This window comes from Macrotis lagotis, chromosome 1 (genome assembly GCF_037893015.1).
Source record: "Macrotis lagotis isolate mMagLag1 chromosome 1, bilby.v1.9.chrom.fasta, whole genome shotgun sequence".
Taxonomy (NCBI): domain Eukaryota; kingdom Metazoa; phylum Chordata; class Mammalia; order Peramelemorphia; family Peramelidae; genus Macrotis; species Macrotis lagotis.
Window position 1 is genome coordinate 305,200,149 of NC_133658.1, and position 72,089 is coordinate 305,272,237.

Genomic DNA, 72,089 nt, shown 5'->3' on the forward strand with positions numbered 1-72,089 from the left:
TAAATTTTGAGATTGAATATTTACGTAGGAAATAGGTTACTTTGAAAATTTGACATACAGCTGAGTAGATATCACAACTGAGTCAATTATCTAGATTATTCTGATATGCACATTTTATTTAGTAAGAAAATTCAAGTTCTGGAATGATGGCATATCTGAGCTGGAGGACAGTTTAGGAATCTAGTCCAAGTCCCACATTTTGTATTAGTGAGAAATGAGGCCTAGAGAGGTGAAGGAATTCTCCCAAGGTCACTCGGTAAAATGTGTGGCACTTTGGAGATTAGATCCAGGGTTTTTAGTTCTTTGCAGCAATTTCTATACATTAAAGTACACTACTGAAATAGAGACAAAAACTCTGAATGAATCATCATCATCATCATCATCATCAAAAAATTTATTTATTTGACATATTCCAATAAGAAATATAGATTTGAAGGAGGGATATTAACAAAAATATAATGGCCTCTTTTGTTTGTGGGAGAAGGGAAGAGAATAAGCATCTGTGAAGCACCTATGTTGTGCCAGACTATTTTACAACTATCATCCCACTTGATTTAATAACACTTTAATCCTAAGTGCTATTAATTGTCCCCATTTCACTTTTAAGAAAATTAAGGTCAACAGAAGTTAAATAACTTATGTAAGGTCACTTAACTGGCATGTGTCTGAGACCAGAGTTGAATTCAGGTGTTCCTTATCACTAAGTATTTCTCATGAGTGGAATATGTGCTTCTTGAGGGCTGGGACTGTGTTTCATATTTTCATAGAAGATTTCTAGCAATCAGCAAAGTATAGGTCTTGAAAGTAGCTAAAATGAAAAGCAATAGAAGATGTTTTGGAGCTTTTATATTCAAATCTCAGTGTCCATTGATTTGGGGACTCTTAGGATGAATAAAAGTTGCTAATTCTTTTCCAGATGGATTTTACCTGACCTAATGTTTCAAATAATAACAATAGCTATATTGCTTTAATATTTGTGAAGCACTTTTACATCTACTTGATGTAAAAACCTATCAACAACCTTGGGAGAAGGTAGGTGCTATTATTATCCTCATTTCTGAAGCAATTAGAAATTAGGTGACTAATCTAGAGTCACAGAGCTATTAAGTGTATGAGATTGAATTTGAATTCAGGTCTTCTGGACTCCAGGTTCAGAACCTCTGTCAACTTTAGTACCTAGCTACCTCTAAAGATGCGTTTTCTTTCTTTTATTTTTGACATATATCTTAATTGGCTGTGGACTGAGTTCATCATTTTATGTGCATATTCTATGAGTATTTATGTCTCTGCAATTTTACATTACTATAATTTTAGGCACTGTTTAGAGAGGATCAATGATAACTCAGAACATCTACCTTCTTAGACTGCTAATGTAATCAGTGTCCAAGTCTTGAAATTGTGGTTGACATATAAGCACTTAAGTAGTTTGAGGTTTAAGGGAAGGGGGAGAGAGAGAGAGAGAGAGAGAGAGAGAGAGAGAGAGAGAGAGAGAGAGAGAGAGAGAGAGAGAGAGAGACAGGGAGCGAGGAAGGAGGGAGAGGATTATATGACAATGTTAACTGATATAATCTCCATTAATCACAGAAATTTTTATTCTTGGTAGTTGTGTGATGTCCAATCTGATATGTCATTAGTGATATTTCTACAAGCATTTTTTAAAAAATGAATAGTCATTTGGTACTGATAAGAGCAGCAGTGAATAAAACACAATCAGAGATTCAAAATAATATGACCTCTAAAGTAAAATTTTGTAGAAAATTTTCAATCTAAAAATAACTCTTAAAACACAATGGTATTTACCCTTGACTGTGGGAGTAGAGGTGTTGCATGATAAATGTGTCCCTGAAAAGATGACAATACTAATTGCTGACATATTTATAACTCCTTATAGTTTTTGAAATGCTATATTATCTCATTTAAACTAAATATTAACTCTGTGAAGTAAATATTCTCTGCTCCTTTTTACAGATGAAGAAACTAAGGTTCAGTGACTGAGACAGGATAAGAACTTGGGTCTTCCTGACTAAGGGCTCAACACTTCAATTCCTGTGATTATCTCCATTTATCATGTTGAGTCATCATATTGAAAGAGTTTCTTGAAAAATGTTTGTATTTGGTAAGATTTTCTAAATTTAACTGAAATTTTCAAATTAAACAAACAGCAAATCCTTTTCTTGAAGACAATTATGTCCTATGGCTCTGTCCTTGGAATTAACCTGGGCATTATCTGGGACCCGGCCTCTATTGATGTCTCAGTTACCAATTGGTCATGAATTGGTCAAACTGCATTCCCTTTTTGAACGGCCTCTTTTTTGTCCTTTTTTTCTAATTGTAAGTTCCTTGAAAGCAAGAGCTGTCTTGTTTGCTTTTGTTTAAATTCCAAAGTGACTAGTACCTAGAAAGTCCTAACATTTAAGAAAGGGGTGGCTAGGTGGCACAGAGGATAGAGCACCGGCCCTGGAGTCAGGAGTACCTGAGTTCAAATCCGGCCTCAGACTTAATAATTACCTAGTTGTGTGACCTTGGGAAAGCCATTTAACCCCACTGCCTTGCAAAAAAAAAAAAAAAGAGAAGTATGGTAATTGACACAAGAATGTTTTAATATTTTTTATAATTTTACCTTAATTTCTTCTATCTATGTGAATGTGTTTCAAATGCAAATAGTTGCAAGCATGTATTATAACTTTACTTTGAAATAAAAAAAATTCTTCCCACCATTTTGATTCTGTGCCAATACACTGCTTTAATTGATATAGCATGGTCCTTTGACCAACCTTTCTAGTGCCTCTCTAAGCTCTATCTTTTCCTGTTTTCCTTCTCTTTCTCCCTACCTAAAATCTATCTACCTTTTATTTATCTATCATCTATCTATCCATTTATAAGCTATCATCCATCTATCCCATTTATTTTTGAAAAAGCAATTTGGGAATGAAAAACTGATATACTTCTCTGAATAACATCTCAATGTGCTGCAATTGTTAATACAATTATAGTTGGTGCATTGAACAGAATAAGTTTGAAATAAATAGCTTCTATGAAGAAATTACCAAGATTTTCAATATCAACTTGTTTCTATTTCACAGTGTGTAGATAATAGGAAGGCAGACACGCTTAAAGGTCATTGCGTATGCTGTAGTTATATGTCTTACAATGCCTGACTGATGTTTTTAAAAGAGTAGCTGAATACTTATAACTTCTAGGATGGATCTCCTCTCTGATGCTGACAAACACACATCTATCTAGATAATGGAACTGATTCTTTTTTTTATATGTGTTTGTTCACATAAATACAACACACAGTGCATTCAGCTGTGACTCATGAATAAATCTTGAAGATGCATGAGAATACACAGCATTTAAATTTGATTTTCAACTGAAGAGGTGTGTGTGTGTGTGTGTGTGTGTGTGTGAGAGAGAGAGAGAGAGAGAGAGAGAGAGAGAGAGAGAGAGAGAGAGAGGAGAGAGCCTGAACTGAATTGTTTTATTTTATTCCATGGAGAAGAATGTCATTTGACTGAATTCTTTTGGTGTGACTGGGAAAGCAAAGTAGCCTTATGGTACAGGATTGTCATGTCTTAGATATAACCCTTGTCTTCTGAAGTCAAAGAGCATTTTGATGTTTAGTTCAGACCTCCACTTTTCCATGTCCTTTACCATCTCCTGTACCCTAGTTTATGGTGTCTAGCCATGAGAGTGATCCATCCATTAATTTTAAAAGTATAAATTGAGTGTACATGGGTAGTTCTACACTATTTGAGGTGCTATGGAGAATACAAGGGAATTATCAGATTTTTTCCTGTGCTACAGGAGCTTTTGCTCTACATGAGAGATAGTACTTACAATTATATATATATATATATATATACACATGTATGTATGTATGTATGTATATGTATATATGTAACACTGGAAAGGACATAATCAGGTCCTGAGCACTATTTGAGAGATTATACTTATTACTGGACTACAAAAAAAGGGAGAATCCTTTTCTAGAACTCTCTCTCTCTCTCTCTCTCTCTCTCTCTCTCTCTAAATGAGGTGAGAGACTACACTTTGTTCGGTCCTGATCAGACCATTTCTGCAGTAGATTGGGGCACTACATTTTAAAAGGACTATTGATATGTCTCAGTGTGACAAGAGAAGGATCACTTGAATGGTGAGATGATTAAATGATATGTCACTTGAAGGAATTTGGGATCTTTATCTCAAAAAACAGAAGACTTGGACATGAAGTTTTCTGATAACTACAGGATTATAATTTTTTTCTTCTTTCTTTCTTTCTTTTAGGTTTTTGCAAGGCAATAGGATTAAGTGGCTTGTCCAAGGCCACACAGCTAGGTAATTATTAAGTGTCTTAGGCTGGATTTGACCTTAGGTCCTCCTGACTCCAGGGCTGGTGCTCTATCTACTGCGCCACCTAGCTGTCCCCTTAGTTTCAATCAGTATAAAAAAAAGATAACTAGGGCTTACTAGAAGATAAATTTTGGATGAAACTAAAAAATAAAAAGAAAAGCTATAAATTATCATAAACTATGCCAAAATGCAATGGGTTACTTTGGGAGGTAAGTATATAAAGACTATTTTTCTAACATGCAGATATATACACTCAATATGAGTATATATGTGTCTGTATATATGTATCTGCATTTATGTGTGCATGTATATGAGTATATATATATACACATGTATGTGTATATATATATATATATATATATATACATATATATCTTAAAAGTTTGCATTTATGGGGAAGCTAGGTGGCATAGTGGATAAAGCACTGGCCTTGGAGTCAGGAGTATCTGGGTTCAAATCTGGTCTCAGACATTTAATTACCTAGCTTTGTGGCCTTGGGCAAGCCACTTAACCCCATTTTCCTTGCAAAAAAAAACAAAAAAAAGTTTGCATTTACAATACTATCATAGACCACATTTTGTAAAGGAAGAAGCTAAGTGCCAAGTGTCAAGGTCTCACACCTTTCATTTGCTTTGTAGTATTGAAGTGGAATGGTGAGATGTACATCTCAGTCTTCAATGTTTTCACATAGGGAGTGGAGACCATTTGGTGAAAAGGTTGGATCAGGATTACCTGCTCAAGTACAGTTTCATTCATTCATTCATTCATTCATTCATTCATTCATTCACCAAATCTGTCTTTTATTAAGTGCCTATTTGTGCATGCTCTGGAGGCAGAGGTATGTAGAGTTGCTCCAAGTCTGTTTGCCCTTTTGCAAAAATGAGAATATGGGCCAGGAAGAAGTATGCTGTTATTAGCATAAGATATCAGTGGTCCCTTAGTTTAGCTTTTGAGTTTGCTCAAATTCATTTGCATTGTATCTAAATAATTTTAGATGATTAAGGAAAATCACCATTCCTCAGACCCAGACAGACTTTTGTGATTGGATAGAAAGCAATGTGAGATTATTTGAGGAGCACACAGGTAAAGAATTTGGAAATAATGAGAATTAAAGAAGACTCTAGCCTCAATGTAGATAGAAGTTTGGCCTAGAGATACTGATTCTACTAGAAGGACAAAGTTAGTTCAAGATGCATTAAATGCAGGGGTATGCTAGAAAATGTTTAACAGCAGACTCTGGGTAGGTGTGGTAATTTTCTCAATTTTAAGTTCAGTTTGCTTTATTCACATTTTCTCCATCATTTTATTAAGCCCAGATAATCAGTAAAGCAATGTAAACTTTACCAATTTCAGAAGTGTGAGTTTTCACTCAGAAAAACTAACAATTGGCCTTCAGCAGTGGGTTCAAGTCAGCTCTAGGACGCTTTTGACTAAATGCCTGTAGAGAATAATTAGCGACAAGTTCTGCATTTTAAGAGTCTGACCTAAAGAGAGAATGACTGAAGACTGACTGCTCCAACTCTCTGGAGAGAAAGCAGGTAAGATTTTCTTTCTCAGATTGGTGTCTTCTAGCTTAAAGGTCCTGCCTCTTTAAAAGAGCTAAAGTCAATACCTAAGCTCTAGGAACTAGGCTAAAATACAGAGAGTAGAGTCTATACTTCTTTTGGGGAAAGAGGTAACATTTCAACTGAGGAATTCAATGGAAGCTTAAGAGAAGGAGCTGGGAATGCCAGAGAAGTGGTACTTAATAACAAACTAGAAAGAGACCCAACTTAACATATTGAGGGCTAGGGTACTAGTAGACCTGGGACAGCTTGGGTTAATCAACCCCCACCCTCCCTTCCTCAATACATACTCTCCCCCCTCCAAATCCATCATCCAGGGATGTTGTGAACCAAGATGCTGTAACAGTGGTCATCCTGGGCAGTTTGCGTTAAATTTGTCTCCAGATGGATTAACCTGTCATGGAACTGTGGGCCCTTAAGAGAGATCTAGGGCATGAGCAGGGTGTTTCTTTTCCCCTCACCTCTTGCACCCCTTCCCCAGGTTTTTGGGCAACTTTTACCTACTTGCAGGCTATTTTTTATCTGAGGGTCATCAAGAATGTTTTCAGTAGTTATTATTTCTCTGAACCCCGAGGCTCTTAGTGGAAGAAAACTTTCTTAGGCCCCAGGCCAGCTAGTTGCCCAGTGGGAAGCAGCATGCTGTTATTAGCATAAGATATCAGGGGTCTTATAGCATCGAAGCTGGATGTTATTATTCCAGGGGCGGGCCCCAGTCACCTATATCTGTCCCCTCTTATATGTGTTATCTGGCCATGTGTGTTAAGTGCATTGTATATCAGTTCTAAATTTATCTAATTTTCCTAATATTGTGTGTATTTGTAGTAAAAGATACTTCAGATTTATGTGGGGAGGTTCTATTGCTATTTTACTTGCAATGCTTTTTTTCATTCAGTACTCTTGCTTTGGATGAATGATGTCTTCTCATAGAAGGAAACATTGATATGAAACATTGTAGTAAGATCTTATTTTCAGTGGTTATGGATATATACATCTTTTTTAAATCTGGGATAGTTTTTCCTAGAGGTTCCACATACAAGAAAAGGATAAAGATCTTACATTCTTCTAGGAAGATTTAACTTGTATACCAGAAAGTACAATGCTAGATAGCAAAGAGTAAGGCCAAGTTGGAGATCTAGACTTGATTTTGGTACATGTGAGGAGCAGGGACATGCAATGAGGGGAGACAGAGGGGGAGAGATGTGCATCACCTCTGATTATGAAAGGGTTGAAAGCATAAAAATTTGCTTGAGTTTAGTGTATGTGCCAGCTGTATGCACCAACTGTATGCACTAAACCCTTCTCAATCAGAGGTGAGGCTCAACTGCACCTCCTCTGCCTCCCCCTCACTCTAGTTCCTAGAGAAGAGGGAGAAATCAATCAAGGCCCCATGGAAAAGGTGACATGCTGACGTCGATTTTGGAGGAAGACCCAGCTTATGTGAATATACATTGAAGTATACAAAGCGTAGGACAAGATAAGAAGAGCTAATGGTGTACTTTGGTTGAAATATAATATGCATGAAAAACAGTAATTAAATGACTTCTGAAGGTATCTGTTTTCCTCCTATGTAACAAAATGACTGGCATGGCCCTGCTCTGAAGTAATCTATTAGAAACATTGGTTCTGTTCCAAATCTGAATATTTCAGAACTTAACGAAGCAGTTGAATAATGCAACAGCTAGTCTCTACAAAGTTTCCCTCAATAAACTTTATATCAAACCTACCAACTCACCCCTATTCTCTAGCCAACTTCAAAAGAAGAAAATTATAGAAATCCCATGTTTGATCATTTCTCAAATCTAATAATAATGATAGCAATAGTAATACCTAATACTTATAATGCTTTAAAGTTTGCAAAGCACTTTGAATATATTACTTCTTTAAATCCTCCCAATAACCATGTAAAGTAGGTGCTCTCATTCTCTTCATGTTAGTGTTGGAAATGGAAACTTAGGTTATTGGGCTTGCCCAGGGTTACATAAACTAGTAAGTATATGAGGCAACCTTTGATTACAAGTCCAGTTTTATTGTCTATGTCCTTCTAAAATATACCCAAAAATGATATATCCATCATACTGGATCTTTTAATATCTTGTGCCTACTAAGTGTTGCTTTTACTTCATGCTTAGCCCACCTCCTTTCCAACTATGGTACTGATGAATGCAAGTTCTCTTGTGCAACTTGTTATGAGTCATATACCTACCCACAGTCCCATTCAACAAACATTTAAATGCCTAGTAATATTAAGGCATTCTGCTAGACTTCCCATTGTGACTTTTATTACGTGCAATTTAAATAGATCTTTTTTACTTGCAAGTTTTCACCATCACCCAGTTGTTGGAACTGAAAAGATGATCCTTGGTAGAGTTAGCGACTTGCAATCCTCAATATCTCTATATAATTTTTCAAGTGTTTTCTAATCTAAAATCATCTTCTTTGATTCTGGCCCCAGCTGGTTCTTTGTCTTTAGTGCCTATACAAGAATGTTAAGTTCTATAAGCTTAGATCCTGAATTAGTCTTTTGTGACCAGATTCCCTTGCATATAGCAGGCACCTATGTTCAATTGATTAATAGATTATCCCATTGCACATTATCTGGGCAATAAGCATTCTCTATCTACTTCTAGTTTCAATATGGGTTAATAAATCTCTTTAGACCTTATAGTAGGGTTTGGTGTGGCTTTCAGAATTTCTTCTAACAGAGGGAGTATCTTTAAATCCTTAAAAGAATACAGATTTAGTACTGGAACAGATTTTAGAAATAATCTAATTTAATCCTTTCATTTACAGATGAGGAAATAGACCTTGCCGTTATTTTCCTAAGGTCAAACAGCTAATAAGAACCAGAGATTTGAATTCAGTTTTCTGATTCAAGATCCAGGTTTCTTCCTCTGTGCCACAGAGAATTAATCATCTGTTTGAATGTCACACAGGGATATAGTCCCTAGAACCTGAGAATTCTTGGTTTCTTGCAAGATTCAGCTTAGGCATTGCCTTTTCTATGGAGCTCTTCCTCCTCATCCTACAGTATCTAGTGCTTTTCTAAATTTCTCCCCTTAGAGAAGGAGGCTGTGTAGGTGCTTTTAAAGAAGCACCAAAAATATGTGCTAGGTAATTAATAATGTAATTAATAATATAAATAAGCAAAGATTGGATATATGTGAAGCTACAGATGGCATGATGGCAGGTTTTTTTTACTAACTCTGTAGTGGGGAATATTGATTTTGGGCCATTTATCCCTTGAAAATGATTAATTCTATTCCAGTAACTTGAGTAAATGACTTTTCTCTAAAACCATCTTACCTCTTGGTAGCTGCTAATATTTTTTTCTAAATCATTGCAAGCAATGTTAGTATTGGATTATTAAATATCATGAGAGAGCCATCAAAGGGTTCTGCCTGAATATAATGCATATGAATTACAATAGTTTACCTCTAAACAGGCTATTAATATAGTCAGATAGGGCTTAAAAGTCTTTTTCTGTACCTCTATAGCATTCAGGCAGTAAAGATTAAAAACTAATTATACACACGTTGTCAGTACTAATATTTGTACTTAATTTGATTTACAGTACACTAAATAATAAACCTAGTTGGAATTATAGCAAGTTGTCTGAATAGCCATTAATGTGTTCCTTTTATATTGCCTTATTCAGTTTTAGAAGTAAATTAAATGAGTTTTAATGTTTTTTAAGGCAGATGAAAGGCATGTAAAACCTAGATAAAACCCAGTGAATTTGATTATTTAGTCAAAAATATAGATTGCTTTTACAGCATTGAGTCTATTGTGATTCTGTATATTTGAAGAGATGAAAAGAATTCTGACTGCAATTAATTACTCTGAATTGAAATCATCAATTAGGAGTAGCCAGTCCTTCAAAGGAGAGAATTATGATGTTAGACCAGGTTGCCTGAAGTATATATTGGGTGATATTACTCATGTTAAGAAAAAACATGCAAAAGACTGACATAATTTGAGTAGAACAGGTGATAAACTACAGGGTATGTTTTGAAAAGTTGAAAGTTTCCTTTTTTTTTCCATTTATTCAATTTCTTTGTGACAAGGATTCTTTAACAATATATATTTTTAATTTACTAAAATAAAAATAAAATTACCTAAGCTAAAATTAGCTAAAATTATTTACATTCACATGTATAAAAGAAAATACAATTTGGACCAATATTTAATGAGATAGAACACCTAAAACTTCAATTGTTTTTCATTAATTTGCTATAATCTGACTCAACTGCTTATTTTCTGAGATTTTAAGTACTGAAAGTAGCTTATTATATTAATGTTTATGGCCCTAATATTTGCCCTCCATTTTCAAAGAAGGCCATGCCATCAGGGAGGTGATGCCATGACAAGCAGGTAAATTGGATTTGAGTGAGGGGAAAGCTGTGCTAAGTCACCAGCCTCACTGTCTCCTCAAGTCATTTTCAGATATGAATCAGGATGATTGGAGATAGTTCTGAATTCAAGGCAATTAGATTTAAGTGACTTGCCCAAGACCACACAGCTAAACAGTATAAAGTATATGAGGCTGGATTTGAATTCTGGTCCTCCTGACTCCCAGGCCACTGCTCTATCCACTATGCCACGTAGCTGCCCTTTTCTAAGGTCCTCTAATGTAATGGTTACCTTTAAATTGTTTAAACTCTTCAGGGACTTAGAAACCTATTGCTTTAACTAAAAGTTGTTAAGCAATTTGTAAATATTCTCAGGGTGTTTCTTCCTCTCTCTCCCAACCCCGCCCTCCCACCACCACCACAATCCCTCCAACCCAGTGATTCAGTGCTCTGGTGCTTTTTTCACTATGTAAATATTTCTAGGCCTGATAACAGTGTGAAGGAGTTTCTCAAAATAGGGGAGTATAGGGTGTGCTGCAATAGGGGGGATTCTATGCATAGGAAATTGTCAAAAAAAAAGCACAACAACAGAATCATAAAATCTCAGAGGTATTCCTGTTTAAATATCAGAACAAGAATCCCCTCTGTACTATATCTGACAAGCTTGTCATTCAGTCATTGCTTAAAGACTTCTAAATGTTGGGAAAACCACTAACTCTTGAGGCAGCCCATTCCACTTTTTGCTTAACTGTTAGAAATATTTTCCTTAAATTAAGGTGAAATTTATCTCTCTAATTTCTATTCATTGTGCTCATTTAAGCCGAGTTGAACACATATAAGCATAGGGCTTTCCTGCCTCTTCTCACTTAATGCAAGAACAAAAGACTCAGACTCCTTAATTAAATCAAAATTATAAACAAGGTAAGAACAAGTCCTTAATCTGGGAGGAGTAAAGTGCTTTAATCATGAGATGAAATATCTTGATTGGCAAAACCTGAGTTAGATGGGTTACTACTCCCTAAGAAGTCCTAATTTAAGGAATTAGAGATGCCATAAAACAATTAGGATGGAAGAAGCCAGAAGACATAGCAACTGTCTAAAGAGAAAGTTAAAGGTGGAGACTGCTGGCTCCCCTATTACATAAAGAATCCTTGAGGGAAGTTAAGAAAAATAATTTTGATTGGAGCCAGCTGAGAGTTACATGGAACAGAACAGAGTATAATTATTGGAAGCTGATTGGAAAAGTAAAATTTTCTTCCTGTGTAAAGAACTAGTTGGACTTATCTCCTTTAGGTCGACCTGTAGTTTGTCAGGGGAACCTAAAGGGCTAGCTTGTGTAGCCTTTTACTGACCTCTATGACTTGAATGGGAGAAATTCTGACTTAGTATCTTATCTGAGCTGTGCTGATTGGAGATTGCTTTGCAGAGAGCTGATTTGAGAAAATAGAATTATCTGTTCTTTTAGGAAATAGTTGGGGCAAGACTGCAATGTTCTATCCATATCTGCAACATGAGAGAGGTAACCCAGTCTCCCGTGGTTTGTCTTGCTCTTTCCTGATTGCTATGTTTTGACAGAGAACAGACCTTATTAACTTGTCAGTTTTTTGACTTAAAGGAACTAATCTTCAATGTGAGTGAAATGTTATGGTTTTACTAAATGGGTTTAAAAAATGTTTCAGTAGACCAAAAGTAGCAGAGAAGGTGTTTCATCCAGCAAGAGAGTAGAGAAACTCAGAAGAGGGAGAAATGATAAATAGTACAGTGTTCCCAAAAAACCCCAGTGACATCCAAAACTATGATCCAGAATTTAAAGTCACTGCTGCTAAATGGGTTTCTTACTCTTGTGCTTTACTGCAAAACATTTGTAAACGTGCCTATATTCACCCCTCCATTTCTTATCCATGGATGTCTGAGAGATTGACCCAGTATTTTGTCTAGAATGTTATATGTATCATTCCTAATTTTGTATATTGTATAAATAGCATCATTGTTTTTTCATTTAGTGAATGGTTTGCTTTTAAAAGTAATGGATTCCTCAATGACTTATTTGCATAAATGGAAAGCATTCCAATAGGGGATCAGAAAGTATTCTGGCAAGTTTGAGAATATTAACCCTTCCCATATACCAAAGTTTTTATTAGAATCCTAAGAAAATTAAGTTTGAGTAGGAATTTTTTTTGAAGAGAAATTATCCTGTAGAAATTGAATGTAGGTGTGATGAATAAAATAGTCTCATCCTGGAAAAAGACACTGAAGACTCTGAAACTTGTGCCACATTTAGAATACATACATACATACATACATGTGTATATAGGTCAACCCTCAATAATAAAAGTAAAAAAAGAATGAAATAAATGGTAACATATAATTATAACGAACATTCCCAGAAAAATAAGGAAATGCATATATATATACACACACACACACACACACACACACACACACACACATTTTTTTCAGTTTCATTAAAGTTTAAAAATGTTTTAGACTAACTGATTTCTTTTGCTTTTATATCAGTCATTTATGGACACTATTCTTCCTCAACTCTAATGCCCTTCGCTTTTAATGAAGAAAAAATAGTTGCAAAAAAAAATCGATGGTGAACACCTGGCAGCATTTGTAATCTTCTATACCCATAGTTCCTTCCCATTACATTGAAAGGGTAATGCATTTCCTTATCATTGTTCTGGACTGTTTGTTCATTATAATTGCATAATGTTACCATTTATTTCATTCTTTTTCACTTTTATATTTGAGGGTTGATAAATTATACAGAGTTGTGCAACTAGTTAAATCAATAGCAGCAGGTGATATGTTTTATTGATGCAATATTTTACAGAGTCAGAGAAAGATAACCTATAACCAAAATCTTGAATACAGCATTTCTTCCCATTGAATCACTTTGGTTCAGTTTCATGGGGACTTTACAATAAAATAAAAAATCTAATTAGTCTGGGCAACTCAAGATGACTCAGTCTTCATCTGCTCCATGATATCTTTCTTGATTTACCCTCTTCATCAAATATTCTGGGTTCATAGCAAATATGTTTTATATATGCTTATATATAGATGTAAGCTTCCCATATAGAATACATAGTCCTTGAAGGTAAGAATTAATTCATTTTTACTTTTGGATTTCTGGCTGAGTGCCAAGTATAAAGTGATCATTTAAATGCTTAATGAATGAAATTTTATTATATGATGCTGAATTACTCAGCTTTGTTGCCTACATTACCCCATCTCTACTACTGACTGACTCAATCATCATGCTTTTTGGATTGCTATGAAGACCCAGTCAGTAAAACAGGAAATTTAACATTTTGATTAGTTTAAAGTCAATTTAGGTATTCTAATTCCCTGGAAAATGATAAAGTGGAAGTTTTTCTTTCCATTTGCTTGATTGTATCAGCCAAAGGTCTCTGGTTTCTGGAGAGAGGTTAGCATGTATCATGAAAATAACAGACCTTTTAAGTATGAGGTACAATCCTCTTGAAGTTCTCATAAATGATGATAAGGATTTTAGAATGCAACCCAAGTCTAGAAACTTTTTCAAATCTCCATTGAGGTCATTCTCACAGTCCTTTATAATTACCAAGCTTTTAATAAATATAGAACTGAATTGAATATTGTCCATTTTCCTTTTTTCTGTATGAAAAAACATAGTCTATGTGCCAGATTTATAAGTATAGTGTTTAATCACGGGCAATTTAAAGTTACTGCTGCCAAATGGGTTCCTTATTCTTGTGCTTTGCTGTAAAGAATTGAGCTATGGGACCTTTAAAAAATCCAATCTGACTTTTGTTTTAGAGAGTGGAAGTTCCTTGTCTAAGGTTCTGTAGTTTGTGACAGAATGGGATTGGTAAATTTCCTCCTAGTCTAGGGTTCTTTCTGCTAAAATGTGTTGCTTTGATTTGCATTTGGGATTGCATTATCATTTTTTTCTCCCCTTCAGAATTGTTGCTTCTTAAGAGTGGTTTATTTTGATTGATAAATGAATCCACAGTAATTTGTTTAATGACTTAATGTCATATCTTTTCCATGAGCTGATTATACTTCATATTGGTATTGAATTTACAATACTGAATACAGAATTTACAATGTTGTGTATATAGAATCTATATATTTAATATGTATAATATTCACTAATTTGTTATGTACAAATTAACACTATAAAATAATATAAACATATAATACTTTTAAGATTTATAAAGAGATATAATGCATAGAGCTGCATAATACATATGTATACATATATGTATGTGTACATACACATATGCATATACATATTCTTCAAAACAATACTATGAGGAAAGTATTATCTGTATTTTATAATTAAGCACACTGAAATTTAGAGTGTAAATAATTTGCTCAAAGTCACAAAGCTAATGGGTGTCTTAGCTAGGATTCAAATTGATTCTAATTTCTTTGTAGGTCCTTTCCTCCATTTTCTCTTCTCCCCTCCTTCCCCTATCCTATCTTGGTATTTAAGTAATTTCCTCAAGTCATCAAACATTGTGATAACTCTTTAATCAGCTAGTGAACAAATGATGTAACTGTTACAGTGCTTACTCTGTGAGACAATGAGCTTGTTGCTAGGGATACAAAATCAAAGGATAAAACAATCCTTATCTTCAAGGAATTCATATTTCATAGGGGAGCTAATAAACAAGCATATGTGACCAGTGCAAAGAAACAGAAATGAAATAGTATATGTAAGGAACTGTCTCATTAGGGTATAGGAAATGTTAAATTTTAAATTAAATGATTATATGATAAGGTTGGAAAGGTCAATTGGAGTGAGATTGTGAAGGACATTTTTTTGTCAGATTTTGCAAGGCAAATGGTGTTAAGTGGCTTGCCCAAGGCCACATAGCTAGGTAATTATTAAGTGTCTGAGGTCATATTTGAACTCAAGTACTCCTGACTCCAGGGCCCATGCTCTATACACTGTGTCACCTAGCCTTCCCCTGCTCATGATTTCTTAAAGAACAATAGTATTCCATAACATTTATATACCATACTTTGTCCAGTCATTACCCAATTAATGGGCATTATAAAGAGTATTTCACAAAATTTTACAAATATGTCTGTTAACCTTAGTTTACAATGTTATTCTTGTTTCTTATCCCTTTTTTTGCTTTGTCTGAGATAAAAATTGCTACCCTTGCTTTTTTTAACTTAAATTTAAATATAATATATTCTGATTCAACCTTTTATCTTTATCCCATATGTGTGTCTCTCTGCTTAAATGTTTCATGAAAAAACATATTATAGAATTTTAGTTCTTAATCCATTCCATTTTCCACTTCTGTATTATGGCAGAGTTCATTCCATTTACATTCACATTAAGGTGATCAATTCTGTATTTTCCTCCATGTTATCTTTCTCTTCTTTGTACTTTCTCTTTTGCCCTTATCCCTCCTTACCAATGTTTTGCTTCTTACTCTTGTGTCTCTCATTCTGACTTCCCTTCACCTAACTCTCTTCCCTTTTCTTTCCCCTTTTACTTTACTTTTTTTTTTACTTTTACTTTCACCTACCTTTAAATCAACTTCAATTTACCAATTTTTCTTTCTTTTCCCTTCCCTCCTATTTCCCTTTTGAGTAGTATAAATTTCTAGACCCATTTAGGAATGTGTTATCCCCTCTTTGAGCCACATCTGTTGAGAATAAAATTTACTTAGTGCTTCTTGCACTCTGCTATAATTATTAGTCTTTTGTGCCTCATCATGTGGTGTTATTTATTTTTAATGACTTTTTCACCCATAGTAATCTTTTTCCATGTCTTAAGTGTTTTAGACCTGTCTTGTACCCACACCTCTCAAAGTATACTCCTTTTATCTGTCCTGATAGACTTACAATTCTCAAGGTTTGAAATATGATTTCATTGTCATAATCACTTCAAACCAGCACACTCTGTCCAACTATCCTCCCCTCAGTTGTCCCATTAGAAATACAATTCTCTTCTAGTACTTCTGCCTTCTTATCCCAGTATAATCCTTTTTCATTTCCTACATCTTAATTGTTTTATAGCTGGCTTTCTATCAGAGTATATTCCTTTCAGCTGTCTTAATAAAAGTATAATTACCAAGAGACAAAAATGTCCTTACATCATAATCAATTTAATTTCACAACCTCTTGTCAAGAATAATCCCTCCAACTGTCCCAATATAAATGCAGCCCTCAAGAAATAAGTTTGGTCACATCACAATCATTTTATACCCATTTCCCCTTTTCAAATACTTTCCCTTCCACTGACCCAATCAGAATACAATAATCAAGAGCTAAAAGTTTCATCACATCACAGTCAGTATATACCCATATTGTAAATATGCTAGATATGCTCCTTTAAACTGTCCTAAGAGAAAATAGTTCTCAAGAGTTGCAATTATTGTCTTCCAGTGCAGGAATATAGACAGTTTAGTTTTTATTAACTAACATACTCCATCCCCTTGCTTTTTACTCATCACTTAAGGCTTCTATAAGAAGAGCAAATTTTCTGTTCAATTCTGCTCTTTTTATCAGCTTAAGTGTGAAAGTCCTCTATTTCATTGAAAACCCATCTTTTCCTCTGAAAGAATATGTTACACTTTGCAAAGTTATTGAATCTTGGCTGTATTCCAAGTTCCTTTGCCTCCTGAAATATCAAAAACTAGGTCTTCTGATCCATTAATGTTGAAGTTGATAAGTATTGAGTAATCTGAGTACTCTTAACTGTGCCCCCCCATACTTAATTACTTCTTAGCAGCCTATGTAGTATTGTTTCCTTGAGCTGAGAATTTTGAAATTTGACTATACTTGGATTTTTATCTTGGGATCTTTCTTTGGGGGTGACTGATGGATTCTTTCAAAGACTATTTTGTTGTTGTCATTCTATATTATTGGTAATTGTTCATGATAATTTCTTTCTTGATATTATCCAGATGCTATTTTCTGCTGGTGGCTTTCAAGCAGACCATTAATTTCTAAATAATCTTGGACTTCTGGGGCAGAGCCAAGACGGGGGAAACTAACATGCTCCCAGAGCTTTTCCCTACCAAAGATAAATGAAGCCTCTACTCTGATATTCAAATTACAGATACCACCAAGAAAAAGAGAAGATTCAAAGAAATTTTCAACTGTAAATCCCATGGAGTATCATCAGTGAAGATCTGCCTCTTTGGGGGAAAAGGGGAAGTAAAGTCCAGGAGGTAGGAGAGTGGGAGGGCCAGCAGGACACTTTTAGCCACAGTGAAATCCAGGTCCTGACAGCTTAACAACAGTAGAAGTTCCAGCAGCTAGAAAGGAAGCCAGCAGGGAAGATACTGGCCACAAAAAAGTCTGAACTCTGAGAACACCTGGGTAAAAGACGGGATTGGATCGGGAACAAAACACTGTTAAGTCAGAACCTGGGCATAAAGGAGGGGGGAAAACCTGTCAAAGGCAAGGCCTCTACTGCATAGGCAACATCTTGGCCAATGAAAAGCAAAGGATAAGACCCTAAGACTAGCAAAAAAAAAAAAAAAAGCCTGGATCTATACTCCATACACCCCAGGAGCAGAACTAAAACAGTAAAGAGGAACAAAAAAGCTACAAGAGTGCTCACTATAGAAAACTACAAAGATAAGAGCAATGCCATGTCTGAAGAAGAAAGCAGTGAAAAATAACTCACAGGAGAAGTATCAAAATAGTCTATAAAGTGGACTCAAATACAAAAGCTCATTGAAGAGATTAAAAAAGAATTTGAAAACCAAAGAAGAGAAGAGGAAGAAAAATGGAACAAAGAAATGAAAGTAATGTAGGAAAATTATGAATAATTGACCAAAGAAATGAACTCCTTTAAAAGTAAAAATAACCAACTGGAAAAGGAAACACAGAAGCTAATTGAAAATAATAAAACCCTAAAAATTAGAATAGAACAAATAGAAACCAATGAATCTATAAGACTACAAGATTCCATCACACAAAATAAAAAGGCTGTTTAGAATTGAACAAATAGAAACCAATGAATCTACAAGACTACAAGATTCCATCACACAAAATAAAAAGGCTGAAAAAATTAAAGAAAATGTAAAATACCTTTTAGGGAAAAAGGAATGGCCTGGAAAATAGATCCAGGAGAGATAATCTGTTGCTTATCAAGCAATCAAGTGAATCATTGGACTACTAGAAAACTACTAGAAAACCTAGATCAAGAAAAGAACCTGGAAAACATCATGCAGGAAATTATAATGGAAGTCTATCCAAATCTACTAGAACAAGATAACAATATAGCCATTGAAAGAATCCACAGAACCTTTCCAGAAAGAGACCCTAGGATAAAAATTACAAAGGATGTAGTAGCCAAATTCCAGAACTCTCAAATAAAGGAGAGAATTTTGTAAGCAGCAAAAAGAAAACAATTCAAATATAAAGGAAACAGAATTAGACTCACACAGGACCTATCAGTCTCAACAATGAAGGATCAGAAGACATGGAACAGCATATTTGGAGAGCAAAAGACCTGGGATCACAACCCAGAATGTACTACCTGAGTGGAATATTCCTTCTTAAGAGTTAATATTCTTATTGAAATCCTCTCAGGGTTAAAAATCATTAAAACAAAGACAGACTATTACCCTTAGACTATTCTTAGGAGAGGGAGAAAAGTCTTGCATTCCCAATTAGACACCCTCCCAATTCTGCTAAGGAGTGAAACAGTGGAATTTCCAGAAAGACCTTGCATTGATTCTGTTAGGGAGAGAAATAGTGGAATACTTCCAGAGAAGAGAACTTGCAGTCTTAGTTAGCCACCTATGTGATAACTGACTGTGAGAACAGTAGCCTGTCTACTCTTGTTTGATAAGTGCTAAACTAAGAAGACCTTGCATACTCAGACATTAATTCATTAAACAGAAGGTCATTAGAAATCTTCTTCTGATACGCTCACCATCTGGATGGCGAGGTAATATTTTATGAAAACCTTTTATTCTTCTCTTTGTTGCTGGGTAGATTTTTTTATGTAAAGATTGTAACTCTGAAAACCTTAACCAATCAGGTTGGAAGAGAGGAGGCTAGGGAGAGGGGAATCATGCTAGGCCATATAATGTTGCTTGACTGTCACCTTGGGGCAGTTCCTTGACCTTTACTACCTTTGTGGGACTTGGAGTATGCCCTTTTCCCAAGAAAAGTCAAGTTTTCTTTTTGCTCAGAGGAGGCTCTGTATTTTTTTTTAGATTTATTTTGCAAGGCAATGGGGTTAAGTGGCTTGCTCAAGGCCACACAGCTAGGTAATTATTAAGTGTATGAGGCCGGATTTGAACTCAGGTACTCCTTTAGCTAGGGCTAGTGCTCTATCCACTGCAACACCTAGCTACCCTGGTCTCTGTATTTTTTTTAAGTGGATTCTTATCCCACACATACTTTACAAATTACAAAATTCAGCATATAATGTCAGGGGAAAAGATGGATGTTTGATGCAATAGAGGACATCCGGAATTTCCTGACACAAAGACCAGAACTGTACAGAGAATTCAGTCTACAAATACATAACTCAAGAATTACATAAAAAAAAAGTTAAATGAAAAGGGGAAGGATAAAATAAAACAAAACAAAACAAATGTTGGTCAAGACCATTAAATTGTATACAACCCTAAAATGGAAGATAAAACTTCTAATTATTTAGAAATTTACTTTTTTTTAGGATAATTAAAGGATAGAATATAATTTAAGAGAATGAACCTAAAGGATATAAGTATAATTGGGTCTTATCTCTCAACTGAAGAGGTCAAAGATCATATCACTGTGTTTCACACAAAAAGCCCTGAAGAAAATCAGGGGTTAACTTTAAACTTAAATGAACCATTATCCTTTGCCTTACTAAATTACCCGATGCTTAGCTCCTTGTCTAATGAGAGCTTCATAAACTGCAAGGTCCTGAGTCAGTGCCTCTGTAATTTATAATCATTTGTAAGGTTCTCAGATGAGACATCCAGAGCATCCAGAGTCTCTTTATAATCAGAGATCATTAAGATTCTTGCAGTTAATTAAATCAGGGTTTGAATTAACAAATGCTTCACTTAACAAGGTGTTAAGTACCTGGGGGTGGAGGTAAAGTGTGAAATAAAATAGGGGGGAAGGGCACAAATAGTTCAAGAAATTAATTAGATGGATTTGGATGATTCTTTGACTCCAGAGGAGGATTGTGTATACTTGAAAGATACTTGACAAGAGTGCAAGGTAAAAAATTATATATATTATATATATATTATAATTATAATTTGTTCCAATTTGAGTCAATGCTGCTTATCAAGCAATCAAGTAAACAATATGTGATGATCTTGATAAAAATATGAGCATATCAAGGAATCAAATAATCAAACTGATTAATGATACTTGATTAATAATATTAGAGTGATAAATGTCACCAAAGAAAGAGGCACAAAGATCTATAATTTTAGAGGGAAGGAAGGTAAAATGTGAATGCAGAGTAAATTCTATTCAATAGATTTAGCCCAGTGAAGGAATAAGATACATTCTCACTTGAGTTTAAAAATCTAACTTAATCTATAGGGAAGGGGGGCACTGGGGAAAGGAAAGAAACAAATAAGGGACTGATAAAAGGGAAAGGAAGGTGTAAGTGAAAATAAACTGAAACCTTGATTTTTAAAAGAAAAATCAAAGAGGAAAGGTAGTAAAATTTTGGTGAGGAGGAATAAGAGATAAATATAAATGGAGAAAGATAGCATGGAAGGACATACAAAATTAGTATCCCTAACTGCAAATGTGAATGGGATGAACTGTCCCATAAAATGGAAATGGATAGCAGAATGGATTAAAAACTAGAATCTGACAATATGTTTTTTACAAGAAGCACATCTGAAGCAGAGAGATACACAGAGGGTAAAGGTAAAAAGTTGGAGCAAAGAATATTATTCCTCAGTTGAAGCAAAAAAATCTGGGATAGTGATCCTGATCTCAGATAAAGTAAAAAGCAAGAATCAATCTCATCAAATGGGATAAGGAAGGAAACCACATCTTTTTTTTTAATTTTAATTTTTTTTTGCAAGGCTTGCCCAAGGCCACACAGCTAGGTAATTATTAAGTGTCTGAGGCCACATTTGAACTCAGTACTCCTGACTCCAGGGCCGGTGTTCTATCCATTGTGCCACCTAGCCACCCTGAAACCACATCTTCTTTAAAGGTACCATTGGTAATGAAGCTTACTAAACATGTATGCACTTAGTGGTATATCATCCAAATTCCTAGAGGAAAAGCTGAGTGAATTACAAGGAAACATAGACCGAAAAACTTTAATAATGGAAGACCTCAATCTCCCTCTCTCAGAACTAGATAAATCTAACAACAAAATAAACAAGAAGGAAATTAAGAACATGAATGAAATATTAGAAAATTTCTATATGATAGACCTTTGGAGAAAACTTAATGGGGATAGAAAAGAATATACATTTTTCTCAGCAGTACATGGGATCTACACCAAAACTAACCTTGTACTAGGCCACTAAAAAAAAAAATCTTATAATCAAATGCAGAAAGGCAGAAATAATAAATACTTAACTTTTCAGACGGTGATGTGATATGCATTACATGTAATAAAGGGTCAGGGAAAGATAAACCAAGAACTAATTGGAAATTAAATAACTTTATCTTAAATAATGGGTGGATCAAACAGCAAATAATAGAAATAATCAATAATTATATCCAAGAAATGATAATACATCAGAAGGGGTATAGCCAAGATGGTGGCATGAGAACAGCCTATCCTAGGAGCTCTCTCTAAAATATTTCCAAAAAACTTAAAATTATGACTCTAACCAAATTTTCAAGAGACAGAACCCACAGAAAGATCCAGGGAGGCAATTCTCTAGCCCAAGTTATCCTGAAGACCATGGGGAGGTTCTGTTACATGGGGTTGGAGGGGGTGGCAGAACAGCTTGGATTGCCATGCTGGAAGGAAGGAGTTCCAGACTTCTAGGAACATCCTGGGAGCACTGGCTCCTGGCAGCTTCCTGACCTGCCAACCCAGGGAATATCAAGCACAACTTGGAAGATCAGTGGGGAAACCTCTGCCAGAGTGAATGCAAAGCAAAGGCCAGAGTGGCCCTTCTCAGGGCAGCCATGGCCCTTAGTACAGCCCAGATCCCAGGAAACAGAAGCAGGCCAGAGGTATCTGGCCTGGAGCTACTTCCAGAGCACTTAGCCCATAGGAGGTAAAGGGGTGGAGGGAGACTGTTGAGGTCTCCCCTCTGTCTCTGGGACAGGACTCTAGTACTTTGCCTGTATTTAGACCTTGGTCACAGTCTGGGACTCCCCATTGCCATGCATCAGGGACTTTCCTCACAGCTCCAGGGCAGAGGAGATGGTTTGTGGTCATCCACGGACCAAAACACAGACCAGGAAAGAGTATTCAGAGCCTTGAAGTAACTGAGGTCCTTGTAGGAGGTGTCCCAATAATATTCAAAAGCTCAGGGAGCACCCCAAAATCAGGGCTCAGGCTGGGGAAATGAGTAAACAGAAAACAAGGACCCTGACCACAGAAATTACATTGATCCCATGGAGGATCAAAACAAACACTCAGAAGATGACTATCCAAGAAAAATAGGACTTGGGCTCAAACTATGACAACTCAAAAAAGATGTTGAAAATCAAGTAAGAGAGGTATAGGAAGAGAAATGAGAGCAATGTGGGAAAAACATGAAAACCAACTCAGCAGCTTGGTGAAGGAGATCCAAAAAAATTAAGAAAACAAGTTAAAAACCAGTTTGGGTCAAATGTAAAGAGCAGTTCAAAAAAGTTAACAAGCAGAAAAATATCTTAAAAAAGCATAATTGGCCAGTTGGAAAAGGAGATAAGAAAGCTCTCTGAGGAAAACAAATCCTTCAAATGTCGAATGGAGTTAAAGGAAGCTGATGACTTTGCAAGGAATCAAGTCACAATAATACAATATGAAAAGAATGAAAAAACTAGAAGAAAAATGTGAATATATCATTAAAAAAAAGACCTTGGGCGAGGCACGGAGATGGACGCGGGATTCTTCCGCGGAACAAGTGCAGAACAGGACAATAGTTTCAGCAATAAACATAAGAAGCTACTGAAGCAGTTGAAGTTTGCAGAATGTCTAGAAAAAAAGGTAGACATGAGCAAAGTAAATTTGGAGGTGATAAAACCTTGGATTACAAAACGAGTAACAGAAATTCTTGGATTTGAGGATGATGTAGTAATTGAATTCATATTCAACCAGGTGGAAGTGAAGAATCCAGATTCCAAAATGATGCAGATTAATCTGACTGGGTTCTTGAATGGAAAAAATGCTAGAGAATTTATGGGAGAGTTGTGGCCCCTGTTGTTAAGCGCACAGGAAAACATTGCTGGAATCCCTTCTGCTTTCTTGGAATTGAAGAAGGAAGAAATAAAACAAAGACAGATTGAACAAGAAAAACTGGCATCTATGAAGAAACAAGATGAAGACAAAGATAAGAGGGATAAAGAAGAAAAGGAGCGCAGCAGAGAAAAAAGGGAGCGATCCAGAAGCCCTAGAAGACACAAGTCCAGATCTCCTTCCCCTAGAAGACGAGCCTCTCCTGTCAGGCAGGAGAGAAAGCGAAGCCATTCTCGATCTCCTCATCACCGAACCAAAAGCCGAAGCCCCTCACCTGTTCTAGAAAAGAAAGAAGAGATCCCAGAACTTCCAGAACCTTCAGTGAAGGCCAAGGAACCTTCAATACAAGAGGCAACCTCTACTAGTGATATTCTGAAACCTCCCAAACCTGAACCTATACCAGAACCTAAGGAACCTTCACCAGAAAAAAAAATTCAAAAAAGGAAATGGAAAAGGAGAAAACCCGTCCGAGGTCTCGATCACGATCCAAATCGAGGTCATGAACACGTTCCCGGTCCCCTTCTCGCACTCGGCCTAGACGACGTCATAGAACACGATCAAGGTCATATTCACCTAGAAGATGCCCAAGTCCAAGAAGGCGACCGTCTCCTTGCAGGAGAACCCCACCAAGCCAAATGCCTCCTCCTCCAAGGCACAGAAGAAGTCGATCTCCTGTGAGACAAAGGCGGCGCTCTTCAGCATCTCTCTCTGGCAGTAGTTCCTCATCATCTTCATCCTGGTCCCGATCACCTCCAAAGAAGCCACTCAAAAGAATTTCCAGTCCCTCTAGAAAAACTCGTAGACTGTCTCCATCTTCAAGCCCTCCACGGCGAAGGCATCGGCCGTCTCCGCCAGCAAGCCCACCACCAAAAACCCGTCGGTCACCTACACTCCAGCAATCAAATCCTACGAGAAAAAATCATGGCTCTGTTTCTCCAGGGAGAACCTCAGGTAAAGCAACAAAACATAAAGGTACCGAAAAAAGAGAGTCACCTTCACCAGCACCAAAACCTCAGAAAGTAGAATTATCTGAATCGGAAGACAAAGGTGGCAAAATGGCAGCAGCTGATTCCGTGCAACAGAGGCGGCAGTACCGGAGACAAAACCAGCAGTCTTCTTCTGACTCTGGCTCCTCCTCCTCCTCAGAAGATGAGTGACCAAAGAGATCAAACATGAAAAATGGAGAAGTGGGAAGGCAAAGGCGTCGGTGACATTGGGTGACCCTGAGTGCCTCCCCATCACCATGGAAAGGCCAGAAGGAGTCCTCTCCTCGTAGGTGGAGAAGAAGCCCATCACCAGGTGATCCCCTTCTCCTGCCCCTCCACCCGGGCGATGGAGGTCTTCCACACCACCACCACCACCACCACGGTGCAGGACTCCCTCTCCTCCCCCACTTCGACGCTCACCTTCTCCAAGAAGATATTCTCCTCCAATACAGAGAAGATACTATCCTTCCCCGCCTCCGAAGAGAAGAACAGCTTCTCCACCACCGCCTCCCAAGGGAAGAGCGTCACCTTCCCTTCCCCCAAAGCAACGGGTCTCCTCTTGGCCACCTCGGAAGCCAAGAAGTTCCCCTGTTACAAAGAGACGTTCCCCTTCCTTATCATCTAAGCATAGGAAAGGGTCCCCCCCCCAGCCAATCCACCCGAGAAACCCAGTCTCCTGTATCAAACAAACGGCATTCACCTTCACCACGGCCTCGAGTTCCTCATACCTCTGCAAGTCCTCCCCCACTCCGAAGAGGAGCTTCATCTTCACCCCAAAGAAGGCAGTCCCCATCACCAGGCACTAGACCTATCAGGAGAGTTTCCAGAACCCTGGAACCCAGAAAAGCAAAAAAGGCTGCCTCACCAAGTCCCCAGTCTGTAAGAAGGGTCTCATCCTCCAGATCTGCTTCCAGATCTCCTGAGCCAGCAGCTAAGAAACACCAAGCACCTCCATCCCCCACCCAATCTCAGTCTCCATCCACAAACTGGTCGCCAGCAGCACCTGTCAAGAAGGCTAAAAGCTCCATGCCAAGCCCATCCCCTGCCAGGAATTCAGACCAGGAAGGTGGTGAGAAGAAAAAGAAGAAGGACAAGAAACACAAAAAGGACAAGAAGCACAAAAAACAAAAAACATAAGAAGGAGAAAGCAGCTGCTGCTACTGCTGCCGCTGTAGCATCCACCACCACATCAGCCCAAGAAGAGCCTGAAGCAGAGACAGAGCCCAGAAAGGAGACTGAGAGTGAAGCTGAAGACAACTTGGATGACCTAGAGAAACACCTTCGGGAAAAGTCGTTGAGGTCGATGAGAAAGGCGCAAGTGTCCCCACAGCCCTAGATGGGACATTCATTATAATGTACATTTGATTGGGTTTGTACTCAGATTCCATTTCACAATTGCTAAAATGTGTTTGAGCTTTAGGCTATAACATTTGTTGTCATATTGCTAGGTTGAGGTTCACCATGTACAAAAAAAGGGCATGGATTTACATTGCAAAAGGTGTCCACAGTGTACTAGTGACATTCATTGACAGCCAACATAACTTCATTTAGAGTGAAATATTTTTAAGGGGAAAACATTTTTTAAAGGGGTTTAAGTACGGCTGACAATGATCTGGTTCCTTTAAATCCTCTCAGCCCTGGCCATACACAGAGATTCTTTTAAGTTCTTGTTCAATTCTTGGCCCCCATTTAAGTTATGAGGCTTTGACCTTGAAGCTGTCCAGAAGAGAGACCACTGTTCACCAGAAGTCAACACAAAGCATTTTTAACGCCACATTCTTTCCTGTTGCTGTTGTCTCTGCTGAAGTGAATCAGGATTAGAGCTCTTAGGATGGTCCGGAAAATGAACGCATGCTGTTCGCCAGGACACTGTGGGCTAATACTGATGTAACTAGTTGATTTGGAACACTGGAATTCCATTTTTTCCTGTCTTGTTCCCCCCACCCCAATCCCCCATTTGCTTGTAAGGACAGTTATGCCCCAGAAAGGTTCCTTCAGTTACATAAAATTCTGTTTGTGAAATGACATCATTGCCCCATTCATAATTCTTGTCTTGTTAGGGTTCTTCCAATTGGTAGACTGAACTTTCAGAGCTCTTGATTTTGAGAAGTGGAAGGATCTCAATTTTGGATATTGTCATGTTTTCACTGTTTTATTTTATTTTGGGTTATTTTGGGGCTTTTTTTGTCTTTCTGTTTGTTTTTTAAAATAAAGCTATATAAAGCTTGTGGATTAAACAGAATAAATTTCTAAATTAAAAAAAAAGACCTGGAAAACAGATCCAGAAGAGACAATTTAAAAATTATTGCACTACCTGAAAGTCACGATCCAGAAAAGATCCTTGACTTCATTTTTAAAGAATTTCTACAGGAAAATTGCTCTGATATTCTAGAAGCAGAAGGCAAAATAGAGAAAGAATCCACCAATCTCCTCCTGAAATAGATCACCAAAAAACCAACCAACCAAACAAACAAACCCCAGGAATATAATGGCCAAGTTACAGAACTCCCAAGTCAAAGAAAAAATATTATAAGCAGCCAGAAGGAAACAATTCAAATATTGTAGAGTTACAGTAGGAATTACACAGGACTTAGCAGCATCCATATTAAGGGCTCATAGGGCTTGGAATACAATATTCTAGAAGGCCAAAGAGCTTGGAATGTAACCAAGAATCAAGTACCCAGCAAAACTGAACATCTTCTTCCAGGGGACAAGATGGATTTTAATTGAAACAGGGAAATTTCAAATTTTCCTGTTGAAACAAACAGAGATGAACAGAAAGTTTGATTTTCAAGTACAGGACTCAGGTGAAGCATAGAGAGGGTGGACAAGAAGGGTAAATTATGAGGGATTTAATGATGAGGAACTGTGTATATTCCTCCACAGGAAGATTATACTGATAATACTCATATAAACCTAATTTATTCAAGCAGTTAGAAGGAGCATATATGGACAAGGGACCTGAAAGTCATGGACTACCTGAAAGTCATGATAAGGCAAAGAGCCTTGACTTAATTTTTAAAGAATTTCTACAGGAAAATTGCTGGAAGGAGTTGAATTTGAAGGTATGATATATTGTAAAAATGGAATCAACAAGTGAAAAGGAAATGTACTGAAAGAAAGGGAAAGGAGAGGTAGGATATATTAAGATATTTTATGTAAAGAGTAAAGAAATAACTTTTGCAATAGCATGGAAGGGGGGGGAGGTGAAGGTGAATGAAGGAGCCTTCAATCTCAGAAATGGCTCAGAAAGGAATAACATACATACTTAAAAGGGCTTAGAAATCTAGAATAAAAAAGAAAGGAGATGAGAGAAAGGGGACAGGGAAGGGGAGGGGGAATGTAGGTGATAGAGAAGAAGGTGAATTATAGGAGAGGATAGTCAGATATAACACATTTTCTTTTTTACTTTTTGCAAGGTGGTGAGATTGGGTGGCCTATCCAGGACCACAGGGTTAGGTGGTTGCTGGGTCTCTGGGATGAAATGTGGGTTTGAGGTCTTCTGGCCTCAGGGCCAGTGCTCTGTCTGCTGCACCACTTGGCTGCCCTATAGCATGTATTTGAAGGGGGACAGAATGAAAGGAAAGAGAAAATATCATAAAAGGTAGTGGGGAGGAATGGGTGGAGGGAATTACAATCAGCAACAGTAACTGTGGAAAAATATGGAAGTAACTTCTCTGATGGACTTACAATAAAGAATGCAATTCAACCCCAGAGACAGAGCTGATGGTATTAGAACACAGATTGAAGCATATTTTTTTCTCTTTCTTTCACTTTATATCTTATGAGGATTTTTATTTTTGTGGAGGGAAGGGAGGATTATGTTTACTCTTACCACAAGACTATTTTAGTAATGTGTAAATAAATAGAAAATGTAAATTTTAAAAAAAGAAATGATAATAATGGGACTTCCTACCAAAATTTATGGGATACAGCCAAGGCAGTTTTGAGGGGGGAACTTTATATCTCTAAATGCCTATATGAATAAAATAAAGAGAAGATCAATGAATTAGGTATGCAACTAAAAAAACTAGAAAAAGAACAAATTAAAGATCCCCAATTAAATACCAAATTAGAAATTCTGAAAATCAAGGGAGAGATTTATAAAATTGAAAGCAAGAAAACCATTGATACCATAAATAAAACAAAGAGTTGGTTTTATGAAAAAGCCAATAAAATAGAGAAACCTTTGGTTAATCTGATTACAAAAAGAAGATAACCAAATTACTAGTACCAAAAATGAAAAGGGTGAGCTAACCACCAATGAAGAGGAAAGTAAAGAGATAATTTGGATCTACTTTGCCAAACTGTATGCCAATAAATTGGATAATTGGAGTGAAATAGATAAATATTTACAAAAATACAAACTGCAAAGATTAAGAGAAGAGGAAATAAATTACTTAATCTAATTTCAGAAAAAAAAAATTGAAGAAACCAACCATTAAACTCCCTAAGTGAAAGTCTTCAGGTACACATGGATTTACAAGTGAATTCTAACAAAAATTTAAGGAACAATTAATTCCTATTCTATGTAAACTATTTAAAAAATAGGAGAGGAAGAAATTCTGCCAAACTCCTTTTATGACACTAGCATGGTGCTGATACCCAAACCATGAAGAACCAAAACAGACAAATAAAATTATAGACCAATCTTCTTAATGATATTGATGCAAAAAAATCTTAAATAAAATTTTAGCAATGAGACTACAGCACATTATTACCAGGATAATACACCATGATCAGGTTGGATTTATACCAGGCAGAAGGAATGGTTCAACACTAGGAAAACAGAATCTTATTAAACATATCAGTAGCAAATCCAACAGAAATCATAAGATTATATAAATAGATGTTGAAAAAGCCTTTGATAAAATAAAATATCATTCCTATTAAAAACATTAGAAAGTTTAGGAATATAGTTACTTAAAATGATACATGGGATTTATCTAAAATCATCAACAAATAATGTAATAAATCAATATGTAATAAAATATGTAATATAATATGTGTAAAACATGCAATATATGTAATAAAATCAAGGGTGAAACAAGGATGCCCATTATCACTGTTACTATTCAATATAATATTAGAAATGCTAGCAGTAGCATAAGAGAAGAAAAAGACATTGAAGGAATCAGAACTGGCAATGAGGAAACAAAATTTTCACTCTTTGCAGATGATATAATGGCAAACCTAGAGAACCCGAGAAAATCATCTAAAAAAACTCCTTGAAACAAAAAATTAAGCAAAGTAGCAGGATATAAAAAAAAGCCCACATAAATCATCAGCATTTCTATATATGAACAACAAAGCCCAAGAACAAGAGATAGAAAGAGAAATTCCATTTAAAATAACTATAGACAACATTAAATACTTTGGAATCTACCTCCTAAGACAAATCCAGAAACTGTATGATCGCAATTATAAAGCACTTCTCAAACAAATAAAGTCAGATCTAAATAATTGGAAAAATGTCAAATGCTCATGGATAGGTCAAGTTTATATAATAAAAATGACAATTCTATTCAAATTAAATTACTTATTCAGTGCCATACCAAACTATCAAATAACTGCTTTACCCAGCTAGAAAAAATAGTAACCAAGTTCAACTGGAGCAACAAAAGGGCAAGAATAGCAAGGGAAATGATGAAAAAAATGTAAAGAAAGGTAGCCTAGCTCTACCAGATCTAAAAACTATACTATAAAGCCCCAGTCATCAACACTGCCTGGTTAAGAAATAGAGCAGTGAATCATTGGATTAGGATAGGTTCAAAAGAAACTGCAGTAAATGACTATAACAATCTATTATTTGACAAACCCAAAGACATCAGCTTCTGGCATAAGAAGTCAATATTTGACAAAAATTGTTGGGAAATAGTTTGTCAAAAATATAGGGCTAAATCTACATCTCACACCCTATACCAAAATAAGGTCAAAATGGGTACAGGACTTAGACATAAAGTGTGATACCATAGATAAATTCATAGACCAAAAAATACTCTATCTGTTCTATGGAAAGGGGATAAATTTATGGCCAAACAAGAATTGGAGCACATTATAAACTGCAAAATGAATGCTTTTGACTATATTAAATTAAAAAGGTTTTGCACTAATAAAATCAGTGCTGACAAAATTAGAAGGCAAACAGAAAGCTGGGAAGCAATCCTCACAACTAGGAGTACTGATAAAGGTCTCATTTCTAAAATATATAGAGAATTGCATCAAGTTTATACAATCCCAATTCATTCCCCAATTAATAATTGGTCAAAGGATATGAACAGTTTTCAAATGAAGAAATTAAAGCTATATATAAACATATGAAAAAATGCTCCAAATCACAATTGATTAGAGAAATGCAAATTAAAACAACAATCAGGTATCATCTCACACCAATTAGATTAGCCAAGATGAGAAAAAGGTTAGATAATCAATGTTGGAGAGGTTATGAGAGGATTGGGATATTGATTAATTGCTGGTGGAGTTGTGAACAGACCCAGCCTTTCTGGAGAGCAGTATGGAACTATGCACAAAAAGCAATAAAACTGTTCATATCCTTTGATCCAGCAATTCTAATTCTAGGTCTATATCCAGAAGAAATTATATAAAATGATGAAAGTCCTACATGTTTCAAAATATTCATAGTAGCTTTTTTTTTTTTGTAGTGGCAAAGAATTGGAAATTGAGGGGATGCCCACTAATTGGGGAATGGCTAAAAAAATCATAAATGATCAGACTCTAGAGAAGCATGGAATGAATTACAAGATCTGTTGCTGAGTGGAGGAAGTGGAACCAATCACCTTTGCTAGGGTAGCCCAATGTCCATACTAGCTTCCCAGGGCTTAAAACCTCATTTTCAGAACTGGGGTTGAGACCCTCACTGCTGCGGGAGAGGTGTAAAGACCTTAGCTGATGTGTGGTTAAAACTGTCTTCTCATCTCTCCTGCCTACACTAGGTTATACTTCCCTTTTATCCACTCGACAAACCTTTTCCTGAAGTTCCTCCAATATAACTTGCTGAAAAGTTGTTTCACTGTTTTGTTTTGCTTTTTTTTTTTTTTTTTTTTGGTGAGTTCCATCACTTTAGTATCTGTTTAGGGGCTTCATTCAAGTTGTTTTGGGAAAAACTCCACGAATTTTCTAGCTTGGAGCCTATATCTTGGCTCTGCCTCAGAAGTTCTCCAAAGTTGTTCTTAAAACAACATTGCTATTACTGTATACAATGATCTCTTGAAGATCTTTAAATGACAAATAAAGGGGCTCATATTTGGTCATGGAGATAATAGGGAGCCACTGGAGTTTGTTGAGAACAAGAATTACATGCTTTAAAAAATCAATCTAGCTTTGTTTAGGGAGTGATTTGAATCAGGGAAACTAGGTAACTGAAAATAGTAAAGCAAAGAGGTGATAAGGACATGAAATAGAATAGCTTGAGAGGAAAAAAGGAGGACTCTTTTGGAGGCAGAAATGATAAGACTTGATAACTGATTGAATGTGTAATGTGAGTAGTTGAAGATGATAAGGCTTTCTGAATCTGGTTACTTGGAAGAAATGAGGTTCCTGAAACAGAAATGGAGTTCATGAAAAAGAGTGAGCTTAAACACTAAAAAAAATGTTCCAAGCTACTTGGAATACTCTTATTATTATTATTTTTTGGCAAGGCAGTCAGGTTAAGTGACTTGCCCAAGGTCACACAGTTAGGTAATTATTAAGTATCTGATGTCAAATTTGAATTCAAGTCCTCCTAACTACAGGGTCTGTGCTTTACTGCACCACCTAGCTGCACTGGAATTAATTAAGCAGTATATCTACCACTGAGATCCATTAATTCTGAGGGTTGTCTTTATAGCTCTATCAGGTGGTATACTGGTGTGTACACAGCAAATAAATGCTTATTGAATAAATGAGTGAACTGGAGTTAAGTTTGCTATGTGGGCATTCTTCAAATATCCAAATTTGTTGTGTTGGATTTTTTCCCCCTTACCAATTTTTCTCACCAAATCCTAAAGTATGTTTTTCCTAATGTGTGCTCATTAGTTTAGAGTGTGTTTTAAGGAAATATACTGCACAAGTCTGACATTCAATTATGTTTTACTAAATTAAAATCTCTTTTCAAACATTAAAAAAGAAAATTATGTGTGTGATGCCTTTGGACCTTTCCAGAACTAAAACTTTTAAGCTTTTCTTTTCCTATTCAATGGAAATATTACAAAGAAGGAAATGTCTTTGGAGAATAGGAGGTCATGGCTTGGTCCCAAATTTCAAATAAATAAAGTGGAATACAATTACAAATTTGGATGGGGGGGATGAAGGATAGTTTGTCCAGTGTTCAATGTTCAATTGTTCAAGAAAACCAAGTTTCATTTCCTTTAATCAGCTATGATAGCTAAGAATATAAGAATGTGACATACTGACTCTATTTATTTGATCATCTTTGTAAAAAATTTCATGTTTACACTCTGTGGGTTTAGATGGGGAGATAATGGAAATTAGATATTATAAGTTCTGGGCTCCATTCTTAATCCTGCCATCAGTTTATTTTGTGACCATAAGTCCCTTCTCTGGGTCAAAATTGCCCAGATAATTGCCCAGAAATTGCAGAAATACAGATAAAGCTTGTTCCACCTATTTCAATGTTGTGAAGAACAAAGTTAACAATATAGAATTCTACAATAACATAAAGAATATTAGAATTGATATGAACACATATGGCCCAATGCATGAAAGTCCAACTTATCAGAATCTCTATATTCCTCCCTCGCATCAGAGCTCCTTATTTTATTGTGTGAACTATATTTATTATATTTATTGTGTGAACTAACACATAGGGACCTCTTTTGATGGCAGAAAGCTAAGTTCAAGGTTATATACCATTCACCGTAATGAGACTGGAGGAGGCCCTTATTGTATTAGTTTAAAAGACTCAGATAAGTTGAAGACATGGCAAGATGACTCATATTCCATTATTTAAGGACACAAGCACTGCTCCACCTTGATATATTTATTTCTTTAACAAATAATGTCCTTTTTTATTTCAGTCACCTCACTTTCCTAATGAGATCACTATGGGAATAATGGCTAGAGAGCTGGACTTGGAGCCCCAAAGACTTAAATCCTTTATTGCTATATCAAGAGTTATCTATTGAGCTATCATGATAAATGATTTATCAACTTGAACTTATGTAACTACTAAAGATCCAATGAGTCAATCCATTCCATGACGTCACTTCAATATGAACAATTCTCCAATCTTTTTCTCAAGTAATTAAGTGGTTCTTAGGCATGTACAATGTGCTAGGCATGTCAGTGGAAGACTTTATGACCTTGGACATTCACTTAACCTCTGGCTTTAGACAGCTCTCTAAGATTTTAAATTGCAGATAAGATCTCAATACCTACAAGGGAGTTCCCTCATGGGAGGGTTCCCTATTTTAATGTAATCACAAATCTAGTACTTATATTTATTAATCTTTTTTCTTGCCCCAGAGAAAAATTCATCCTTTATAACAATAAGGGAGAACAAATTCAGCAAAATAAACCAATTCAAAAAATCTCACATATGCAGTGTTCTACATTCAGTCTCCTAGAAGGTGGGAAAATGCCTTTTTATCTCTTCCTTAGAATCAAAGTTTGTCATAATTTCATAACACTAAGCTATGGTGGTGTCAAGGAATGGTGGCAGCTGTTGATATTGCTAATCTTTCCTTTATGTTATTGTAGGTATTGCATATATTGATTTTACTTCTTTTTGTGTGAATTCAAGAGTCTTCCTATACTTCTCTAATTTTTTTTTAGGTTTTTGCAAGACAAATGGGGTTAAGTGGCTTGCCCAAGGCCACACAGCTAGGTAATTATTAATTGTCTGAGACCAGATTTGAACCCAGGTCCTCCTGACTCCAGGGCCGGTGCTTTATCCACTATGCCACCTAGCTGCCCCTTCTAATTTCTTATAATACAATAATAATACAAAACATCATGTAACACAAATTGTGCTGTATCTAAACATTCCCCAATTAATGAACATCTATGTTGTTTTCAGCTCCTTTCTACCACAAAAATGTGTGAATATAAAAAACTTTGAAATTTGTAAGGTCTTTCTCTTTGCCATTGACTTCTTTGGAGTACATGTCTTGTAGTAGAATATCACAGTACATGGTTGTGAGTATCTTAGCCACTGTTTTCCCTGTCATTCCGGTTGCAACTCTCTCTGTACCCTGAAAACCAGACCAATAGAGACTAACTGGGAGGTGTTAAGCCATTCTGCTTTTGTAGTCTCCAGAATCAAACACTGCAATCTTCACTCTGGTCATTTTCTATGCTGCTGCCTTGGATGTGTCTCTGCCCTTCTAGGACTCATTTTATAACTTATTATCTAAGAACTATGATCAAATCATTACTCCCATTGAAAAAAATGCACAAATTTGAGATAATGTTTCACTCATCATCCTTCTGACTTTCCAGATTTTATTTTTCTTCCTCGGCCACCATTCCTCAATATACATAGTCTCCCCTAATTAAATGTAAACTTAATGAGATCAGAGACTACCTAAATTTTCTTAGTTCAATACTTGGTACTTAGTAAATATTTTGAAAATACTTTTAATTAATTCTACATTCATTACACATTCATCAAGAGTGCATTAGTGGGGACAGCTAGGTGGCACAGTGGATGGTGCACCAGCCCTGGAGTCAGGAGGACCTGAGTTCAAATCTGGCCTCAGACACTTAATAATTACCTAGCTGTGTGGCCTTGGGCAAGCCACTTAACTCCATTTGCCTTTAAAAAAACCTTAATAAAAAAGAGTGCATTAGTGTAGGGGCAGCTAGGTGGTGCAGTGGATAGAGTACCAGTCCTGGAGTCAGGAGGACTTGAGTTCAAATTCAGCCTCAGACACTTAATAATTACCTAGCTGTGTGATCTTGGACAAATCACTTAACCCTATTGCCTTGCAAAAACTAAAAAACTAAAAAAAAATGGACAATAATGTAGCCTATATTGCAGAATAGACAAAGCACACAACTGAACTCCTTCAATATTCCTCTCCAAATAATTGCTCAAATCAAATTCTTCATTGGATGAGCCAATAAAAGATAAAAGTGAGATATTCTTCAAAACCAAAACAACATAGGAGGTCAGAAAAAGATATCCATGACACAGTAGTGGAAGCTAGTCAAGAGTCCTCAAGAAACTCTGGGAATAGGTGGTAGCAACAGAAAAAGCAACAGTTTCAGGTCAGAAAATTATTATTGTGCTAGCACTGGACACAGGATTAAATGCTATTTTATAATTCCATTACCAATTTGAGGTCATAGTAAATGAAAGCAGGGAGAGGAACATTTCAGTCAAGAGGGTGAGAGAGAGCTCCCTGAAGGGCAGTATCACTTCTGGTCTCAAGGAATGAAAGAGCCTGAAGAACCCTATCAGTTGAAAACCCCGGGAGATCGGGGCCCTTCCTATGTAAGGAAGAAAATGAATCCCAGAACAGTAACCATACCTATTCCCAAGTCTCACCACCTTAAAAGCATTGAAAACTTCTTAACCACTAGAACTAGTTCTGGAAACAGCAGTCTGAAAAAAAGTCTAAGAGAGACTTCAATTTTTAAAATAATTTTTTGTTTATTTATTTTATATTACCAAAATAATCTTGTTGTGAGAGTAATCATAACCCCCACCCACCCACCCAAAAAGATGAGAAACCTCAAGAACAGTGAGAGAGAAAAAAAATGTGCACTTGAGTTTGTGTTCAGATTCCAATGGCTCTGTCTCTGGGATGAGTTGCTTTCCCCATCATAGCCACCAGAGAAGTTGCTTCAATATTTCTCCCACAGTTGCTATATTTCCCTCCACTCTTTTCCTCCCCACTCTCTCTCCTTTCACCCTGTCTCTACTCAAAAGTGTGTATTCTCTGAGTACCCTCTCCCACAATCTTCCCTCTCTTCTATCACCTATTCCCCCTTCTCTTCCCCCATTCCTTTTGTCTTATTTTTCTCTAGGGTAAGAGAGATTTCTATACCCTATTAAATGTGAATGTTATTTCCTCTCTGAGCCATTTCTGATAAGAATGAAGGATCACTCATTCCCCTTCACCTTCCCCCCATTCCATTCCATTGAAATATCTTCTTTCTCTTCCTCCGAGTATTTTCCTTTATCACCCACTGAGTTCATCTTTTTTACTATATTATACCATTATATTCAACTCCTTCCTGTGCCTTGTCTCTATATGCTCCTTCTAACTGCTTTTATAAATGAGATAGTTCATATGAGTTATCAGTATCTTCTTCCCATGCAGGAATACAAGCAGTTCAACACCATTAAATTCCTCATAATTAGCCCTTCTCATCCACCCCCTGAGTCCTGTACTTGAAGATCAAACTTTCTGTTCATCTCTGATTGTTTCAATAGGAAAGTTTGAAAGTCCCATTTCATTAAAAGTCCATATTTTCCCCTGAAAGAGGATGTTCAGTTTTGGGCAGTTGATTCTCGGTAGTAAACCAAGATATTTTGCCTTCCAGAATATCATATTCTTAGCCCTATGAGCCCCTAATGTAGATGCTGCCAGATCCTGTGTAATTCTGACTATAGAGCCACGGTAGTGGAATTTCTTGTTTCTGGCAGCTTTTAGTATTTTCTCTTTGACTTGGGAGTCCTGGAGTTTGGTTAAAATAGTCCTGGAAGTATTTTCAGGGGGATCTCTTCCATGAGGTGCCTGGTGAATTCCCTCAATTTCTATTTTACCCTCTGCTTCTAGGATCTCAGGGCAATTTTTCTATAGTATTTCTTGGGAAATAGAGTCTAGGCTGTTTTCCTGGTCATGACTTTCAGGTAGCCTAATAATTTTTAAGTTATCTCTTTGTGATCTGTTTTTAAGGTCAGTTGTTTTCCCAATGCTATATTCCACATTTTCTTCTAATTTTTTAATTATAGTTTTATTTCTTCTTGAGTTCTCACAGTCATCAGCTTCCTTCAGTTCCATTCTGCATTTTCTTCAGAGATATATTTAATCTCTTTTTTAGAACTAGCCAATTCTGCTTTTCAAAGTACTCTTCTCATTTGCCTTTTGTGTTGTTTTTTCCATTTTGCCTAAACTGTTTTTAATTTTTAGTTTTGTTTCGTTTTGGGTTTTTTTTTTCAGGGCAATGAGGTTAAATGGCTTGGCCAAGGCCATGCAGCTAGGTAATTACTAAGTGTCTGTGGCTGTATTTGAACTCAGGTACTCCTGACTCCAGGGCTGGTGCTCTATCCACTGCACCACCTAGCCTCCCCCTAAACTGGTTTTTATATGTTAATTTATTCAGTATTTTTTTATTTTATTCACCAAGCTCTGACTTGGTTTTCATGATTTATCTGTATCTCTTTCATTTCTCCTCCCAATTTTTCCTCTACCTCCCTTAATTGCTTTTCAAAGTCTTTTTTGTGCTCATCTATAACCTGAGCCTATTTTATATTTCTCTTGGAGGTTTTGTATATAGAAGCTTCGATTCTGTCATCTTCTGAATCTTCCTGGGACCCAAAATAATTTTCTATGGTCAGATTCTTCTTTTCTGTTGTTTACTCAATTCCTCAGCCTATGATTGATTTACCACACTTCCAAGGCTTTGGTGGGGGGAGTTTGAGACAACCTACAGGGACCTTAATTCCTCCAAGGTCTTGTGAGAGGCTCTGACTGCTCTGTTGCCTGTGTTCAGGCTCTCCCCTCTGCCCTGGAGCTGTGAGGATGGTCCCTGCTTGGCTATGGTGGTGGTGTGGGGGCCCAGACTGCAACCTGGATCTGAGTGTCTGCAAACAGCTGAGTCCTGCCCCTGGGAAAACAGAGAATCCTCTGCAGTCTCCCCCAACCCCCTTACCATCTGTGGACTGATGGTACTGGGTGGCTCTGCTGACTCCCACTGCAGGTTCTCACTGCAGGGTTCTTTGAGGACAGAGCTCCATTCCACACTCACTGTGGTGTGGCAGAGTTCTCTCACCACCTCTTCTGGCTGTCCCCGATTATCCTTAGGCCAAGAGGTCTGTAAACCACTCCCTCAGCCATAGACCCAGGTACCTGACTGTGCTGTGCTGTGGCTGTGGCTGTGGCTGCACTGCGGCTTTTTCCAACCTTTGGTCCTTGTGGAACAGACCTTTCCTGTGGAACTTCTAAGTTGTCTTGGACTGGGAAACTGTATCATTCAGTCTTTTGTGGATTCTGCCCCTCTAAATTTTGACTAGAGTCATAATTTGATGGCTTTTGGAGTTTTGTGGGGAACAAGTTTCTAGGCATTCCTGTCTTCATGCTGCCACTTCACTCCACCCTCTTGAGACCTCAATTTAACATAAATTTCAAAATTTTAACAAAGGGGTAAAATAAACAAATCACAAAAAAGAATCTGACTATAAAAAGCTACTGTGGTGACAGGGAAGATCAATATAAAAACTCAGAAAACAATGAAGATAAAGGGGGAAAAATTTGAATTAGAGACAAGCTTAAAAAGTATTCTTGAAAATAATAATTTTCAAAATTAGAGAAGTGTGGTAGAGGAAAAAATAGGTGCTTAAATGAAAACATAGGAAAAAATTAAGAGAAGACAAAAACTTGGTAAAAGAAGCACAAAAACTACTGATGAAAATAACACTTTTAAAATGGAAAATGGAAAAATGGCCAAATGGAAAAAGAGGCATAAAAGTTTCCTAATTTTTTCCTAATTTCCTAATAGAAACAATATCTTAAAAATTAGACTTGGGCAAAAGAAAAAAATTAAGAAACTATAAAATAGAAGAAAATATCTCATGGATAAATAAATAACCTGAAAAATAGATCAAGGAGAGATAACAAAAATTATTGAATAAATAAATGTAGGTAATTTTGGTCCTTCATTCTTAAAGAAGACCATGACATTAGGGAGGTGATGACATGACAAGCATGTGAACTGGATTTGTGTGAGGGGAGCTGTGTTTAGTCATGAACCTCTCTTTCTTCTCTGGAGTCATTTGGATCCAGTTTACCCAGACAATGTATTAGGATGACTAGAGATGGCCTTGGATTTAAGACAGTCAGTGTTAAGTGACTTGTCCAGGGTCATACAACTGGTAAGTATTAAGTGTCTGAGGTCAAATTTGAAGTCGGGTCCTCTTGACTCCAGGACCAGTATTCTATATACTGGGTCACCTAGATGAAAGAAGTCAAGGAGATGAATGGGTATTTCAAAGACTTAGATATGATAGAACAGAGAAAGAAAACTATAGAGAACTTATAACCAATTTCTTTAATGAATATCTTTGCAAAATTGTTTTTTAGGTTTTAGGTTTTTGCAAGGCTAATTGGGTTAAGTGGCTTGCCCAAGGCCACACAGCTAGGTAATTGATAAGTGTCTGAGGCCAGATTTGAACCTAGGTACTCCTGACTCCAGGGCAAGTACTCTGTCTACTGCGCCACCTAGTCACCTAGCAAGAAAAAATAATATATCAGAAACAGAAAAAAATCTTTTACACAATATAATAATCCCTGCTATTAAAACCTTGGAAAACACAGAAATAAATAGAACCTCGTTAAAAAGAGAAGCAGTTTTTTCCCCCTAAAACCAAGAGCAATCATTATCTGTAATGGAGATTAACTTGAAACCTTACTAATAAGATTAGGAGTGAAGCCAGGATATCCATTATCACCGCTGTTGTTCAATATGGTAAAAAAAGTGCTAGCTATAGCAATAAGACAAGAAAAAGAAATTGAAGGAATAAAAAGAGGCAATGAGGAAATAAAACTATTACTCTTTGCCTATTATAGTACAGTATACTTTGAGAACCAATTTTAAAAAAAAAGCTAGTTGAAGCAAATAGCAGCTTCAGTAAAGTTTTGGGATATAAAACAAAACAACACAAATCATCAGCATTTCTGCTTTTTACCAACTAAACCTATCAGCAAGAAATAGAACATGAAATTCCATTTAAAATAATTACAGATAATAAAACATACATGGGAGTACACCTGCCAACAGTTTTCACACGTATAAAGAAACACCAAACAATTAGACAAATATTAATTGGTAGGCTGAAGCAATAGAATTAAAATGACAATTTTATCTGATAATTTGCTTAGTGTTATACACAAACTGCCAAAGAATCTAACTTATAGAGTTAGAAAAATGCATAAAACAATTCTTTGAAGACAAAAGGTCAAGAATATCAAGTGTATCGATTTTTAAAATGGTAAATAAGATTTTGAATTGTATTATAAAGTGGCAATCATCAAAACAATCTTATACTGACTAAGAAAGAGAATTATGATTGATAGATTAAATACACATCACACAGTAGTAAATGAGCATAGTAATCTAGTGTTTAACAAACCCAAAGATTCAAAATTTTGGAATAAGAAATCACTATTTGACCAAAATTTTTGGGAAAAGATTTTTTGTAGCAATTGTGCATAAACTAATCCTTCATACCATATACTAAGATTCAAACTAGATAAATTATTTAGCCATAATGGGTGATAAAGGTAAAAAGGAAAAATATTATTGCCAGATCTATAGATAAAGGAATTATTTGTATAGAGAGGATTATGGAAAGTAAATTATTTTTATTATAGGATATTAAAATACTTTTGTATAGGAGTGGCTAGGTGGTGCAGTGGATAAAGCACAGGCCCTGGAGTCAGGAGTACCTGAGTTCAAATCTGGCCTCAGACACTTAATAATTACCTAGCTGTGACCTTGGGCAAGCCACTTATCCTCACTGTCTTGCAAAAAAACCTAAAAAGTACTTTTGTACAAATAAAATTGATGCAGCCAATATTAGAAGGGAAAGGAAAAAATGGAGGGAATTTACAGCAAGTTTTTCTGATAAAGGTCTAAATTCTCAAATATACAGGGAACTGAGTTAAATTTAAGAACCAGCCCCAAACTGGCAAAGGGAAATGAATATGAACAGGCAAAGCATGTAATAAGTTATGGAATCTGATGCTGAGTGAAGGAGTAGAACCAGGAGAGCAATATATACATCAACAGCAACATTATGCGATGAACAATCTTGATAGAAGCAACTCCTTTCAGCAGTCAAGAGAGCTTTGACAACTGCATTTTACTGGCTATAGACTATATTATCCCCATCCAGAGGAAGAAAAACAAAACACACATGCACACACACACACACACACACACACACAAACACACAAAATCTTTCTAAATCTGATGAACACTTTATAGAAATTATCTTTCATGTATTCCTTTCCCTTAATCCTAATTCCTCATGCCAAAAATGACTAATTTGTAAATGTTTATCAAAATATGTATGTAAAATGCTAACCTGACTGTTCTCTGCAAAGGAAAGGGAAATGGGAAGGAAGGGTGGAGAAAAATTTGTAACTTGGTAATATGAATGTGTATATAGATGAAAATAAATAATTAAATTAAAAAAGAATATGAACAGGCAGTTTTCAGAAAAAAAATTCAAAGTTATCAAAATGCTGTATATTAATACTAATCATAGAATTGCAAACTGAAACTACTTTATGATACCACCTCATACCTATATCAAATTGGCTAACATGTCAGAAAAGAAAATTGATTAATGCTGGAGGGGATGCAGAAAAATTTAAGCAATACGATATTGATGGAGTTGTAAACTAATCTAACAATTTTGGAAAGAGCTATGAAATTGTCCATACCCTTTGACCAAGCACTACTACTCCTAGGTTTACATTCCAAAGATAAAAGAAAATGAAAAAGACCCATATTTACAAAAATATTTATAGCAGCTCTTCTATTTCTTTTGGAGTGGCAAAGAAATTAAAGGGATGCCCAGCAATTGGGCAATGGCTGCACAAGTTGTGGTATATGATTGTGATAGAGTACTACTGTACTATAGGAAGTAATAAGCAGAATGATTTTAGAAAAATCTGGGAAGACATATAAATTCATGCAGAGTGGAGTAAGCAAAATCAGTAGAACACTGTACACCATAACAGCAATTTTGTAGAAATGATTAACTTTGAAAAATTCAGTTTTTCTGGTCAAGACAGTGATCCAAATCAGCTCCAAAGGATCCATGATGAAAAAATGCTATCCACCTATAGGGAGAAAAACTGATAAATTCTAAATACCGAATGAAACATACTTTTAAATTTTTTCTTTATTTTTCTTATTTTTATCTGTGTTTTATTTAAAGCATGGTTGGTATGGAAATATGTTTTGCATGTCTTCACATGCATAATTGATATTAAATTGCTTGCCTTTTCAAGAGTAGGGAAGACAATAGAATGGAAAGAAATGTGGTAACTCAACATTTTGAAAAAAGTTTTATATTTTTATATTATTTAATGTTTGTATATGTATATGTGTATTATATTATTGTGTTTGATTTTCCACAACCTCTCTATTACTGTATAATCTTATCTTCCAAAGACTTAGATAATTCCCTCTCTGGAATACATTTTAACATTTAGAACTCTAATTCCCCCCTTCCCTTTATTTCCTACTCTTATTATTTCACTTGAGATTCCTTATGTTTTACTTCTCTTAAATAAATTTTGTACTTGGCCTAGTAGAGTTTCTTTTTAACAGTTTTAGTGATATGGCACTAAATGGATAAATTTAGGTAATTCTTATTTTTATTCAATTAGAATGGTCCATGATCACTGAATATCTCTCCAGTTATTTGTGATTCTTTATTTAGTGAATATTTTGTAATTATGCATTATCAATAAAGTTCTCTACAGTAATCTACTAGACTGATTCCAAGTTATTTTGTGAATTTCATAGCTTAAATAGTATTTCTCATTATTTTATTATGAATTTTGTTATTGCTTTATAACTGTGATGTTAATTTTATGGATTTATTTTATATTTAACTACTAAACTAAATTGCTGATTTTACAGAATTTGATAAGTAAACCATCAGCAAATAGCTGTCTCTTTTTTTATCCTTAATTCCTTTAACATTTTTCTGAGAAAAGAAGCATGTTTGTTTGTTTTTTTTTGTATTGAGAACTTATAGTGTTTCCCCATTATACATAATGTTAATTTCTGGTGTTAGATTTTTTTTATCACATAAAAAAACCCTTTGTATACCTTTCTTTGTATAAATCTCAACAATAGTGTGACTGCTTTGTCAAAGGCATATTCTGCATCTAGTAATATAATCTAAAGATCTGAAGTGATTTGTGTTTTTTATTTTCTTAATATAACTTTTTTTTTTTATCTAATACTGAACCATCCTTAAATAATTGGGAAGAATCTAATTTATAATGAGTACATTTTTGGACATATTGCTTTAGTCAATTTTGCCAGAATATTATTAAAAATTTTTGAAACATTTTTAATGATATTGGTCTATTGTTCATTTTCTGCTTCATCTTTATGGTATTAGGATTGTTTTTCATAAAAGCAGATTAGTATTTTTTTAATTTTTGAGAATTTCTGTATCATAGGTATTATTTTTTAAAAGCTGGAAAATTCATCTGTTAACTCTTCTGAACCACAATTCTATTTTCTTTGTTAGTTTGATGTTAGATATATTGAATATTTCTATATGATGACTAAGTATTTTGTACTTTTATAGAAAATTCCCTATTTTTAAAAATCTGAAGTTCAATTATAATTTTTCTATATATAATAGGTTGTGGTAATTCACATTTTAAATGCCTTTGTTGTGATTTCAACTTGATCGTATTTCTTTTAATTTGATTTTCCTTCCTATTTTTAATCAACTTAGCTAAAAGTTTTTATTGTTTTTTTCTCAGTGTTTTCATAGGATTAAGCTTTTAGTTTTGTTATCAGTTCTACAGTCTTTTGTTTTTTTCAATTTCATTATTTATCCTTTAATTTTCTAGACTTCCCCTTTTGCTATTATTTTGGGCTTGTTTATTTGTTGATTTTCCAGTTATTTTAATTGCATATTCAGTTTGTTAATCCTCTTTTCTATTTTGTTAATGCATACTTTAAGGGATTAAATTTTTCCTCTGAGGACTACTGTAGCTGAGTTCCAGAAATTTTTGTATATTGTTATTTTCTTTCACAAAAACATTTCTATTCTATTATTCTTTGATCCAATTAGTATTCAGGATGTCATTTTAAAAAAATATTTCAGTCATGTATCTTTTACTCATGTTCCCTATTGTTGTTTTATTTCATTGTGATTGATGAAGCACATACTAAATAGTTCTATTTTTTTTACATTTATAAATTCTCTTTGCTCTAGCATATTTCTTTTTGTAAAGGTATCACTTGACTAATTCACTTACACTTTTTCATTTATTTGCATTGCTATGTGCCATTTGGAAAATATATGTTTATTATTGATAGTGATTCATGTATATTCATGTATATATATATATATATATATATATATATAATTCCTTTAATTGTGATATACTTTCCTTTTTATCTGTATTGATATTTTAAATTTTAATTTTTGATTTATCAGATATGATTAGCTTCTACTTTTTTGGATTTATGTTGTATACAGTAAATTATTTTCAGATTTTTACACAACAGATTGTAGGATTGTTTTTTTATCCTTTCTGTCATTCTTCCATTTTATTGGATTATGTATTCCATTCGCTTTTAAAGTTATAATTGTTAGGCTTGGATCTTCCATTTTAACACAAACTCCTCTAGTTTTTCAATCCAGATTCCATTCTTGACTCTACACTTTCTTTACCATGCCCCACAAACTACCTTATCTTAAAAGTTCACCCTATTTCTGGGCTTCTCACAATGAAATATCCACTGAGCCTGTGTCCCTCTGAATTATTCCCATAATTTACCTCATGTGTATTCATAACATTTGGGAAGGGAGGGGTAGATATTATTTTCCTCTTTTTCCAGATAAGAAAATGGAATCTTTGTTAAAGAAAATCTTTTTTTTTTTAAAGAATCACTGCAATTCATTGGATGGATGCAGATTCCTGTCTCCAAGTCTCCTAGATGAGTGGCCTCTATTACTCCATGATGCTGCAACAATATATATTTGCTCTCTGGGAGAATTTTTAAAAGTCAAAGTACTCTTTATTGAATAGAATTCTTTCCTTTTAGAAACAAATGGATGTTGCAAGAGCAGTTGGAAAAAGGTTTGGAGGAGTTGCTTTCCATTTTGACTTGTATTTCAAACTCACATTAAAGATAATAAACTAGAAATGCAATTACAAGGCTTGTTGCCAGGGCACTGCCTATTCAGTTTGGATTTGCATCTTAACTTACAGATTATTCTCTCCGGCATTACTTACATTTCAGACTGTCTCTTGTTTTATTAAAATAAAGAAAAAAGAAATGGGAATAAAAGCCCCTTCCTTTGCAGACAATTTCTCACAAAGTACCTTCTTATGGGCCTACCCAAATATGGTTTTGGGAATCAAGATGAATTGGGATAAAGCAAAATCTTTTCTCTTCCCTTTCAAATTTGTTTTTATTCCATAATATGAGAATTCATGTAACTATATGCCAAGGTTTTCAAATTTTAGCACATTTCTAAATGTCTTCATTTGGATCTTAACCAGATTTTCTATCAATCTTTTAAATCTAATTTATTTAGAAAGACCCATGTCATGAAATGTGATGCCTGCCCCTAATGAGATGGTACATAATCCAAAGATTAGGCAGAAATAATAGGTAGCTTTATATTATAAGTGCCAAAGAAAAGTATTATAAAATGATGAATGTAATTTTTTTCTTTGTAAATAATATAGCTAGCTAGGGAAAAAATATATTTAGTGAGCTTAGAAGAAATGACTGGTTGAATAGATTTTATCTCCTCCTTTATTTTGGCATGCAAGAACTGGCCCCAACTAGACTTTGAGCCCTATCTCCTATTTCTCCCTTCATACATCTTGAACTGAATAGAATTGCTTACTATTTTTGGACATGTGCTGTATCAATACCATTGTTTACAACTGTCTTTTAAAAATCAGTTATAATTGATGCTTTTTTCTTTTATGTTTATAATTTTCCTCAGTATCCCTCTTCTTTCTCTTCCAGAATCACTTATAAAAGAAATAGGATTTTTGAAAAACACAAATGTAGTAGAAAGATCATTTTCCCATTCAATCTCTACCTTTCTTATCCTTGGTGCATTAATTTTATTTATGCCCAAGGCTTTCAGTTTCCTATAATCAAAGTTATCCATTTTATCTTTTGTCATTGTCTCTATCTCTTGTTGGTTAAGAATATATTTACCCATCGCTGTGAGACATATAGAATCTGTTTCTCTATTTTTAAAATATGATCTTTATTATTAAGGTCACATATTCACATTTAAAATGTACTATGAGATATGTGTAAGGCATTGGCATAAAATTCAAGTAGAAATAGTGAAACCTAATCCAATATTGCATAGGAAGCAATGGCAAAAAATATTATAAAGTAAAACAAGACCAAGGAAGCAAAATGACTCTCTGATGAAGATTTTCAAATAGCTGAAGAAGTAAGTAAAGGAAAATGGAAAGATGTATCCAATTGGATGCAAAATTCTAGAGAATAGCAAAGAGAGATCAGATTTTCTTAAATGATAAATGCATAGAAATAAAAGAAAACAATAGAATGGGAAAGATGGATCTATTCAATAAAGTCAGAGATATAAAAGGAAGGTTTCATGAAAAATGGGCACGATAAAGACAAAAATGATAGGGACTTAACTGAAGCAAAGGAGATTATAAAGAAATGACAAGAAAATAAAGAAGAGGGGCAGCTAGGTGGTGCAGTGGATAGAGCAGGCCCTGGAGTCAGGAGAACCTGAGTTCAAATCCATCCTCAGACACTCAGTAATTATCTAGCTGTGTGGCCTTGGTCAAGCCACTTAACCTCATTGCCTTGCAAAAAAAAAATATAGAAGAGGGATAGCTAGGTAGAGCAGTGGAAAGAGCACTCACCCTGGAGTCAGGAGGACTTGAGTTCAAATCCTAGCTGTGCGACTTTGGGCAAGTCTTTTCACCCCATTGCCTTGCAAAAAAATAAATAAATAACAACAAAAAGGAATATACAGAAGAACTACATAGGAAAGATCTTAATTATCACTGATAACCAAAAATGGTGTGGTTACTGAGGAGAGCTAGACATTCTGGAGAATAAAGCCATGTGGGCCTTAGGAAGGATTGCTAACAGCAATATTAATGGAGATGATGGAATTCCTTCTGAGTTATTTCAAATCCTATAAGATGATGCTGTTAATGTGCTGCACTCAACATGCCAGAAAATTTGAACTCAACAATGAATACTGAATTAGAAAATTTCCGTTTATGTCTCTATCCTAAAGAAGGGTGATGCCAAAGAATGTTTAAAGTACCCACAACTGCACTTATTTCACAAAATAGCAAAATTATGCTTAATCTGCAAGCTAGACTTTAGAATATGAATTGAGAATCATCAGAAGAAAATATTTTTTGAAGAGGCAGATAAACTAATAGACCAAATTAACTGAATAATAGAGAAAGCAAAGGAGCTCCAGAAAAAAAAAATTGACCTACTTCTGCTTCATGGACCACACTAAATTCTTTGACTATGTAGATTACAACAAAATGTGGCAAATCCTCACAAAGATGGGAGTACTAGATCATCTTATTTATTTCCTAAGGAACCTGTATCCAGGCCAAGTAGTAACAAGACAAAGAACATCTGGTTGTTTAAGAGTGGAAAAGAAGTATAACAAGACTGCATACTGTCACTGTATTTATTTAACTTATATGTAGAGTATATCATGTGAAATACCAGCATGAGAAAATCAAAACCTAGCATTAAGATTTCCAGGACAAGTAATGATAATCTCAGATATGCAGATGATATCCCTCTGATGACAAAAAGTGAAGAATTAAGAAGCTTTTTTTTAGGAAGATAAAAGGAAAAAAGTGTAAAATTTGAAGCTTAAAATTTTAAAAAGTAACCTAAGATATTGGCAACTGGTACTATCACTTTCTGACAAATAGAAGAAGAGGAAATGAAAGCAGTGTCAGACTTTACATCCTTGGACTCAAAGATCATTGCAGACAGTGACTGAAGCCATGAAATTAACAGGCACTTACATCTTGGAAGCAAAGCTAGGGCAAATCTGGACAGTATACTAAACAGCAGAGACATCATGTTGCTGACAAAGGTCTGTATAGTTAAAGTTATGTTTTTTTCCAGTAGCAATGTGTGACTGTGACATTTGGACTAGACAGAGAGCTAATGCTGTAGAATTAATGCTTTTAAATTATGGTGTTGGAGAAGACTTTTCAGAGTTTCTTGGACAATAAAGTCAATACCAAAAGTAATTAATTCAGACTTCTCACTGGAAGGTCTAATACTGAAGTTTAAATATTTTGACCATATAACAAGAAGAAAGGAGTCATTGGAAAAGACCCTGATTCTGGAAAAGATTAATAGTAATATAAAAGGTGTTGGAAGAGGATGAGCTGGCTAGATAGTGTCATAGAACCAATGAACATTAACTTGGACAGACTTTGGGAGATAATGGTGGCTAGAAAGAACTGGCATGCTATAGTCCCTGCGACCATGAAGAATCAGAGGTGGCTGAACAACAAATTTATACATAAGTATTCCTGCAAGCAGTATATAAATTTGATTTTAAAATGCAATGTTTACTATGTTTTATTGTATTTTTGTTTATTTTTAAATATTCCCAAATAAATTTTAATCTGATTCAGCATATACCTCTGGTATAATGTATTGTTACATCTAATTTAGCTCAGAGAGCTTTACAATTTTCTTATTAGTTTTGAATCCAACAGACAGTTCTTTCCTAAGCAATTTGTACTTCTAGATTTATCAGACACTGGATTATTGACTTCCATTGTTACTCTCTGGTCTAGTCTATTTTATCTAACTAATTTTTAACCAATGTCAGATGGTTTTGATTACTATTGCCTTATTATATAGTACAAATTCTGGACTATATTTCCCTTTATCACCCCCTTTTTCATTATTTTTCTTGATATTCTAGATCTTTTATTTTTTTCTAAATGAATTTAAATTATTGAGTTTTGTAAAATAGTTTTTTGATGGATTGGTATAAGACTCTAAATTAAGTTTAGAAGTATTGATATTTTTATTTTATTGGCAGGGTCAAGCCATGGTCACTGAATATTCTTTTAGCTACTTAATTTATTTCATTAAGTATCATTTAGAAAGTCAAATTTGTAGAAATATTTTTATGTACTTTAGTTGCTTAATCCATAAATATTTTATCCATTTTACAGTTCTTTGGAGTAGGATTTCTCTGTCTTTTATTTCTTTTTTGATTTTCTTAAATAGAAATGCTGCTGATTTTTCAAGGATTTATTTTGTAGCCTGTAATAAAGATTTAATTATTTCAGAATCTTTGCTGATTCCCTAGGATTTTTGAAGTATATCAACATATCATCCTATTATCTCTTTAATTTTTTTCTTTTGTCTGATAGCTATTGCTAGAATTTCCAGAGAAATTATGGTGGTATGAGAATGTATTCTTGCTTTACTCTAATATTTATTAGCAAAGATTCTAGTGATTCCCAATGCATGAAGTTTGCTTTTGACTCAAGATTTTTTAATGATTTTTTTAAAAGTCCTCTATGTCTACATCTTGTAGAGTTTATGGCTGTTAACGTGCTTTATCTGAGGATTTTTCTGGATCTATTGAGATAATAATGTGATTTGGGTAAGTTTTCTCTCAGTTATTGGTTATGGTTCTCTCAGATTGGTTATGTTTGTCTATTGTTAAACCAACATTAGATCCATGATATAAATCCAACTAGTATATGAATGAATTCTTGGATGAATCATTATACTCTGACAGGATTTTACTTAAATGTTTTTAATAGATATAAATGAAAATTCTTTGTTTATAATTCTCCTGTGCTTTATCCTTCCTTGGATTAGGATTTGTTTTATAAATAAAATATGGTAAGGTTTTTTTTTTTAATTTTGAAAATAGTTCATGTAGTAGTGGTATCAATTGCTCTTTAAAATTTTGATAAATATTTCCTATGAATCCATCAAACTTAAGGTTTTTTTTTCCCTCCATGGGTAGTTACTTTACAGCTATTTGTATTTACATTTCTGAGAGCTCTTTGATCTTCCATTAGGTTATTGCATATTTTTTGAAGATATTCTTTGATCTTTTTTTGTGTGCTTGGTTTAGCTGGGATACAGTTGTGCATAGTATTCTCTGACAATTTTATTTCCTCTCGATTTGTTGAGATTTAACCTAGTCATTTGTTATCTTATTGATCTTATTTTCTGCCTTCTTTTTTAACCAGAACAACTATAAGTTTCTCAAAATTTGATTTGCTTATCAAAGAATCAAATTTTTTATTTAAAATTCCAATATTTTTTGTTAAAATGAAGCTATTTTCTTCTAATACTTAAGATTTTTTGTGCTTATTTTATTTTGTTTATTTTCTGGTCTTCTGAATTTCAAAGATGGATACTGAATTAATCAATTTTTCAGCATTTAGGTATTATTTAAAATATTAATTTTTATCTGATAAGGAATAATTTACCTTTGTCATAGAAATTTTTATATGCCTCTCAGCAGTCCATTGAGCTACAACAACTGTATTAGACTATGGATTATATTATCCCCATCTAGATGAAGAAAAACAAAACAAAACACACACACAAAAATCCTTCACAATCTGATGAACACTTTATAAAAATTATCTCTTATGGATCTCTTTCCCTTAATCCTAGTTTGTCATGCTGAAATTACTAATGTGTAAACATATTCATCAAATTAGGTATGTACAATGCTACCCTGACTGACACTGGGGGGGGGGGGGTGGGAAGGGAGAATGGAAGGAAATTTTGTAGTTTAAAAATATGCATATCGATGAAAATAAAAAAACATTTTTAAAAAAGAGAAATTTTGATATATTTCACCATTATGACTTATAGAGATTAAATTGCAGAATGAAAGGAAATGTTTCTAAGGAAATGAAGGAAAGTTTCTAAGATTTTTCTGTAACCTATTTATTATTTAAGATTTCATTAAATCTCTATTTGTACCTATGACTTTGTTTATGTTCTTAAACTGATTATTAATTTTATTGAATTATGGTTTATATAACATATTTATTGTTTATATATATGGTTTATATCATATATATTTATTATATACTATATATGTATTATATATGGTCAATTTTAGTAAATATATGGTCAATTTTAGTGAAAGTTACATGTTCTGCTGAGAAATGCATATACGTTTTAGCAGTCCCAATTAAAATATACTATATTCTTTACCTCATTTGTCCAGCAATATATTCAATTTTGCATATTTAGTTTATATTTGTTAGATTTATCCAAAAGAAAAAAGGAACACTGGAATGTCCTGCCATTATTATACTACTTTATCTATTTTCTTGTAGCTTATTTAATTTTGCCCTATGAATTTATATGGCATTTGGATAATGTCATAATAAGATCCTTATGATTATTTTTTGTTTATGGTACTTTTCAGAATAATGTAGTTTCCTTGTTTATCTGTTATTTAATGTTCTGAATATTTCTTTTTGCTTTAGCTGATAACATGTTTAAAATTCTTGCCTTTTTGGATTCACTCAAGGCATAATAATTTTTTTCTAATTTGCAGTTTGTTATTTTTTTTGTATTATCTCTGTCCATTGGAAATCTTTCTTCCTACTGTTTTAATTCTTCTATTGACCTCTCTTCTTGAGGGTCTAAAGGAGTCATTTCTCCTTTATTAACCTGCGGATTTATCAGTATTTCTCTCTTCTTCCTCTCCTTTCATTTGTCTTTTCATTCTGTAATTTAGTCCCTATTTAGAAAACATTAGAATATTGATTCATTTATAAGTGCAGTGTTGTGAGGCTTTAGTTCATGAAGTTTTAGATCTGTTTCTTCATAATCACTTCTCAGATTTTTGTATATCATTGTGTAATATTAGAAAGAATAATTTTTTTTATTTCTTTGTGTTGCCCTTGTCTTTGCTTGTTTTTTTTTTTTTTTTTGTTAACCATATTTTTGTTGTCTAGATTATTGGAAAAGTAAATATTTGCTTCAAGTCATGTTTTCTTTCTAGGAATGATTTAAATGTCTTTTAAAATTTATATCTTTTTTCATTAATGGATAGGCTCAAGATATGAAAATTTAAATTTTACCTTGCATTACTTTGCTTTTTAGAATTTATTCCATTTTGTCCTATTGAAAAATGGTCTTGTATTATTCAAATTTTCTTTCTATTATAGATAATAGATTGGAAGTTTGAAGAATTTCTTGTTTGTTATTGGAATTGTTAAATTTAACCACCATGTGTCTTAGAGTTGAAGCATAAAGATTTTTTTTTTCTGGAGGCAATCTGTAGATTCTTTCATTTGACACTTTGTTTTCAATGTTCGGAAATTCTAGGTAATTTTCTTATATTATTTATTGTTTTGTAGTGTTCAGGTTTTGGAGTTTGTTGTGTTTTTCTGGGAGAACCATAATCCATAATTTGTCTTTATGCAGCCTGTCTTCCAGATCAATATGTTTTGCTTATAGGGAGATCAGTTTTAAGACATTATTTTTTTTGCTTTCCTTCCAGATTTTCCTTAATTGCTGTGTTTGTGAATTACTAATTAGATATTTTCTCTTTTGTTTCTTTGTTGAGAGTAGTGGATTCAAAATTTTATTTTCTTCCAATTATTTTTGCTGTGTAAGATAAAAATTCTTACTTTTCTTTCTAGCCATTCAGGAAAATTCTACTCTGGTTCCAAACTTTCTTGGGAATCCACAGGGGCATCATCCCCATCAGTTGTTCAGTCATTTTCCTTTCTCTTGCAATATTTAATCATAGATATATGAATTTCCTTAGCTGATCTGGAGGTCATAATCCATTCTTTTATTAATATCTTCCCTTTGTTATATTTTTTATGCTTGTGGTCTTTAAATGTTTTCTTCTTCCTATCATCTTTAATAATTATTATCTTTTTTCCTTTATATTCTTTTATTTTTCACTTTCTGACTCCTTCCTCTGTGATGGTGTTTATTTCCTAGGAGTTGCATCTCAAAACCATATCAGTATTAGGCTCTTCTCACCCTGATCAATTTATATTTCCCCTGCTTTGGTCTGCCTCAGATGTCTTCTGGGGAACTAGCATTGGCTCTAGCTGATCCTGAATTCTTTCCCTCAGACCCAGTAAAGACACAGACAAAGACACAGACACAGACACAGATACACACATACACACACACAGACACACACACACAAACACACACACATACACAAACTCTCACATGTGCTGCTTCACTTCCCCTCTGTTCCTCAGCTCTCTGGTTAAACTCTGTTGTAGCATTGAGTGCAGCAACTCTCCTGTTCTAGCCTGGACAAGCATCTGCCTTTTGAGTTTCCTAGAAGGATTTGGGGAAAGGGGTGTGTCATAGAAGTGAATTTAAATTTGACTCCAGAGGCTGGCTTATGCAGCCCTATCTGTCCGATGAGGAGTAGGGCAGTTAAGTATTAAAGATTAGTCTTCTCTGCTGTTCATTATTCCTTTTTTTAGGGTGCTTGTTATCTAAGATCATGATGGCAGTTGAAATTATTTGATATCGTGTACATAATTCCTACTTAAATGTTTTGAGGTCTCAAGAAGATCAGAGAAAATATCTAGTCCTCCAACTTGTTGGTTATCACTCATACTGTCTTAAGAGCAATTCTTAGGAGCAGCTAGGTGGCACAGTAGATAGATCACCAACTGTGGAGTCAGGAGGACCTGAGTTCAAATCCTACCTCAGCCACTTAATAATTACGTAATTGTGTGGCCTTGAGCAAGTCACTTAACCCCATTGCCTTGCCAAAAAAAAAGCAGCAATTATCTGACTTAAGGATTTATGGCTTAATTATTTCACTCCATCCTCTCTACTCTAAAATCTAAATGGATTTAGCCATTTTATTTTGATTCCCTTCTTCCAGGATGATTGATGTAACTGTAATCCATAAAGAGTGATATTTCAGTTCTTTAGCACCTATCAACTTACACTAGTTTCCAAAAGGATTGGAACACAGAATCATAGAGTTAAGGGTGGAAGGAACCTTCAAGTTCCTCCTCCTAAACCAACATTTTTATTTCTTCTCTTGTGGAAACCTGTATAGCTGAAATGACTTACCCAAATGTATCTAGGTGCAAAAAAGCATCAATGGAATTTGGATTCAAATCCTTAGCCTTCAAATATAGTGCTCTTTCTGGTATACCACCCTGCCTCAAAAATTTCAGGGTATAATTCCAATATTATTATATTAGATATGAGCAGCATTTGGTTTTTTTATTCATATATGCACACATTTGTACAGAAATAAATACATACTATATATGCAGGCATCTACGCATGAGTTATAGTCAATTGTCAGAACATTATTAGACTAAAATTTGCTCTCTAACTTTATTAATATCATTGGTTTTTGAATTTCTTTAAAAATCAACATACATAGTGGGAATAAAATCTGAAGTGAAAGAATCTATCTCTGTAAAGAGTAGTGGTCTATTACTACTAAATAAAGGTCATGGCTTCATAGATTCATGGAAACATCTATAAAAATGCCCTTAAAAATGCTAAGTGCCAGGTTTTACAGTAAACTCTATAAGCAGTCAAAGGGATTGATTGTGCCTTTTCAGACACTGGATGTCAAGAACCTCTTAAGCCCCATTAGTGTTTGAATGTAGGACTGGCTTTATCACTAGGCAGTAAGTAGGTACCCTTGAGTATAATTTGAAGGACACTAGCTAAGATTTCTTTCCCCCAAATATTTTCCCAACACCTTTTTGTTGCCTGGAATTCCATCATTAGAGATTCAGTCACATAACCACAGAATCTCAGAAATGAAAGAGACTGTTGAGATGATCAAGTTCAAGTCAAAAATTCCCTTGACAGCATATCAAACATGTGGTCATTCAGTTTTTTGCTTGAAGGTCTCCAAATAGGGAACTTTTCCCCCCTTTGAATCATATATAATATATCTTTTCCCAAATTTTCTTTATTTTTCTCTTGAGACAAGCCAAATCAAATTAATATGAAAACCCCTCAAATACTTGAAGATAGTGATCTTTTTTCATTATTCCTCAGGCTTCTCTGTGCTATTCTCAATATCTTAAGCTATTACCCATATGGCATGATTTCTAGACCTTTCACTATCCTAGTTTTCTGTATATTCTCCAATTTGTTAATAATATCCTTCCTAAAATGTGGGGCCTAGCACTGATCACAATGTTCCTGATGGGTTCTGACCAAGGCAAAGTGCAGTGGTAAAGTAGATAGTCTTGTCATATATGGCACTCTTGAGGCTACTTTAGATTACTTTAGCTTAGAATGTAATGAGAGCCATCATGATACTGAGCTTACATTTAAGTTTATATAGAACTTACTCAGTTAAACCATACCAGATCTGTTTTAGACAAAGGACTGGCCATGTTTCTATCTGGTACTTGTGAAGATTTTGAAGTCCACTTAGATGACTACATTTATTCCTATGAAATTTAATCTTTTATTAGATTTAGCCCAAGATTTTGAACTAGAAGGAACTTTTTGGGATCCCTAGTTCCATTATCCAAAGTGTTGGTTTTGTTATCTGCAAAATTTACCAAGAAATCAAACTCATTCTATCTTCTCTCCCTTGTCCTTTTTGAACACCAGGGTCACAATGACCTTTCAACAATCTTTGACTATCCCTCTTGTTCTTAACAATCTTACACATATCATTGAGAATTATTCAGCAATCCCATAGACCAAGTTCTTTTTTTCTTTGACTGTTATTCCTCCTAATCTAAGGATTTGAATATTCAAAGGCAGTTCTGCATTTTCTTACTATTTCACTACTAATCTTGGGCATCAAATATTTATTATTAATTTTTTCCTTCAATTTCCATATTAGTGATCATTCTCCTAGAAAAGGAAAACAAAAGCAAAAAGAACAACAGGTCACATGAGTAATAATATGTAGTACTAGACATTTTTTCTGGTCACCTTGACCTCTCAAACTTCTCCAGAATAGAAATTATAAACCAAAAATAAAGTTAGGTTGTCTCTGTGGTCTAGGGCACTCAGAATCTAAAAGAATGTTTGTGGGAGGTCTAAAATTCCAGGATTCAATGTTTATTTTCCCTGAGTTCATTTAGTACTCTTATCCTATCTCCTATGCTACTAGATTACTAGCAGACCTAGAGCACAACACAGGCTTATAAGAAAAATCAGGATCATGCTCTCTTTACCCATCTTTTTTTTTTTCTTATGCAATGGAGATTTTGACTCCAGACTGTGGAAATTTAACCAGATACCTAGACAGCCATAGTCCCTCAGGAATAAAAGACTGTTGGAAGGATCTGTAGGGATCAATGCTGCAAAACTCCAAACTTCCCATGCTAGGCTAGATGTAGCATTTGAAGCTCCAGGCAGCAACCCTTTAATATCAGTGGAACTTGGAACCATCACCAGCTACGAGATCTGAACTGCCTATGCAGTGTTGGGGAAAGAATAAAGGTCTAGGATAGGACACTGTGTTCAGAGGCTGTGCAGAATCCACCAAATCTAAGGGAAAGATCATAACAAGTAAGAGATAATTGGTAACTTTGGAAGGAGCAGTTTTAATAGAATGATAACATTGCAAGTCAGAGGGCTTAGGAGAAAATTATAGGAAAGGAAATGGAGGCAATAAATATGGGTAGCTTTTTTCAAGAGTTTGACTAAGAACAGGAGGAGAGATCACAGAGCAATGGTAGGGTCAAGAGATCTTTTAAGTGTGGGAGACACTTAGACATGTTTGTTGGTAGATACATTAAAGATTAAAGATTAGAGAGGTATTATAATGAGTTGCTGGAGAAGATGGTGGTCAGACCTGAGTTCCCTCTGCCTAAAATGACTTTTTATTTTTGTGTTTATACTCTATACATTTATCAATGTTTACAATGCCTTCTGTCTTAGAATGACAGCTTCTTAAGAGCCAGCACTGTTCTACTTTTGACTGTCACTCTAGTGCTGTGTCTAGTGTCTAATAGGAGCTTAATTTATGCTTAATTCTTTCTCTTTATTCCTTTTCCTCCTTTAACAGCTGAAGAATAAACTAGAAGTATTTTGCAGTTGAGGAAACTGACACAGACATAGGTAAAATGAATTGTCCATCATCACACAACTAATAAGTGTCTGAGGTAGGATTTGAAATATAGTCTTCCTGATTCTAAGCCCAGGACTGTCCATCATAGCACACAGCTGTAAAAGGTTCAATTGGATGAGAATGTTTTCACCTCTAAATTCTATGCTCTTATGAGAATTGTACTTAAAAAGAAATAACAAACTTGAAATTAGGACTGTTCTATTTCTTTATAACCCTGCACAGGGTCTTGATAAGCAGACATTTATTAAACAAGAAATCTTTTGGATATTGAGAGTTTTCAGAGGTGTGAGTATAAAACTAGAAGATTATGGAATTTAAAATGGACTTTTAATATTGTCTAGTCTAATCCTTTCATTTTACATATTACAAAAATGAAGACCAGAGAAAGAAGTAAATTCCTAATCACAAATTAGGAAGAGCTATAGTCTGAATTCAAATTCAGTTCTTCTTCAATCCCAGTTCAATGTTCTTTGTCCCTAATTGTTAGCTCTTTTATGTTCTTGTACAGTATCTCTCTCACACTCATGTGTGTATATATATATATATATATATATATATATATATATAATTATTCCCTGAAGAGAATGCAAATTTGCAAACTTTTTTTTAAAAAACTATTTATTTAAGGCAATGGGGTTAAGTGACTTGCCCAAGGACACATAGCTAGGCAATTATTACGTGTCTGAGGTCAAATTTGAACTCAGGTCCTCCTGACTTTGGGGCTGGTGCTCTGTCTACTGTGCCACTTAACTGCCCCCAGCATGTAAATTTCTTGAAGTCAGGTACTAATTTTCAGGGTTTATTGGCACTGCCCAGTGCCTAATACTATATAATAGATGGTTAATAAATATTTGTTAAATAAAGTTAGATTGAATTTTTACATTAGATAGGACTGAAATGATTTACCCAAAACAAAATTATTCAATTTTATCAACAGGAAATTGCATGCTAATACAGAATAGTCGAGTAACTTATGGCCCTCATTTCCTCTATGTTTTCATATACTTTGGAATCAATGATTCTTCTAAAGATATATTATTTGTGGTTCCAGGGGATTCAATTAGTTAGTTATGAGGTTCAGCTATTTAAAAATGTATAACTGTAAATTGATGAATAATAGGTGGACTGTTTCTAGTTGTTTTCTTAAAATCAATATATCAATGAACCAAGAGTGATTTTGTTGCAACTTTCAGTCCACCTATATTTGAATAGATCAGACTAAGATAGTTTCCTCACTCAGATTGGATGAGTTACCTATGGTCACAAGACTTCACAGGTGAGAATTTCATAAATGAGACTCATATTTTATCCTTATAAGACAATAAGATTACATAATTAGGTTTAGAAAGGAATATAGATGTTATTTATTTCAACTCTTTCAGCTTAAAGGTGAGAAAAGTGGGATCTCAAGAGTTTCTTTTGTCCAAAGTTTCATAACTGTAAGCAGCAGAACCAGCATTTGAACCCAGATACTCAAATTCTAATCCTGGTACTCCATTGAACCATACAGAATTTAAAAAAAAACTGGGAGCAGAGAGGTGGCTAAATGGAAAGGGCACTGGCCCTAAAGTCAGAAAGACCTGAGTTCAAATGTGACCTCAGACACTTAATAATTGCCTAGCTGTGTGACCTTGGGCAAGTCACTTAACCCTATTGCCCTAGATAAAAAATTTAAATTAAAAAAAAAGCTTTAAGATCAATTGTGTGAACATTGTTTAAAAAACAAGAACAAAAACAAAAATAAAACTACAAGTCAACCAGTCATTGGATTTTCTACCTTTGCTGCCTCTCTAGCTAAGGGTGGGGGAATTGCAATCAATACCAGGAGCATTCTATATTTAGTGATAATTTCTAAGTGCCTGAGGTCAGATTTGAACTGATGAAGATTATAATCCATACCTTCTTATCCTTATTCAATTCAATTCAATTCAATAGACATTAATTATACCCCTACTATATATCAAGCACCCTTCTAAATGCTAGAGACACAAATAAGAAAAAAGAAAGTCTCTGCCCTCAAGGAGCTTACAAACTAATTGTAATTTATATAATTGTAATTTATATAATCCTATGTGATTCTCATTCATGTCCTCCCCTGTTTGCTAAAGGAGACTACCAGTGTATTGGGACTTTCTCTCCTTTGTTTTTACATCATAAGATTGCCTTGGGAAACTGCTTTCCAACAGTAATCTGATCATGTATTTCTTCTCATGGTCCTCTTCAAGAATGAAGGAAAAACACAATTTCTTTGATAATGTTTCTTATGCTGTTTCTCCTTTCTAATTGTTTTTTATAAAGTGCAGCAGATTACTCATGCCCATAACAGACTTATCCACTGTCTTTGGATGAATTCCAGTTGCCATTCTTCAAATATAGCTATATATATATATATATAGTCATATATGTATAAATTTTTATTAGAATTTTCTTGCCAAGGCTACTAGAGTAGTTTATCATTTCCCACTTCTGTTCATTTTACAGAAGAGGAAACTAAGGCAAATGGGTCAAATGACTTGCTCAGGGTAATACAACTAGTAAATGTCTGAGGTCAGATCTGAACTCCTGGAGATGAGTCTTCTTGCTTCTAAGGCCAGCACTTTACCTAATGCACCACTTTGTGTACTAGTAATGAACATGGATACAATAAGTATCAGAATTGTCACTGAGGTGGAATGTTGGATAGAGTTCTGTTCCTGGGGCATTGGAGACCGAAGTTCAAATTCAGCCTCATACTATTACTAGCTATATGACAGTGGGAAAGTAATTGTAGCTGTCTGCCTCAGTTTCCTCTTCTGTAAACTGGAGATAACACTAACACCTACTTTTGAAGGTTGTTTTTTAAACCTTTTTTTAATAAGGTTTTTTTCGCCTTGGTATCTTCTTTTTCTTACATAATCACAGTTATTAAATGTATCATTTCCTCCTTTTCCCCCCTCTTTCCTCTTCTTTCTCTCAGAAAGTCATTCCATATAGCAAATAGTTCATTTTAGAAATTAAAATTTTGGTACAACTGATCACAATGTTGAACAAATTAAATATCATGCATTATATATTATAACAACTATGGATCTCTCACCTCCATAAATGATTGGATTAGGGGTATTCTCTAATTTTTTTCACTACATTCTCCCTGATATTTATAATTTTATTTTATTTTTGCTATATCATTTTTAAAAAATTTCTGTGGTAATTATTGTATAGACTTTTTCCTTTGGTTTACTTATTTCTCTTTACATCAATTCATACAGATTTTTGCCATGCCTCTCTGTGTTCATCACACACATAATTTCGTACAGCATAATATTTCATTACATTCATGCATCACAATTTGTTTAGCCATTCCCCATTTGAAGCATTTTACCTTTCTTTCCAGTTTTGTAAACCTTAAAGTACAATATAAATGCTAGCTATTATTATTATTATAATTATTTCTTGATTAGAGTTTCTAATGGTATTGATTTTTGGTGCTGCTACAGCAAAGGTTTTTATTGGTAAAGACAACTCCAGAGCTCTTAGACAATAATGGAGTTAGCTTTATCATTAACCTACTAACAGAATAAATCCATGAATCTCCCAATATCAGAACCATAGCTCCAAGAGGCAAAATTCATATTTAGATTGGATATACCACTTTTCAAGTCTGAGAAACAGCTCTACATTTTTGAATAAATGGTAGAATTTTTTAGATTTCAGTAATAGTCCCCTTCCCCAGCCTTCTCTTGGCAATGCAACTTCCTTCATGGCAAGCTTGCTAGTGTATTTTTATAACAGTCTGCCCATGCATATGAATGCAGGTTGCTGAGTCAAGAAAAAGAAGACTAATTAACCATCCATTTCATTCTACAGAAAGGACTGAGCTTTTTTTGGCATTCAAAAGAAAATTAATTCAAGAACCCAAAATTTTGTTAAATAAAAGTTTTGGAATGTGGCCCATCATGGGTCAAAATTTCCAAATAATGGATCATATTTTTATGATTTTTTAGTCGATTTTCATTATATTTTTGGTCCTGAGCATTTAACATTGTGTTCTCTTTCTCATTTAAACACTGTGACCTTGAAGATAGGATACCTAACTATTTTGAACCAAAAATGCCCATTTGGAAGTTTTCTGAAGAAGATAATAGCTCTCTTGAGAAAACCAGAACTTATTTAATGGATGTGAAGTTATACCCTTGGGTTCAGAAAATGTCTTTGCAAGTACTGGCAGGAGGAAAAGAATGATTATAGATTGAGAAAATACTGGGGGGTTAGAATAAACTCAATATGAGTCAACAGTAATATGGAATCAAAAAAAATCCAAAATCTTATGTGGTGTTGGGGGGGCATACCTTCCCAGAATAAGGAAATGATAGTTTCACTGTACTCTGTCCTGTTCAGAATTTTTCTTCATCATTCTATTCTGCTCTGAGTGCCACATTTAAAGAAAGACATTGGTCTGAAGGAGAGTATCAAGAAGAAGACAGCTAAGACAGACAAGAACCTTCAATTCTTACCATGTAAGGATTGGTTAAAATTATGAACACATTGTCTCTAAAGAAGACAAGATGGGGAGATGAGATTTGTTAGCTCTATTTAAAGGTTCCCACATGGATCATTTTTACTTTGTTCTAGTGGAAAGAACAAGAAACAATGGGTGGAAGTTGCAAAGAAGAAAAATCCTCAGCAACTTTCTAACTATTAGATTGATTCCAAATAGATTGGATTCTTCCTAAGTGCACTGAGCGTTCTTCACTGGTGGTCTTCTAGCAGAAGGCAATAAATGCCTTGACATGTATGTCATAGAAGATATATTTGGGGGGTATGGGTTTGCCTTGATAACTTCTGTAGTCACTTTTGACTTTGAAGTTGTAATTTTTTGATGAATGTAAAGCAGTGCCCCAGAGAGGTTCAGGTAACTGAAAGACCATAGAAAACTTACTGTCACAAGTATGGGTTGAATCCAAGGGTGTGCTAGTAAATGTTAATTAACTCTCCAAAAAAACCTTATTTAATATGCATTATTAATATTTTCTCTGTCACTTAAATATAGACCATTAACAAAATAATAAATCAAACCTGTTTGTAATATTTGTTTATTTCCAAGGTACAAATGCTCACACTGAAAATTTAACAGTTCTTTAGAGCCAGCACAAACTGCCTACAGAATATGACTGATTGAGTTAGTGTCTTGACTCTCAAATCCTGTTTTCCTTGTGGTTGATCCATAGAGTGTGCTCCTTGTATTGTGTGTATAGTGTTCTCTAGTATTATTGGTAAAATTTGTATATTCCTTTGGTGGCACATGTTGTCATTTTTTTAGGAAAGTCTTCATTTTTTAATGTAACTTCTTCCATAAGACATGAAAACTCTGACCCCTCAGTTAAATGCTGACCATAGGAAGATGACAGTGACTTAGCAGCATATTTAATAAAATTATTTTAATTAAACTAGAAATGTGAATTATACTGTTATTTCTTAAGAATATTTTTCTGATTAACAATTGATCAGGTAAAAGTTAGATAGGCTTTTTAGTGAAAATAACATTGTTATTGTGTTGTTTGTCTTTTGGCATGTCCATGATGTAAGAAAGATGTTCATAACTTGCAAGTGAACTGGATTTACATGAGGGAATTACCAGCCTCCCTTTCTCTTCTAGAGCCATCAGCCATTAGGGTTTGGTCTCAAGATGTAGGTCAGGTAGAGTAGGAGACCTTGGCTTTTTCAAGCTAAGGTCTTTCCAGGTCTCAGTTTGACTGTGATAACACCCAATTCAGTGATTAAGGATAGAAATGAAGCAGAGAATGACCTCTTTTATCTCATCAATAAAACAAAAAAAAATCAGTCTGGAAGGAGAAGCCTCTTAGGGTTTCTGGCCAAAGCAGAAATCATAGCTATTTACATTCACTCTGAGTCTGCAGAAATTTTCCAGGAGGGTTCCAGTGAGGTCTATTGTTGGCCAATTGAAAAGAGCCAGAGTGATTTAGGTTTAAGGTGTGGGCATTAAGATATAAGAAAAAAATCAATAAAATGTTTTAAAAAGTCATTTAAATTTTGGGTGCCACCTCTAAACTTTCTCCCTGACCTAAAAATTCTGATTTCATTATGTCTATTTTTCCCTGTAAGTGGTCAGTCAAAAATATTCTGAGTTAAGCCCCAAGTATGTTGTGTAGATACCCAAAATTCCCTAATTATGGGAAGTTATGGATACGTTTTCCACAGGATGAGAGAGTATGAATTAGCTGTGGTCTCTGTAGATATAGGCAGTAGCGTTATTGATGAGATAATAGATCTAAGTATTGAAATTCCCATTTTTTTTAAACCAAAGGATGATAAGGTAGAGAAAATATCTGTATTATGTGGTAATCAGTGAGTGAAAATCCTAGATAATATTGCAGTAACAATTGCTGATAATAATAATGAGTATTATTAATAATAGGGAGTAATAATAATAAGCATGCTACACTGACTTGAGAACCAGTCTCAAATCCAGGTCCAACTTCCACTCCTAACATATATTGGTTAGGTAACTCTAAGCAAATTATTAAACTCCTTAGTTTTCAAGGCAATATCCTAAGAATGTAAGTTCCAGAGAATGTGTTGACCTATATTGGGAGAGGGAGTTTCCTGTAACTAAAGAAATTACAGCTCAAGTCTATATCAATAATGACATCAACACAGATAGCTTACTTTTATATTGTACTTTCAGAGTCAGGAAACACTTTGCATAGATTATTTGTATTGACTCATATGAACTCAACATTTTCTGAACTGGCTCATGGGTGATTCCTACTTTCCACAGCTTGCATTGCTCATTTGTCTAACTTAATTTATATCTTGATGATATGTTTGATATGGTTGTAGTCTCCTTTTGTGGGGACCCATCTATAGTGTTCTTTTATTTTCTCATCTTACTTTCCCACCTAAGCACTTGTAGTCATTCTGGGATCTGCTGCACATTAATATTCACCAACTTGCTCTGGGAGTCATGCTTCACTAAGCACATTTTCACCTGAAAGGAGTTGTTTAATATAAACATTTGGTTAATATTCTGTACATTTTAAAGTATTTTATCAGCATTGGTGTAGGACCAAAAGTCATTTAAATTCAATGGGAACTGATTATGTACCAAGAATCAGTTCTTTCCATAAAAGTGTTTCTTTCTTCCTTCCCTAATATAATGTATACATTAGAAAACTCACATACGGTTGATGGGAACACTTTGTAGACAAATCAGCAAGTTGGCACTTCATCAGTTTTAGCATTCATCAATTCTGACTTTGGTTTGAAATGTAGGGTAATGAAACAATACCGCTTTTTAAAAATGTCTAAATAAAATTATCTTTAAAGCAATCTTTATTATTTCAATAATAAAAGATCATCAGAAGAAATAAAAAACTTGTCCAAGCCCTTAAGGTCTAGTTCACAGAATAGGGAGCATGAAATTAGAGCTAAATGAGAAATTAGAGAACATTAAATCCAACCCCCTAATTTTATAGATGAGCGAAGTAAGTCTCAGAGATTAAATCATAGAGATTGTGATTGTCTGAAGCAGGATTTGAATTCAATCAATACCCCATGATGCCTCTGAAATGGATAAGCTTAAGGCTAAATCTATGACTTCATTGAGACCAACAACTTCCAGATGTGGAAATATTAGCTATCAGTGCAGATCAGTGCTTTCTTATAACTTGTCTAGAGCACTGAAAAGTTCATTGACCTGCCCAAAGTCACACAGAAAATTCTTCAGAAGAGGCATTTGAACTCAGGTCTTCCTAGCTTTCAGGGTGGCTCTTTACCCACTACTCCAAATGTTGAAAACAAGCAAACAAAAGACTGAGTCACTGCTCCTAAATGTGTAGGGATCTCTGAAATCATTTTCTGCTGCTATATCTTCTCAGCTTTTCTGTATGGAATTCATTATCCCCTTGCTTTAGATGAAAAAAGCAAAGAAGAAAAGAAAGAATAGACAATATATTCTTAGACCACTAGCCATTTAAGTTAGTCATTTGGCTTACATTCTGAACCTTCTAAGTTTGGTAACACAATGAATAAACCTATATTTTCTCACTTTGTGCTATAGTTAGAGCAGAATGAATGGGATGGAGGAACCATATGCAGACACTTCTTTCTAATGTAGGAAAGATTCATCAGGAGAGTTCACCAAGCAACTCAATGAGCCTTGGTTTGGTACATCTGAAGAGCACCTCCCAGGAAGAAGACATTTTTTAAAGAGGGTATGGTTCCTGATTACTTTTCAATGACTGGGACTAATAACTGGATGGGTATGACTCTAGAAGACATAGGGTCAGGTGAACCACTTTCATCTGCTGCACTATAAAAGACACCAACAGAACACATTTGGTTTTTGTTTTTGCCTTTCTTACTCTTTTCCTTTAGGAGCACAAATCAGAATGCACTAAAGTAGACCATTGTTCTGTGATCAAAGGGTGAGGAAGAACCTCTGCAGGTATAGAGTCTTTGTCCAAGAAACCCCCTAGCTGGTTTAAGTTAAAAACACAGAATTAATGGCATTGAGTCACAACTTTATTCTTTATATTATCCAAGAAAAAAGTTCCTGAATATGGACTTTCCCAGTCCAAGAGAAAGCAGAGCCACACAACTATAGTTTCTGCAGAAACACCTGACAGAAATAAATGTATTTGCCACCATGACTCAAAAAAGGAAATAAGTTAATGGAAAAATGTTGTGGAAACCCAACCTCCTAAATAGAGGAGTGGAGAATTTTACTTTCATAAACAACTATCTCAGAATCTTGTTTTCTACTTAGAGAATGTAGATTTTGGGTGTTGTGTCAGCCTCAGAGATTATTTCAAGGATGCTCTCAAGTTTAGATTTGAAAGAGGGGGAAAAAGTTGCTTTTTTTTGTATGATCTCTAGAGAAAGAACAGGACTCCCTATGTAGCACCAAAATCTGGAGAACAAACCTATAGCTAGGAGAAAAAGGGCTAAAGATCTGAACCTGTTACCCTTGCCCACAAGAATGAGTCATTTGAAATGTGTAATTATGATGGAAAGGTCTTATTCAATTGTCCAAAGTGTTTGCCTTCAATCAAACATAGGGTGGCACAATGAATCGGAAAGTGACCTTCTAAGAAATCTATAAGATAGATGATTTATGCAGGAATGTCAAAGAGATGTCCTGATGACAACCCCAAATTCAGTTTACTATAAAAAGTGACTTATGGGCTACTGTGAGTATTTTATGTTATCTGTTTATAAGTTTCAATGGGCCCTTGTGAACTTTTACATTTTCTGTGGAATGAAACAAAAGATATTACTTAACCAATATTTATTTATTACTGTTGTGGAAGCTGGGGACTCCCTGGTATCCACATTTGTGGAATTCTAAGCTTGGGTTACAAATAGAAGTTTTCTCAGGGTTTTGAGTGAGTGGGTACAAAAAATAAGAAGCTTTCAGATGACTTCCACAAAAAGACCCAGTTCATTTAAATTTAATGCTTTTAGAATGTCCAGTACCCTGGGTTATAGATAATATTCCTAAATCAAAAATTATGTTTTATCACCTTTGTGACCTTTGACAAATCACTTGGCCTCTTCAGGCCTCAATGTCCTCATCTGTTAAATAAGGAGATTTAATTAGATGACTTTAATTTCACCTCTAGCTCATAGAATTTGATCCTATGATTTCATGTAATGATATGCCCAATCTTGACTTCTCTATCTTCATTTCACTTTCACATTTTTAGTACCCACAACATATCTCTTCTTAGCCCAAAATCTTTGACCTCAAATTTTACAACTAAATTGAACCAATTATATCCCCATCCTCCCCTTCGTCCCTTATTTCTTTATGGTCAGTTTCACCACTATTGTTCTAAGGTCCCAGGAAAGAAGCCTCTGTGTTCTCTTTGACTCTCCACCTTATTCTCTTTATCTAAACTGTGACTAAGTCATTGTTTCTTCCTTCAAAATCTCTCTTATTTTCCTCTTTCTCTTCATTCCCACTAATTATGTGTATTCAGATCCTATTACTTCACCTGTGTATTACTTTAATGGTTTTCTAACTGGACTCTCTGTCTTCAGGCTTTCTCCATTCTGATTCATCTTAACTGCTGTTGCCAGAGTGAATCTTCCTTAAATGCCTCTTTGATCACATCATTCCACTGCTCAAGTACCTAGAATGGCTCCCTATTGTCTATCTGTTCAACTCTTAAGTTTCTCTGCCTGACTCAGGCAATTTCTTGATGATAGCCAGTGGAGTCATGGGTAAGGTGGTATCTGTGATCAATCTATGGCTTTTCTTTGCTTTCTGATTGTCATTTGACTCCACACTGAGCACATGATGCCTGCCCAAATAACAAATGGTAGCAATTTTCCTCTGCCATGGCAACTGAGGAATCAATGTAAACTTATGGCTTGTACTTAATAAAAGCACACAAAAAATGGTATCCTCACATAGCGGGCCTTCCAATTAGCTGGAGCAGAATGCAGAGAGCATTCTCTGCCGGACCAAATACGTTTTCCAATCTTGGCAGAGTGAAAGGTGCTCAGCATTTCTTGCATATTTTGTCTTGACTGTTTACTGTGGCAACTCCTTAATGAGCCTATGCTTCATTTTCTGAACTCAGGGATGTTATTCATACCTGAATGCATTGAGTCTGATTCTGTTTTCTTCCAGAGATCTTTTAAAATTAGCCTTCTATAGATTGTTACCGAGTTCACTTCCCAAGAGACAGGATTGTGATTAGTAGAACTGCTCTAATGTATTTGACTTCTATAGACTAAATAATTTGGCTCAGTAGCAATCCTGCTATTGGAGACATGCATTATGACTATCGTTTTAAGAGGAAAATATCTTAGTTGTGTTGCAGCATCCATCCTCTGGCCCATTCTACCCTGGTTCAGCCCTCAAGGATAATTGCATCTTATTGTCTATATCAAAATAGTTCCATCACATAAAAGATTGGAGGGAGGGGAGAAAAGGATGTTTTCTGTGAGAAAGAATAGCCAGAGGCTGTTTCTTCAAACTTCTCATTCCAAGGAAGTTAAACTCCAGGAATGTAAAGGAGCAGGGACTGGAAGGCAAGAAAGTTTGGTGTCTACTTTTCTTCTACTTTTGCTGACATTGATACCTTCAAGGCAGTGGATGGTAAAGCTTGTGCATAAAGGGGTCTTTTCTTTTTCTTACATTAAATCAATGTTCCTCTAACACTCTACTGTAGGTTTTTTATTCTTTCTATGGTATGATCAGTCATTAGCATTTCAATTTTGCTTCATATGGCACTGTGCTCTGCAGATGGATTTGTTTTTTGCTTATGTTTATTGTACAAGTGACAAATATGAGAGTATTTTCATGATGTGAGAAAATGCTGTGAAGTTGTGAATATAAGGTGACTTTTATCCTCCAGCCCTGAGGAACACTAGGGTAAAGATGGAACAACACTCATTTCCTGATTTGACAAGGGCCCAAGTTCATTCTAGACATGAACATATTATGAATCCCTTTTATAATCAGCATCAGAGCCTCTCCCTCAGAACCATGGAACTTAAGGAATGAACATATATCCTTTCTGAGTGTTCAGCACATGTAGGTGATGCTTGAGTCTTTGGGGGGATAAATATAATACTCTTAGTTTTCAAATCTCAGTGGAACTTGTGCAAGAAAATTATAATATGTTAAAAGACAGGAGAAATCATAGAGATTCACTAGTCTAGTCCAATGCCCCTCATTCATTCATAGATGAAAGAATGGGAGACACAAAGAGGTAAGGTAATGTGTATAAAATCAAAAAAAAGAGAATTAAAGACAGAATAAGGATCTAGGCACTTCTGAGAAACTCATGTTTCCTTTCTCTTTGCTCAATGCCATCTAAGATATGTACTCAGGAAGAGTCTGCTAAGACATTGTAGCATCCCTCTTGTGTCATCTTAATGAGGATAGGTCCAAAATTAATTCCTTGAAAACAAGGTTGAACCCTCCTCCCCACCCTCAATCCAGTGAGGCTTTTATCCTTGATGAAGGTCTGAACAATTGTTTTGGATACCAGTGACCCTTGTGAAAATGAAGTTCAGGGATATTTGTCATCTATTTACTACCTTATTACTACTAAAATCAATACCTAAATTATACTCTTGAATCTGGACTGAAAAAAGAGAGCGATTGTAGATCTCTGCAGAAGGACAAAGAAGAGACAAATGCAAAGAGAGAGACTGTATTATTCATTGTAAGAGCCCATCATGATTTCTATCCTCTTAGCCTCTATTATTTCTACTATTTGCTAGGGGAACTTGGGTCCTCTTGGTTCTAAGGCATATGATTTCTCTTTACATATTTCATCTCACTTGATCCTCACTATAACTTGTGAGGTAGGTGAGATAGGGAATTATTATCTTCCTTTTTCAGCTGATGAGCCTAGGTTTAGTGATTACAAACAAGCCTCCTAGACCCTATGAGCCCTAGGATGAAATACAAACTTTATAATTTGCCATTTAAACTCCTTCATAATTTGACTCCAGGCAAAAAGGTACCATGGATTAATGGATAGAGACAAAAGGGGAAGAGTTAGGAAGACCTGAGTTTAATTCTGTTTTGGACACAAGTTTATGATCTTCCCCAAGTAATCCTTGATCTCTCAATGTTCCATGTGATTCCTTAAGGCTCTGAGTTGCAGAGAAGATGCCAGTGTTCCTTAGTAAAAAGAGATTCTTTGTCTGGATAGTCACTATACCAATAAAACCACTAGTCCATTCACTCTTCTTCAATCTGGTTCCAATTTCCCCTTTCTAGTCTTATTACTTACCTTCATATAGTCTACATGTTTCCCCTGAATTTGGTATATTCCATTTGACCTTGTTTTTATGAAGTAATTTTAACTTCCATACTAGGAATACTTCAACCATACCCCACTTTATAAAATCCCAGGCTTCTTTCAAGGTTCATCTCCTCTGTCACCTTCTACAGCCTTTCTTGATCTCCCGGTTTCTTTCCTTCCTCAAATACTTATTGTATATACACTCTATTTATAGGTTATATTCTCTAAATAAAATGTAAACTTTTTATGGATATGGACTGTTTTTCATTTGTGATCTGAGTGGAAATTGCTGTTTAATAAATGTTTGCTGGATTGGCTTGAACCCAAAGAATTTCTCAACCTAGCAAAGGCATTTCTGTACCAAAGATAAACAGGAACAGAAGAGTAGCAAAGGATAAGACCTGAGTTCAAATATGGTCTCAGATCTTTGTTACTTGTGGGACCTTGGGCAAATCACTTAATCTCTATTAAACTCAATTTCCTCATCAGTAAGCAGGAATTTACATACTTCCCAAGGATCTTATGAAGGGGAAAGGAGATATTTGTAGGCATCTAGGTGGTCCAATAGATGGAGAGCTAGGCCTGGAGTCAGGAAGACTTGACTAAGAATTTCTTAGTTGTATCACCTTAGGCAAGTAATTTAATCTGTCTGACTCAATTTCTTCAATATAATAGCAATGACATATTTTTAAAATTTCTATCACACAATAGATACTTAATAGATCTTTATTCCCTCTTCCCTTTAATTTCCTAATGTGTAACATAGGGATCATAATAATAGCACCTGCTTCCCAGCATTGTTTTAAAGATGAAATGATATTTGTAAAATGATTTATAAACTTTAAAGCTCTGTATAATATAAATGTGAAGTAAGAACCAGAAGAACAATATATACAATGATGTAATGAAAGGAAGAGCAACAATAATAACTCTGACTCCATGCTATCTGATTGAAGTTGACCCTGAAGAAGAGGCAAGATTGTATGCTACCCTCCTCTCCCTAGAGCTATGGAATAGGGAAGTGGAGGATTCAGCATACTTATATGCTGGTAGGCTTGCTTAGTTATTATTTTTAATTTTTTTCTTCTTAAATTTTTGTTAGAAGGAATGGCTCTGGATAGAAGGAGGATATAGTTTGAAATACAGATGATAAAGTAACAAAAACATAAATAATTTTGGAAAACAAATAAAAGGAAACAAAGAAAGAAGACTTCCTGGGTAGGAGAGAGATGAATTTCTTTGAAAATGTTTGTGACTATGAAAAGATAACACTTAAGCAAATAAAAAAAAGATGAAAGTTTAAAATATCAATTAAGTGCACTGAGATCAGCTCTTACTATAATCATTTATTTCCTAAAATTAAAAGGAAGCCTTTATTGAAAGGTAGGAAAAAAAATCTAATCTAGAACAAATCTTTTGGAAAAATTCTTAAACCCCTCCAATAAGTACTTCTCTCCGAAAGATCCATTTAGGGTTTCAGTCACCTACAAATAATGACTTGATAGGATTCACCATACTGCTCCCCCCACCCTCTTCAGTTTCTTATTCAGCCTGATAGTATTAGGGTTGCTTGGATTTTGGCTCCTTCAATAATACCATACTGGTTCTTGCAATAAGGATATAATATTCCTCTTGTTAGTCTACTCTTAGCAATCTCTGGCTTCACAAAAAC

General features: G+C 34.9%; 1 pseudogene; it reads left to right on the plus strand.

Moving 5' to 3' along the window:
* Positions 1–23,264: 23,264 nt before the first annotated feature.
* LOC141517012 (serine/arginine repetitive matrix protein 1-like) lies at positions 23,265–26,752 on the plus strand (annotated as a pseudogene).
* Positions 26,753–72,089: the final 45,337 nt, after the last annotated feature.